This window comes from Pinus tabuliformis, chromosome 7 (genome assembly GCF_031772625.1).
Source record: "Pinus tabuliformis cultivar Carrire ecotype Pingquan chromosome 7, CPIR1, whole genome shotgun sequence".
Taxonomy (NCBI): domain Eukaryota; kingdom Viridiplantae; phylum Streptophyta; class Pinopsida; order Pinales; family Pinaceae; genus Pinus; species Pinus tabuliformis.
In genome coordinates this window covers 977,148,849-977,220,937 of record NC_142293.1, presented here as the reverse complement: position 1 = coordinate 977,220,937, position 72,089 = coordinate 977,148,849, and the positions used below count along the sequence as shown (strand labels likewise).

At 37.9% G+C, this 72,089-nt stretch overlaps 2 protein-coding genes across 2 annotated transcripts in view; one reads left to right on the top strand and one right to left on the bottom strand.

Moving 5' to 3' along the window:
- Window positions 1-53,178: 53,178 nt before the first annotated feature.
- LOC149250881 (uncharacterized) lies at window positions 53,179-53,808 on the bottom strand. The gene has a single exon (XM_089453779.1). The coding sequence runs from the start codon at window positions 53,806-53,808 to the stop codon at window positions 53,179-53,181; it is 630 nt and encodes a 209-aa protein (XP_089309905.1).
- Window positions 53,809-69,106: 15,298 nt separating this feature from the next.
- The window catches only part of LOC149250880 (uncharacterized), a 4,053-nt gene continuing 1,070 nt past the window's right edge, over window positions 69,107-72,089 (top strand). Inside the window, exons 1-2 of the mRNA XM_089456494.1 lie at window positions 69,107-71,237; window positions 71,320-72,089. The exon at window positions 71,320-72,089 is cut by the window's right edge and continues 85 nt beyond it. Of these exons, the coding sequence (XP_089312620.1) occupies window positions 69,422-71,237; window positions 71,320-72,089 (2,586 nt within the window). The 5' untranslated portion in view covers window positions 69,107-69,421. The remainder of the gene's footprint in view (window positions 71,238-71,319) is intronic.

The following is a 72,089-nucleotide window of genomic DNA, read 5'->3' as shown; positions in this document are numbered from 1 at the left end:
TTGTAGATAATTCTGTTCACACCAAAGCAATTATTGGAATGATAATTCAATTAACAGAAAAGGGAACAATAACTAATCTATTGAAAATATCGAACAACAAAGCTTTAACTTACAGGAATGAATTAAGCAGCAATCGTAATCTAAAGGAATTGAGCAACAATATTTAACTAGGAAATGATTTGAACAGCAAGCCAAGAATGGAACAACAAACTTAAGTAAGTCTACGAAATATTGAACAGCGAACTAAATCAAATGTAAACACACAGTGAACTAAATCAAATGTTAACACACAGTGAATCTATAATGATGGAATCAGTAATCCGATTTTAGCATAATAAATATTAACCACGGTTATAAAGGAACCACAATTGCAGTTGCAATGGAACGGTAACCCAAATGAACAACAACCACAATTAGAGGTAAACCATAGCAAATTAAACAACAATACCAATCTATAAATGAATAGAAATGTTATTCTGTAAATGAACAGTAATGTCAATCTGTAAAGGAACAGTAATGTTACACAGTAATGTCAATTTGTAAAGGAACAACAATGCGATTTGATTTTAGAATGAGCGGCATAACATTTCAGTTGCAAATGATAACCTTACTATTCAAATACGAATTAAATATAACAGAGCCAGTAAATGAAATGACAAGGAACAACAGATTACTGAATGAAGAAATTAAAAGAAATCAAACCACAAACGACTTGGAATTGGAAAATAATGGTACAGAAACCAAGTGATCCACTAGGGTCGGGCCCTTAACCACCAGGGACGCACTACTGTGGTTATTCCAGAATCAAAGACGGAATAGCAAAAAAGTTTATGTATTAATCATGAAAATAGAGTTACAGCAATCACTCTTTAAAGAGAATTGATGAGCAAAGTTCAGCTTGCAACAACAAATTTGATAAAACAACAATAATTCCCCCCTTGAGCTAGCAGCACTGTAGTGTTCTAGCTAGGGTACTAGACTAGACTATATTAATTATCGACCAGGATGCGTAAGCTTAGAGGCATGCGTCTAAAGTATATAGACATAAAGGATTGTTGACTAAGTGGTTATGATGTAGGTCACAGGGCTTCTTTACGGAAGACTGGGATATGTCACCTATCATCCAAACACTCAGGTCACCTTACTAATATAACTGATTACAATGTTGTCGTTAAATGCATTTACCAAATTACACACTGAAACTAAACACTGTGTATCACCGCAACAATGATCTCAATCTCCTTACAAAGATATTACACATAAAACCCTTGTTCAGTAAACACCCAGCATTCGCTAACATTTATACAATATCAAAATATACAGAGATTATAAATGAATTGTGAAATGAAAACAAAGTTTATGATGGTGCTTTTAAAAGACAACACAGGGATCGAATCCCTTACAGAACGCACTTCCAGATCTCAGTGATGACTGTTCAGCATTACCATAAACGCAAACCAACCATAAGCGCAAACCATATACATTCAATGGAAATCAAAAGCTATGGAAATCGAAACCCAAGTAATTGTAACTGCTGTGCAAACCATATAATAGCTATTGAAATCGAAATCAAACCATACGATAACCTAAGTGCAAACAAAATGAAAAGAACAGTATACTGGTTGAACACAGGGCCCGTCCGCGTTCCAGAGGTACACTGGACTATATTCGACCAGCTATCAAATCAATACACGAGACACAAATCGGAACTGTAACTGGATTCTTGGTATTAAGTTCAAAACAGAGTCTTTAGAGTGATACAACGATTACCCTACTATCCATTACTCGAACTGTATTTACATAACCATGTCATTTCGATAATGAATGTACATTCGGAATTTGGCTGTTGCCGCTTTTATTACATCAAGCTTTTCAAAATATTTCTATCCTAACTGATCAAAAAGAACAAAAACTAAATCAAAATAGAACGAGCTGTTGTTTCTGCCTTTGTCGCCAGTGTGCCATGCTTTGACCTGGGTTGACCGCGCATGTAGGAGAGTCAATCCGGCTGTAAGATAGGTGTTTTTCCATGCTTGGACATTCTACTTTTCATCCATGCCTTTCATTCTCACCCAGTTGTTGTGCCACATTTCAAACAATGAGCTAATTACAGGATGTTGGAACTTCCTGTAACCATTTCACCAAAAACTTCTAATTCTTCAAAATAAAATCCCTAAATCAATTCCAATGCATTTTAATAACTATAAGACTATTAATAATTAATTTTCAAGGATTCTAAGGAATATATGATGAAAAGGAATGGGTAAATGATGTGTTTTTAGGAGGAAAAAGGGGTCTTGGGATGATACCAACATCTCTCCTTGACTTAAGGACTTAGCATGTCCTCATGCTATCCCCGAAGTGCTTCCCTTGAACTCTGTCCCTGCCTGGATCTCCGCTGCCTTGAGAAATGTGTCCACATTCTTTTTCACCTGGTTATCTTTTTGACCCTTGAGCTCCTGTTTTAACTTTTTGTATTTTTCTTTGAGTGTCTTCTTCTGATTGTACCACTTAGTGGCCCAGTTAGAGATCTCAGTTTGCTCAGCCTCTAGTTCACTGATTCTTTCCTTTAACTTTTCATTCTTCTTTTGAGTTTCTTTACTCTGCGCCCGGAGCATTTCATTTTCTCTCTTGATAACTTTTTCTAGCATATTTGCCTCCATGAGCTCCTCCTTTAATTCTTCAATTTGTTTTTCTAGTTTCTTCTGTCTCTTAATGGGAGGCGGTGAACAGTTTTCCTACTTGTTATTGCTTTCCACCTCTATATCAATTTCTGGTCCTGGTAGTGAGTGGTCACCACTCTCAACATCCATTTGTGCAGGTGCATTGGATTCAAGTTGGTCCTCTTGTAACTGGGCTTTTGGTGTCCTCCTTGTTCTTCGTGAGTAAGTGGTGAAAATTTTATCTTTTTCGGCCCTCTTAGCATCTTCCTTTCTCATGTTCCTGGTCCTTATGCTGCCCACAGGTAGAGGTGCCTTGCTGGTTTTGGATACTGGGATTTCTTCATCAATGTCCTTCATGAACCCTGAGTCCTCTTGCACTTCTTCTTTATCTTCCTCATCTCTAATTTGATTAACAGCTAGAAATTCTTTCCATGGTTTCCCTCTTCTCTGCAATTCATGCTCAATAAGGATTTTAATTAAGCCAAAGTGATACAGGCTTTTGTCTTCATTCCCCTTCTGCTTCTGGATAGTCTTGGACATCTTGGTTAAGCTTTGTAACAGAAAATATGGTACACTGATAACACATTGTTTCTTCAAATGGAGGAGTAGTTTAATGTGGTATAGATAGACAATACTGTAGCGGCCTTCACAGGTTATGAATTTTTGAAGGATGTAGACCATCTCATCCCAGGGATGCATCAACCAACTTCTTGGAACACCCTTCTTCCAGTTCATTGATGAGACTCTAGATCTAAACATAAACTGTGTCCACGATTTCTCTTTAAATTGCTTGGTTTTAAAATACTTCTCCCCTTCTGGACTAATCCCTATTGCCTGAGCTATAGTATCCTCTGAAACCCTGAATGAGAAGTTACCTATAAGGGCTTTTTCTCCATTGAAGGTGAAGGAAAATTGCTTGGTAACCTCCTCATTGCTCCCATGAAATTTCTCTAGAAATGGTAACCACTGTATTTCTCTAAGAATTTCAATGCAATCCTCATGATATTGTGAACTGTCGAACACACTCGTTTCGACCCTATTAGTCATAGTGACAGAGGGTCGTGCTTCTAACCCTTCTCTGTTTATGTTCTTACAATTTTAACAAAGAAATTTCAAACTGGTTACCTGGTGTATCGCTTCCCTTAGTCTTCAAGATGATGCTCGACCGGTTGATTGTCTTATGACCGTGGTGGGAATCGAAACAGAGTGGTGATACTTCCCTCTTTCGGCGCTCACTACCTCCAATCCTCACTGTGTAAATCGACCCAAATGATAATACTTCTTTCGGCGCTCACTGCTTCTGATTTTACTTTGAAAGTTATGGGAATCGAATGCGGAAATGATGGTGGGATACCCGGCTCACTTCACAACGTATTCATTCATTTTAAAACAGAGGAGTGTTGTACGCTTACATAGATGTCATCACAAGCTGTACGCTGTCATAGATGTCACCACAAGAGCACTGGGAGCATGTATATATAATGCTGGGTATGGTTTTGGGAAGTCCCTTGAATCATTGGGTACGCCGGGTGGTGGAGTTATGATTTGGCTGTGTGGAATGAAATAGATAGGCCGCTTTACATTTGTCTCTTTCCTTTGTATTTAAAAACACAATCCGCCATGTGTCCTATTCCAGTTGGTATTCGGTCAGATGGAGGATGTTGGTATGACTGTAGGATGTATGACAAGTTTGATGTATTGGTAATGGGTTTAGAAGTATGAATAGGTTGATGTATGAGAATGATGAGAATCGGTGGAATAAGGGATGATAGGAAATGTAGATATCCTTGAAATCAATCATAACAGTTCACAGTCATCAAAGTTACATTAAAAATCAATCTAAGAAATTAAATGTTTAAGAACAAGAAACATATTACTCTTTTGTTGGTCGTTATTGTATTGACATGCTGAGTAGCTAGTCCCTTTTTGACTGTTCTTTTGCTTGTTGTAACAGGTCCTCTAAGGAAGATTGAATGCACAGGTCCTTTGAGAAAAATTTGAAGATATAACAGGTCCCTTGAGAAAGATTGAATGTAACAGGTCCCTTGAGAAAAATTGAAAATGTTCATGCAGCTCCTTATATTGATACAGGTTCACTGAGCTTGGGCATTTGATGGAGTCTTGGTGCCCAAATCCTTGTAGAAGTTTGATGAAACTTTGCTGAAGTAGCCCTTGGTGTCAATTTCTTTAACAGGTCCCTTCTGAATGTCTTAAACAGGTCCCTTACTGCTGGTGTTGGTAGCATAGTTGTCTGGACAAAACAGGTCCCCCTGCATAATGTTTATAACCAGGTCCCTCTGAGATAAAACAATGACAAAACAGCTTATTTATTGAAGTCTGGAATGCTGGAACAAGCTGCTTTGGAAATTTATAGTGAATATATAGAATAAGAAATCTTTAAGAATTTACAATGGAGAGATAAAAGAACAAAGTGCTGATGCCTCTCTCCCCGACTAAATTTTTGACTTGTCCTCAAGTCATGATTCAGCTGATAAATCAAACAGTAAACAAAAGAAAGAGAATTCATACCCGCCAGAGACTGGTTTTCAAGTAGGAATTCGAGGTTAGAGTGTGCCAGAGACTGGTTTTCACATCTAACCCATTATTATTATTATTTTTTATTTTTTATTTTTTATTTTTTATTTTTTATTTTTTATTTTTTATTTAATTTTTTTTATATATTTTTTTTTAGTTTTTTTTTTTTTTTTTTTTTTTTTTTTTATGGTTTTTTTTTTTATTTCTTTTTTACTCTGAAATTGAAAGGAAATGAAACTAAGGCAGTGGTACTGCAGCTGAGGGCTGCAATACCTCAACCTCTCTTTGCTGAGATAGTGTATGGAGAAAATCTTGCTTGCTGATGGGCTTGGTGTAGAGTTTCAGGCGATGACCGTTGACTGTGAAAGAGTGACCTTCTCCATCAATATTTTTGAGCTTGACTGAACCATTGTCATAAGCCTGAACAATTTCATAGGGGCCCATCCAATGGGTGGTGAACTTGGCTTTATGATCTCTGAACTTTGAGTCGAAAAGTGAAGCCCAGTCACCTTCCTTAAACTGCTTCTTCTTAATATGTGCATCATGCCACTGCTTCCTTTGTTTTTGCATGAGGATTGTGGTTTCCTCTGCTTGCTGCCTCATCTCATCCAGCTGGTTCAACTGCTGAATTCTTTCTTTTTGTGCTTGGTCCAAATCAATTTGTAAATCTGCAGCCAGTTTAAAAGTATGTATTTGGAACTCAATAGGAAGCATTACCTCTTTGTCGTACACCAATTGATATGGTGTAAATCCTGTAGTATCTTTCCAGGTAATCCTGTAACCCCAGAGTGCATCTTTGAGCTTCTCTTCCCAGTTTTTCCTGTTCATTGCAACAGTTTTAGTAATGATGCCTTCCAAGATTTTGTTTGTGGATTCCACCTGCCCATTGGCCTGTGGATGGTAAGGGGTACTTTTCCTATGCTTGATTTGGTATTTGTCTGTGATGTCCTTCACTAGTTTTGAGGTGAATTGGGTACCTTGATCAGTCACAATTTCCCTTGGTACTCCATACCTCACAAAAATCTCCTCAAAAAGGAAATTGACTACTGTGTGTTCGGTTGCTCTAACCAGTGCTTTTGCTTCAGCCCACTTTGTGACGTAATCAGTACATACTAAGATGTACTTCTTACCATTGGAGGTTGGGTTAATGGGTCCTATAAAGTCTAGAGCCTACTTATCAAATGGCTCTAAGAGAACTTGGGGCTGAAGGGGCATCTCATCGGTAGCTGTGGGCCTGCCCATTCTTTGGCAGCTATCACAACTCTTTACATACTTCTTGGCATCCTTGAAAATGGATGGCCAGTAGTATCCAAGAGTAAGAACTTTGAATGCTGTCCGCTTCGCTGCAAAATGCCCACCACACAGTTCATCATGGCAAGATTTTAAAATATCAATTACCTCATCATTTCTTACACATCTCCTAATAATCATATCATAACCAGTGTAAAATAAATCGCCATTAAGCCATGAATATCTAGCACTTTGTTTGACTAGTCTCTTCCTTTCCTTTGCAGTAAAGTGTGGAGGTGTCCTTCCTGTAGACAAATAATTGGCCAAATCAGCATACCAAGGAGTTACTATGGAAATTGCAAATAAGTTTTCATCTGGAAAAGAATCTTCAACTGGAACAACCTCACCTGGATTTTGCAGTCTAGAGAGAAAATCTGCCACCTGGTTCTCTTTGCCTGGTCTATCTAACACTGTGATGTTAAATTCCTATAACAATAGTAACCATCTGGTAACTCTGCCACTAGTTATTGGTTTATTCATTAAATGTCTAATGGCCGAATGATCAGTATGTACAAAGACCTCATAACCAGTTATGTAATGTCAGAATTTATTCACAGCATAAATGATGGCAAGTGTTTCCTTTTCTGTAACTGTGTAGTTTAACTCTGCAGGTGTTAGATTTTTACTAATGAAATAAATGGCATAAGTACAAGATTCCTCTTTTTGGCCTAAGGATGCACCTATTGCAGTGTCGGATGCATTTGTAAAGATATGAAATGGTAGGCTCCAATTAGGCCCTCTCAAGACTGGTGTGGTTGATAACTTCTTTTTGAGTTGTTCGAATGCTTGTTGGCAGTTCTCATTCCAGTTGAAAAGTACATCTTTGGTTAGAAGTTTAAACAAAGGTAAAGCTATCTTACTAAAATTTTCAATAAATCTGCGGTAATAGCTTGCATACCCAAGGAAACTTCTTACCTCTCTTTGATTCTGTGGAATTGGCAAATCAGCTATGATCTGGATCTTGGCTGGGTCAACTTGGATGCCTTGAAAAGAAATATAGTGGCCTAACACTATCCCTTCGTTTAACATCATAAAGCACTTTTCATTGCTGAGGGACAGGTTAGCTTCAATACAGATTTTCAAAACTCTCTCAAGATTTTCTAATGCATGTTCAAATGAATTGCCATATACTGAAAAATCATCCATGTAGACTTCAACACAATCATGAATTAAATCAGCGAAAATAGCTAACACAGCTCTCTGAAATGTAGCTGGTGTGTTACAAAGTCCAAATGGCAAAACATTGTAGGCATAGGTGCCCCAAGGACAGGTGAATGTGGTTTTTTCCTGGTCTTCAGAGGCTATCCTGATCTGGTTGTAGCCACTGAAACCATCAAGAAAAGAAAATGATGACTTGCCAGCTAGGGTGTCTAACACTTGGTAAATAAATGGCAGTGGGAAGTATTCTTTGAGCGTTGCTTTTTTTAGCTGTCTGTAATCAACACAAATGCGCCACTTACCATTTTTCTTGGGCACTATAACCAATGGGGATACCCACTGACTGTCAGAAATAGGATATATAAAATTGACTCTCAAAAGTTTTTGCAATTCCTCTCTGACAATGTCTTGGAGCATGGGGTTCATTCTTCTTTGTGGTTGCCTCACTGGTTTAATGGCTATCTGTATAGATGTGGTGAGGGCATGTGTTGGGGTGAATCCCATGCATATCGGTGTAGTCCCAAGCAAAGGCTTTTTGGTATTTTCTCAAGAGTTTAATCAATTTCTCTTGTTGAGATGAGTCTAGGTGATTGCATATATTCAGAGTTTTCCCTGGACTAATCTCTATGATCTGACTCTGTGTATTGGTGATGGATTGAACGGGAAAAATGTCGTGAAATGTAGTTTGCAAAGATTGGATGGTGCATGTTTCTTGAAAGCTTTGGGCCAGAAGTACATCTGCAGCATGATATTGTTCACTTCTCAAATTTTCAGACATATCAGGTTGAGAAAGGAATAATTCTACCAAATCATTATTGTCTTCCTGGAAATCATAGATTTGGTCAATGCTAAAAACATATTGTACTTCTTCTTTATCATTAAATTTATCATCAAGCCACAAATTATGTGTTACTGATGGTGATTGTGTCGATGGATAAAGGGTGAGTTGTTTTCTTTCGGTCCCCCTTGAAATGATCATGTTGCCTGATCGACATCCTATAAATGCATCAGCAGTCGCTAACCATGGTCTACCTAGAATGATAGGGTGTCCTCCTAAATTGGATTTGGGTTGAAGGACTAGGAAATCCACTGGATACTCCCAAGAGTCCCGTGAGTCAATGATGTCTTCCAAAATCCCTTCAGGAATGACTTTGGACCTATCAGCTAGTTCAAGAAAAATCGTGGTATGTTGCAAATTCTTGAGATGGAGTGTTCTCATGGTTTCAAGAGTCATGACATTGATTGCGGCTCCAAGATCTATCAAAGTGTTTGGAATCCATATGTTGTTAATGATGGTGGTCACTTTGGGAATGCCAGGATCAACATACTTCTCCATGGAGATGGTATTGGTCATAAGGCCTGCTAAATTTCCTAAAACATGAATGGTTTGAGGATCAATCCTTTTCTTAGCAGGCTTCTTGAGGCACATGTCTTTGATGGCTTTGGTATAGATAGGAATGTCTTTGATAGCTTGCAGCAGTGGGATTTTTATGTAGACATTTTTAAGCTCATCTAAGACATCAAATTGTGGTATAGACAGTGGTGGTTTTACTTGGACCAATCGGTCTGGAAAAGGTGGATGCAGTGGTTGCATCTGTTTCTCTTTGGTATCATTGATTGGTTTTGTTGGATTTTTCATTTCATTTTCCTTTTCTGAGTTTTCTTCTTGCTTATCTGTTATTGGAGAATCTTTGTTGAGCACCCTACCAGACCTCAAATTAATGTTTTGCAAAGGTAGTGTGGAATATGAGCTTCCTTCTTCTACATTATAGGCTGGCCTCTCTGCTCTATTATTCAGATTTGGGACAGTTTGAGAAGGAATTTGAGTGGGTCTGGGAGGTTGTGAGTTAGCTGGAAATTGCAGCTGTGGTGCATTTATTGGTGGAGGAGCAGGCAAAGCTTGTTGAGGAGGTTGGGGCTGATAGACAACTTGCTGAGGATACTGCTGATATGGTTGAGAATGTGATGGATAGGCTGTTGGTATTGTTGATATGGTTGTGAGTAAGGTGGGTATGATTGAGGATATGTATGATAAGATTGGGAGTACTGTTGAGACGGTCTCCATTGGTGTTGTGGTTGGTGTTGTCGTTGCTGCCATGGCATGGGTACATTCCATGAGTTTTGTGCATACATTTGATCATTCATAGGAAACTGCAGATTTTGATTTGGAAACATACCTTGGGTTGATGGCCTTGGCTGCCATGGTCGCTTTGTGCCCATGTAATACATGTTTTCCATCTCTGCATTGGCTGCCATATTACAGTTCTGCAAAACTTTAACTTTAGGACAGTTAAACATATCATGATGTTCAGTACAGAAAGCACAAACTTGGATATTCTCTAGAGGGCAATCTTTTAATGCATGTTTCTTTCGGCATTTTGGGCAGAAGATAGCCATGATATGATCTTCATCTTCTTGTTTCTTTTTGGCTTTTAAAGTGTCAATTTGGTTCCCTAGAGTGCTTAACAAATCTGTTTTAAACTCTTCTAAAAGAGTCCCTATTTATGCCCTTGTAACACTTGTAGAGGCAGATTTTGTGACCCTTGATGACAGGCTTCTCTTTCCCATTTTAGCTTTACTCCTTGAATACTTTTCGCACAACTCAGCGATTTCTTCAAAGGGTAAGGCAGAAATGTCACCTTTGCCCATCAGGTTGAGATCATCCATGTATTCCTCTCGGATACCTTTCAAGAATATTGTGCGGACCAGATCAGGAGGCATAGTTCGGTGTTTAGATTTTTGTAAGTTATAGACAAACTGTTCTAAATATTCCTCTAAGGTTTCATCCTCTTGCTGACTCATTCTAAAGATATCATCTTTAGAGTCTTTGGATCTACAATAAGGGTGATATTTCCTAAGAAATATTCTCCTCATACCATCCCAATCAACTATAGAATGCTCACCAAGCCCCATGAACCATTTTAAGGCTGATGCCTTTAGTGTGGCTGGGAACAATCTAAGCCTATGGGCATCATCTGTATAGCGATAAGTTCGACATACAATGTCAAACTCGAACAAGAATGAGTCCGGATCCTCCGAAGCCATACCATAGAAATTTGGTAGCACGGATGGGGGTATGTTTTTCATTTTGATCTCCTCATCCTCCTGTGGTTCATGTATAGGGAACTTAAAATTTGACTCCTCTTCATCTCCTTGGCGTGGTACTGAGCCAGATCCTTCCTCAGCCATTGTAATTGGTCTCTCTGTGTCAGTGTCACTTGGTGGAAAAAGGAGGAAGGAAGATTGTTTGGTAACTGTACTACTTTCTCCTTGTGTAGAAGGTTTAGAAGAGTGCTTCTTCTGCAATTTATGTGTGAATAAAGTTTCCCTCTCAATAAGAGTAAGTTCTTGTCCTGCATAAAATTTTTCTGCGAATGTTTGGATAACTTCCTCAGTTGGTGTTGTATTCCCTAGAGAGTCTGCTCCTAATGATGATGGGTTAGTTTTTAGATGGTGGGGGGTTTTTTACAAATCTCCCTTGACTGTCTCTAAGTCTAGGCATAAATGAACATGATTTCTAACTGTGTTTTTGTTTATTTTTGTGTGTTGAAATTTTTTTTTCTTTTTGTCTGAATCCTTTAAGTACGCCTCCCCGACAACGGCGCCAAAATGTAGTGTTCTAGCTAGGGTACTAGACTAGACTATATTAATTATCGACCAGGATGCGTAATCTTAGAGGCATGCGTCTAAAGTATATAGACATAAAGGATTGTTGACTAAGTGGTTATGATGTAGGTCACAAGGCTTCTTTACGGAAGACTGGGATATGTCACCTATCATCCAAACACTCAGGTCACCTTACTAATATAACTGATTGCAATGCTGTCGTTAAATGCATTTACCAAATTACACGCTGAAACTAAACACTGTGTATCACCACAACAATGATCTCAATCTCCTTACAAAGATATTACACATAAAACCCTTGTTCAGTAAACACCCAGCATTCGCTAACATTTATACAATATCAAAATATACAGAGATTATAAATGAATTGTGAAATGAAAACAAAGTTTATAATGGTGCTTTTAAAAGACAACACAGGGATCGAATCCCTTACAGAACGCACTTCCAGATCTCAGTGATGACTGTTCAGCATTACCATAAACGCAAACCAACCATAAGCGCAAACCATATACATTCAATGGAAATCAAAAGCTATGGAAATCGAAACCCAAGTAATTGTAACTGTTGTGCAAACCATATAATAGCTATTGAAATCGAAATCAAACCATACGATAACCTAAGTGCAAACAAAATGAAAAGAATAGTATACCGGTTGAACGCAGGGCCCGTCTGCGTTCCAGAGGTACACTGGACTATATTCGACCAGCTATCAAATCAATACACGAGACACAAATCAGAACTGTAACTGGATTCTTGGTATTAAGTTCAAAACAGGGTCTTTAGAGTGATACAACGATTACCCTACTATCCATTACTCGGACTATATTTACATAACCATGTCATTTCGATAATGAATGTACATTCGGAATTTGGCTGTTGCCGCTTTTATTACATCGAGCTTTTCAAAATATTTCTATCCTAACTGATCAAAAAGAACAAAAACTAAATCAAAATAGAACGAGCTGTCGTTTCTGCCTTTGTCGCCAGTGTGCCATGCTTTGACCTGGGTTGACCGCGCATGTAGGAGAGTCGATCCGGCTGTAAGATAGGTGTTTGTCCATGCTTGGACATTCTACTTTTCATCCATGCCTTTCATTCTCACCCAGCTGTTGTGCCACATGTCAAACAATGAGCTAATTACAGGATGTTGGAACTTCCTGTAACCATTTCACCAAAAACTTCTAATTCTTCAACATAAAATCCCTAAATCAATTCCAATGCATTTTAATAACTATAAGACTATTAATAATTAATTTTCAAGGATTCTAAGGAATATATGATGAAAAGGAATGGGTAAATGATGTGTTTTTAGGAGGAAAAAGGGGTCTTGGGATGATACCAACAAGCACTATCCCTTTTTATAGCGGCTAGGAAGAAATACCAAAGATACAGATATTATTAAGGTAGTGATCCCTCAGGATCAAAGGATCCTGAGGGATTCGCCATATCGTTATCCTTTAGTTATCTCTTCATCCCCTTGCGGAGATATGGCGTTCCTTCTTCCTTTTCCTGGCTCATGCACTCTAATTTGGATTGCCTTGTCTGGATGCGGTTCCCTGTGAAAGAGACAACAGTTGGTTTTGCCTTGTCTTTTCCTCTGAAATGGCGATCTTCCATTTTCTTCATTTTTTGCATAAAAAAAGGTAATAATTATTCATTTTATGTTACTCGCAAATCTCTTAAACTTTATCATAATCTTTCATCATATGCCCATCTCATAATGTAAAGAAGTTATGAATTAAAGGAAAAGACAATGAAATAAGTGTCAATTACATACTTTTTCTGATGCTCAACAGCCTTCAGCTTTTGGTGTTGTGATCCAGAAGTATCCAGTCTCAAAATTCACGAAATGTGGTCCCTAGTGGAAGAGTGGAGTTCTATGTAGGCTCGCACCTACATACAAGTAAACATATTGGCTAGTACAAGAGTTAGGGGTTGTAGCTCCCTTCTAATAGAAGCTGGAAAATGAGAGAAGGTTGTAACATTCTGCAGGTAGAAGCCTGCGTACTGGTATGAGTCTGCACTAATACAAGATTGTAAACAGATTTTCTTATTCTCAAAAGAAGTCAGAGATGATAGCAATAGGTGGCTTTTACCCACATTTTGTTTCCACCTTAAATCTTGGTGTTCATGTGTGTTGCTTATGTGTGATGCTTTATTCTTCTTTTACTGCATTGTCTAATAAATCTCGGATATACTGGTTTAAGCTCAAGTTCTTTGCATATACGCTGGTTTCTTTAAGCATAGTCACGTGTACACACTAGTTCACTTCACTTAAGTAGCGTATATAAATTTGTTTGGGAAATAAAACTATTTTTGGAAATAATACTGATTCACCCCACTCTCAGTATTATTTCCAACAATTGGTATCAGAGCAGGTCCTTTAGAGGAATCTTGATCGCTTGAAGGGAGATCCATCAACATGAATAATCAAGAAAGCATGGGATCCATCCTGCCAATCTTCGATGGGATCAACTTTGTTTATTGGAAAATAAGAACCACAACCTATCTACAATCGCTTGGAATGGATGTCTAGGAAATTGTGGAAGGAGGATATACATTTCCAATTGCAATTCCTGCAGATACGATAGGTAAAAAGCAATATGAAACCAATGCCAAAGCTGTCAATACTTTATTGGGAAGTCTATCACAATCAGAGTTGGTCAAATTCATGCAACTTAATCAGCCAAAGAAATATGGGACAAAAACGTTTTGAGCTACGAAGGGGACTCTTAGGTAAAACGTGTTAAGCTTCAAACTCTCAGAATCCAATATGAAACTCTTAAGATGCATAGTGATGAAAGCATATCTAGTTACTTCCTACGTATAGATGAGGTTGTAAATTGTATGAAGAATCTGGGTGAAGAAATTAAGGAAGTTGCCTTAGTTGAGAAAGTTTTGAGATCCCTATCTACTAAATTTGAATCCAAAGTGTCTGCCATAGAAGAAAAATAGGATCTGCAGAATATCACTATGACGCAGCTTCACAGAGTCTTAACTGCCTTTGAGATGAGAAAAGGAGGACCATCAGATATGAGAGAAGCCGCATTCAAAGCTTCAACAAAATGAAAGGAAGAACACAATGAATTAGGACATATTTCAGAAGAAGAAGATGAGGTAAACTTTGTCAAAAAGCTTCAACATGGTTCTGGAATATTTAGAGGTAAGTTACCCTTCAAATTCTTTTCTTTTGGTAGAGTCGGTCAATATGCTACTAGATGTCCTCATAAAAATAAATTTGAAACAGGAAAGGAATATGCAAAAGGGAATAGAAAACAAGTTGTGAATCAAAGGAGTTACTATACTAATGAAGATAGCAATGGTTTATCTAATAGTGATGAAGATGAAACTAGACAAGATTATAGACTTCTCATGGCTTATGACGATGATAATTTTTGGGATGCTTTAGAAGAGGAAGACCTTCATGAAGAAATATCTAAACTCAAAATATGTTTAGAAGAAAAGAATATGATTATAGATACTTTGACATACCAACTTGTTGAAAAAAGAAAAATAGAATGAAAAACTAGAATGTGAAATTGTGGGTCTAAGAAAGGATCTAGAGAAAGCAAAATCTCTCAATCTTAGAATTGCTAAAGGATTAGAAACTTTAAATGAAATTATCAAAGTTCAACGTTCTCCTCTGATAAAGACAGGTCTTGGATATACTGAAGAAGCATCTCAATAAAAAAAGTCGTCAACCTCCACCAAAAGCTATCTTGATGTAGTAAAGACCAATGAACAGTATGACAATCATCAGCAAAGGCATAAAGCAAATCAGCAGGTAAATCATACTCAATTTGCTCCAAAGATGAATATCAATAGAAACTACAATCACGAGGTCAATAGATTCGATAGGCGCAGGAACTTACTTAATGGGAAATGTTTTTCATGTCATAATTTTGGACACAAAGATGCTCAATGTGTTGCTTGCAAAACCATCATTACTAGAGAAGCATGAAATCAAAGTAATGTAACAGGGATCAAGAAAACTTCCTATAATAACTTTTCTCTTCTTGAAAATTAAATAGAATTCTCAATCTGTAACAACTTTGGTCATGAAGAATCTGAATGCAGGAGCAAATTTTGGCAAACATCTCAAAAGGAGCAAACTCCATTAAACCCCAAGATATGGAGAAGGAAAGAGTCTCAAACATAAATATGTGGTATAGCCTTGTACGTAGAAAGACAAGAAAATCAGTGGTACATCGACAATGGATGATCAAAACACATGACAGGTGACAAAGAAAAACTTCACTCATATAATACCTTAGAAAAGGAAAAGAATGTCTCATTTGGAAATGACAACCCTACTATCATAAAAGGTAAAGGCTTCGTTTTCTTGAAAGAAAAGGTTAAATTTGGAAATGTTATGTATGTAGACAGTTTAAAGCATAACCTATTGAGTTTCAGTCAAATGTGTGATCAAGGAAATGAAGTGGTGTTTTGATCAAATGGATGTATTTTTCATGAGATTGATACAAGAGATACCATGATCAAAGGTGCAAGAACTCCAAACAACTTATACATACTCAAGGGAGGACAACAACAGTGATATCTAAGATAAAATGATGAAAATTGGTTGTGGCATAGAAGATTGGGATATATAAGTTTTCTCAAATAAGAAAAGCATGCAAATTCATTGTTCATGATCTTCCAAATATCAGCATCCCAGAAAATACAATATGCAAACCATGTAAAATCAGCAAGAAAACCAGAGTTCACATCATGGAAAAGGAATGGCCAGCTAGTAAGCCTCTTGAACTTATCCATACTGATTTATGTGGACCATCAAGGAAATAGTCACCTCATGGAGAAGAATACTTTATTTTGTCCATTGATGATTTTTCCAGAATGTGTTGGATAGGTCTTCTAAAGCATAAAGATGAAGCTTTTGAAAAGTTCCAAGCCTTTAAAGCTTTTGTTGAAAATGAATCATATCGAAAAATAAAATGCCTCAGATCTGATCGAGGAACGGAATTTACCTCGGATGAATTATTTGACTTTTGTGAACAACATGGAATAAAAAGGAAATTCTCCACCACAAGGACTCCTCAGCAAAATAGTGTGGTTGAAAGAATGAACAAAATAGTTCAACAAATGGTTCGAGCTATGCCAGATGAATCTGGAACTCCTACAACCTTCTAGGGTGAAGGTGCATTCATTTCCGTAACTATTCTCAACCAAGCAAATGTTCGGGTAAACAACACTCAAACTCCACATGAACTTTAGTATGGTAAGACTCCTACTGTAAAATACTTTAAATTTTTTGGAAGAAAATGCTATATCAAAAGGACTAATGAAAAACTTGGTAAGTTTGAACCCAGACAAGATGAAGGTATTCTCCTTGGTTATTCTTCCAGAAGCGAAGGATATAAATGTTATAATAAAATACTTGGAAAATTTGTTGAAAGCATTGATGTTGTAGTTGATGAAGCATGCGAAAATCCAAAATAGATAAAATCAACAAAAGATTATAACAATGAAGAAGATGGGGATTATTTTCCCACATCAAATCAAAATCATATAGAAGAAGAAACCAATCAAGCACCAGAAGAAGAGATAATGGTAGAAGAAAAAACTCTGTCCAGGTATGTTCAGAAAAATCATCCAGAAACTCAAATTTTAGGGGGAAAAGAGGCAGTTGTATAGACAAGAAGAACTATTACAGGTACCTGAAGCTATATAGCATTACTATCCTCCACCGAACCTCAAAATGTAAAAGAAGCATGCAAAGATGAATGCTGGTTCAAGGCCATGGATGAAGAACTTGAGCAAATTGAAAAAAATGATACTTGGGAATTAGTTCCTAGACCTCATGATAAAAATGTTATAGGAACTAAATGGATATTCAAAAGCAAGCTTAATGAAAATGGAAAAGTCATTAGAAACAAGGCCAGACTTGTTTGTAAGGGTATGCTCAACAAGAAGGTATAGATTTTGAAGAAACTTTTGCACCTGTTGCCAAGCTTGAAGCCATAAGGATGTTTCTTGCTCTTTCTAGCTTTCAGAAATTCAAAGTATACCAAATGGATGTGAAACCAACCTTCCTGAATGGATATTTAGAAGAAGAAGTTTATATTGAACAACCAGAAGGATTCATTCTTGGAAATTATGCAAAACTTGTATGCAAACTCAAAAAGGCCCTCTATGGTCTAAAACAGGCTCCAAGGGCCTGGTATTACCGCCTTGACAAATATCTACACCAACAAGGTTTTACAAAAGGTTCAGCATATAGCAATCTATATACAAAGATTGAAACTGATAAATTGCTAATTATTATTGTTTATGTTGATGGTATTATTTTTGGTAGCAATGAAGAATCCATGAGTTATAATTTTGCTTCAGTAATGCAACAATCATTTGAAATTTCCCTGCTTGGTGAACTTACCTATTTTCTTGGTTTACAAGTTCAAAAAAATAAAGATGGTATTTTTCTTTCACACACCAAATATCTCAAATAGATCTTGGAAAGTTATGGAATGGAATATTCTAAACCTGTATGTACCCCAATGGTAATAGGATGCAGTCTCAGCTCAAATGGTGAATTAGCAGCAGTACATCTACCAACTTACAGATCCATGATTGGTAGTCTTCTTTAACTACCAGGTACCCGACTTGACATCATGCATGCAGTAGAAATAGTTGGAAGATTCCAAGAAAATCCAAAGGAATCACACCTTCAGGAAGTCAAAATAATTTTCAAATATCTTCAAGGAACTCAGGACTTTGGTTTATGGTATCCTAGAGATGCAGATCTTACTCTTCATGCATATACAGATGCAGATTGGGCAAGAAGTGTTGATGACAGAAAAAGCACTAGTGGTGGTGCATTCTATATGGGTTCTAGTTTAGTGTCTTGGTTCAACAAGAAATAAAGTTCAATTTCTTTATCTACAGCTGAAGCAGAATATGTGGCTATTGCATCTTGCTGCACACAACTACTTTGGATGATGTAAACCTTGCAAGGCATTCAGATCACATATACTCCACCCATCTCCATTCTATGTGATAATACAAGTTCCATCAGTATTTCAAAGAATTCAATCATGCACTCCAAGACCAAGCACATACTCATCAAATACCATTTTCTATGTGAACAAGTGCTTGAACAAAAGGTCAAATTGGAGTATGTTCCCTCCAAATAATAGGTTGTTGATATATTCACTAAATCACTGCCCAAATAAACGTTTGAATATATCAAACAAAAGTTGGGAGTAGTTGCTACACCATCCTACTGTTAAATCTATTTTTTCAAAGAAAGGTTATTATACACGTGTTTAATGAAGTATAGTCGCGTACACACGCAGGTTTCTGTGGGTCAAGGAGCATATATGTTTTTTTTCAGACAAGAAAAATAGTGGGGCAGGCTCTGATATGGGTGCTCTGTCTGATGTTGATGATTACAATCTATTGATATGCTTTGTTCATTAATTTGTATCTAACTGACAAAGATTCTTTGATCATTGACTTTTTAACAATGCACAGGTAGCACAGGTTCAGGGGGAGCATTAGCCTTCACTCGCATTCTGCATTGTTGGAATTATGGTTGCTGAGTCCATCTATGGCTTCTGATATTTATACATTGTGTTTCTTAAGTAATGTAAAATTCTAGGGTGTGATATGTCTTCTCATACATTAGAATGAGTCCTATTGGACAAATGATGTAATTTGTATCCCCACTTTGCATGAGATGGATGATGTAACTATATTTTTTTCATGTATAAACAATTGGTATATCCCCACATGGTTGGGTGGATGAGTCAAATTTGGTATATCCCCACTTGGTTGGGAGATGGATGTATGTATGATTCATTGGTGATAGGAAGGTCATACTCACATAGTTGAGTTATAGAGTCATGTTATTCTTTTGGAGAATATTTTTTGCAGACACTGCTTATGCTCACGGGGAGCATGGACGGTTTCAGTGCATCTCAACATGTACAAAGGGGAGCTCAATCAGACAATTCAACATGTACTCAGGGGGAGCATGAACAGCATAGGGGAGAGAATATCTTGGTCCGCCCTTTTCCCTTGATGTCAAAGGGGGAGAGTGTCTTGGTGTTGTTGTTGCCATCAAGTCCAAAGGGGGAGATTGTTGGCATTATGATACAGGTGTTGTCCTTGATGGCAACTCACTCAGATGAAAGTTCACAGTGCAGCAGGTCAACAACAAAGGATTACAGATCAAACTCCAAAGAATGAAGAAAGAGAGGTATATGTTGGTTCACTTTGTCCAAGGCGTGTATACATGCGGTTTAACATAACAAAAGTAGCGTATAACATATACATGCACTTTCACAGGAGGAAAAGTGCGTACATGTTGGAAAACCAAGTTTTTGGTCCAAGGTATTTGAGCTAAGGTATTTTGGTCCAAGGTAATTGGTTTGAGGCATTTGTTCCAAGGTATTGACCCTAGGTATGGGGTCCAAGGTATTGGTCCTAAGTGGTTTTGGTCCAAGGTATTGAGAAAGGCCTAAGAGTATATAAGGAGGAGAAGATCATTAGGCCAAGGAGTGAAAGCAATGAGATTCTAAGGAATACTTCTATCTAAAGTATATATTATGTTGTAGGGTTATGTTTGGGACTGGATCTGAAATTTTCATGTGCACCTTGAGTTCAACATTGGATCAGGAATCATGAGACTTAAAATGACTTATTCTTGAATGATCTGATATTGGTTGAGACCATATCTGATGTTTTGCGCCTGTTCTACTTGTTATATATCATGATCTGGGTTTGTTTGAAGTCTAAAATTGAAAAAAGGTTCTGAGTCAAAATTTGCAGATCTGTACGTAGGCGCATCTCAGCCAAAGCATGTGTACACACAGGTTCGACTCTTTCAAGTACCGTATAGAAAAAGAAAACCTTTTGTTCAAATCTGACTAATATTTCTGATCAAATTCTGTTTTTTTACTGTTGTATGTCAATAAAGTCCTCTTAGATCTGAACATAGAACTGTTGTATAAGGAAATTGAGTCTAATTGGTTGATTGATTGAGAAGGAAGGGTGATCCTTGCTGCTATCTGTTTTGAACTCTGTAATATGACAGTAGATCTTCAGAATGTCACTGATTGATATAGTGTGTGGTTCAGAAGTTTATGGTTCAGTATCTTTAGAGACATACGCAAGTTGGGTTAAAGGAAGTATCGTATACACATAGGTTGGGTTCAACCAAGTAGCGTATACACTCTAATGCATGATTTTTGAGGTTACAGCTGGTTCTGGATGATGATGCAGGATTCTGGGTTCAGCACAGTGTTCTAGTGTCAGTGATCTGATTGTTTAGATTAACTGAATATTGGTTGATGCAGTTTAAGTTTAAAAGGATTTGATGGGTCCAGTGTGAAAATTTGATGAAACGTGGCCTTCAGCTTATGGTGTTGTGATCCAGGAGTATCCAGTCTGAAAATTCATGAAACGTGGTCCTTGGTGGAAGAGTGGAGTTTTCTGTAGGCTGGCACCTACGCACTAGTAAACATATTGGATAGTGCAAGAGCTAGGGGGTTGTAGCTCCCTTCCAATAGAAGCTGGAAAAAGAGAGAAGGTTGTAACCTTCTACAGGTAGAAGCCTACGTACTCGTATGAGTCTACACCAGTACAATATTGTAAACAGATTTTCTTATTATTAAAAGAAGACAGAGACGACAACAACAGGTGGTTTTTACCCACATTGGGTTTCCACCTTAAATCTTGGTGTTCATGTGTGTTTCTTATGTGTGATGCTTTATTCTACTTTTACTACATTACCTAATAAATCTCTGATATACTGGTTTAAGCTCAAGTTCTCTGCATATATGTTGGTTTCTTTAAGTACAGTCGCGTGTACACGCTAGTTCACTTCACCGAAGTAGCGTATATAAATCTGTTTGGGAAATAAAATTATTGATCTGATAATACTAATTCACCCCCCTCTCAGTATTATTTCCAACACCATGTTTGTGGGACCCTAACATCCTCAATTATGGTACTGGATATAACGTCATTCCATGGAGGGATCAATGTTGCACTTTGATCCTTAGATTCGCCTTGTTGAGGGTCTACAAATCATAAACATAACTTAATATATATAACAAACTAGAAGCATAATAACATATTATACATTAAATTCGAGCACATCAATTAAAGACGATTTAAAAATTAAAGACAATTTCAAGACATAAACACATAAATTATAAAGAGGATTTAAAAATGCAAGAGACGTACCTGTAACTGGTGAATAAGGTCCACTATCTATAACATGATCATCCACAAATACAAAAACACTGCCTCTTACACTCTAACTAGTGTCAGAGCTAAGACTGATGAGTGGAAAATGCACCTTGGTTGGGCTACATGATCTATAACAAGCCCCACCATGTCCCACCACACTCTGATGACCTATGATCAGGGGGCGTGTAGGAGATGTCTCTTCATATTACATATAATACATATATAAACTAATCCAAGACACAATCTTGACTTGGATATAATGTTGACAAGAAAACCATTTCTAAACTCAAGTGAAATAATCTAACATGAAGTCCTAAACTTTAGAATCTCCTTTTTGATAATTTATCCACCAAAGTATTGACTTCCATGTAAACACAATCGAAAGAGGTGATCAAATATAACTTCACAAATTTTCTCATTTCTAAATAATGCATTTTATTAAAAGAACGTAAATATGTAAATATATGTAAAAAAGGAAAATAAACCTATTTGTAAAACTAATAAAAATTTGTGACAGCCAAATACTCCATAAAAACAAGTTCTTATAATGTTTGACTTTGACACATGACATATACTAGGTGCAAGCACATGAAGACATTGTTTCTCGTACAACACACTACATAATGAAACAATATAGTACAAATTAGAAAATAGTTAAAATTATTCTATTCACTTTAAATGCACTTTTCATCATGGATTTAATGTATGTATCAATGATGTATTGTTTATATATATATATATATATATATATATATATATATATGGGTATAGTTATGTTATGTTATGTTATATATAGGAAGTGTAAGTTAAATATACTTAAATAAAACTTATTGTTAATATAGTAAGTGTAAGATACAAAATCGTTACTCGAGTAAGAAATTTTAAAAGAGTGAGAACGAAAAGATATATAATTGTAATATTGTTAAATTAAAACAATTCTACAAATATTAGTAGTGGAAATTTTAAGGAAAATTACAACTTATAGATAACTCAAGCTTCAAAATTTTACTGAGCATCACTCATCTTATGTTATTATGAAGAGGACATTATATTAAATAGTTATAGAACTATGTATATATATATATATATATATATATATATATATATATATGATGATGATGATTAATGTCCACTAAGACCAATGTAGTCTATCGGACCTTAATAAAAGAGAGTCTAATTGTCATTCTTCAAAATTTTGTTTTTGTGATCAAGGAGCAAGGAAAGAAGCGTTCCAAGATCGCTATAGTTGGGTTGGATTAATAAGTCAAGAATATTAGAGGTGTGGTTGATGATAGGGAATTGAAAGCCAAATGTGGGCAAGAGTCGGGCAATCTAAAAGGAAGTGCTTTTCATCATCTAATCCGAACTTAAACAGGAACGCAAAAAATTACAGATATAATCATAAATATAGAGATGCAATGAAAAAACACTTCATTTCATTGATAGAAAAATAAAGAACTATGCTTACAAACAGAATGAAAATAAATGAGCTCAGGCGATGGTAGCCTATCTTTAGGAAGAGATGTGGTGGCTACATGCCTCTGAACTGTGTTACAATAGGCTCCAATGCCTATTTATTATTGAGAAACAATGTAAAACCCTAAACATCCAAAAACCTAACCCTAGGAGATGAAGCACCAAAATTGTAGGCTCTGTTTGGGTAAATTGGTACATCAATTTCCCGGGGTCATAACTTTGGAATACAATCTCCATTTGGATATCATAATACCTCATTTCGAAGATCTCAAAGAGTGGGTTGAAAACAAAAGGTCACCCCAATTATTGTAATTTTGGTATCTCTGTTTTCACTAAAACGGTTGTTTAGGGCCTCAAAACGGCTCCAGAAGTTCAGGACCCGAAAAACTACCAAAAATAGTAAACTGTGCTACAACTAAAGAAACTGAAAAATTGAAAGAGACAGTGTTGGGGCTCCAAGTAGAATAGGAGGGTGGCCACCATTATCCACATGGATCATCTTGCACCTTCTTAGTATCACAAATCTGATAAATTCTATCTTCCCAGGGAGCCTTGGGAGTAGACCACTACTTGATCTCACTCCAAAGCCCATGAGAATTAGTTCTAATCATAGTGATGTTCATTTTCTTCCTAGTGCTAGTCAACATAGAGAGATAATTTTGGTTATCAAGGGTGGGGTTGATCACCTCCTTATAGTACCTTAGCTTCCTTTAACCCTCCAGCTCCTTAGCGTCCCACATCTTGTCCTTAAAACTGGAGGTAATAGTATCTTTAATAATGTCATTTAGTCACATGCTGATATCCTCCTTAATCCCCCAAAGGTTGAGCCAAGACTAAGCATCCCGATGCCACCTGCGCTTGAGGTGCAAGTGGGGGTTTTGAAATATATATATATATATATATATATATATATATATATATATATATATATATATCGCAGGCGCAAGTGAGGGTTTTGAAATATATATATATATATATATATATATATATATAAAACAAAAAATCTAATTTTTAATTTTTAATTTAATTAATATTTCATTTAAGTATAATTAATTTTTAAAATAAATTACTATATTTATTATAAAAATTTCCTTATAGTTTTATAATTATGTTATGAACTATAGTTATAGTTACAGTTACAGTTTCAGTTTTAGTTTTAATTTTATATATATATATAATTGAATAATAAAATATATTATATATAAATAAGTACAATTACTTTTTAAAATAAATTACTATATTTAATATAAAATCACTTTTATATATATATATATATATATTATTTGATAAATAGAGATTCACCTTGAGCAATTATATTAATTATATTAATCTCAAGCTTCTAATTTATTTATTTATTTATTAGTTATAGTTTAATTGATTTCTTGTAGTTTTTCTGTGCATATTTTTGATCAAATTTCTTTGAAATTTAAAATACATTCTAAATAATACAAATTCATTTTTTTTAATTTATTTCACTAAATTTCTAAAAAAAAACTTTAAATCATAAAATAATCAAAAGAAAATTATCATATAAAAATTCATAATGAACATGTTATCATTGCAATTATTGAAAACTTATACAATTAAATAAAAATTTTCAAAACCTAAATTATAGTTGTTTTTTGTGGTTTTCAAGGGTTTTCTTGGTGGTTTTATAAGTCGTTCTTTTGTGGTTTTCAAGGATTTTTTTAGGGTTTTTTTACGTTTTTGAAGAGTTTTCTTCGTGGTTTGTTTGTGGATTTGAAGGGTTTTTTGTGGTTTTCATGGTTTTTTTGTAGTTTTTGTATGGTGGGTTTTTATTTCAAATTAATTTAGTTTATTTTGCAATAAAATAAAAGAGACAAAAAAGATAGGAAACCTACCTTGGCTTAAGCCACTAGGACATTGGTGGGGTCATTAGGCAACTTGATCGAGCTCCTCCATCTTAGTCAAGCTTAAAATTTCTTTGTCGAACTCCTTCTTAGTTGTGTCCTATGCAGATCGCGACCTGGTTTTTTATAAGAAATCACAGCTTGATCGAGCCCTTACGCTAGACTGTGCTATTGACCTAGGTTACCTAACTCAGTTGAGGGTTTGTTTTAATGCTCAATCGAGCTATTTCTTAGCCCCCAAGCAGCTTGATCAAGCACTTTAAAATGACTTGATCAAGCACTTAAAATGGCTCAATTGAGTGCTTAAAATGGCCCGGTTGAGCTTCTTTTTTCACCTAAATGCACCCTCTTTGCCAAAAAGTGTAACCCATCTCCATGCACAAACTCATTAGTGAATTAAGATATCGAAGAGGGATGGATTGGAGCTCTATCTAGAGAAATAATCCTAGGTTCAATGAATATTTACCTTCATTGAAATTTTATTATAATTCTAATAAATTCATTCAACTTAATGTTAATTCATAAAAATTAATAAAACAATTTCTTAATATTGTCCATATGATCTTTCTATAATGTTCTTGCAACAATCAAACTTCCATAATTAACTAAACAAAATGAAGATTGAGTTTGTTAAACCAATTATGGTAGTACCCATATATATTTGCTTTCCCTAACCAAAATATACATATTAATAAAAATTCAGTCATTTATATATTTAGAAAATACATTTTACATAACCAAAAAAATCACAATATAATAAAAAGTGTTTAATTAAATTGTAACACATCTTCAAAAATTAGAATAGTTAAACAACCCTTCTTCTAAATCTCATAAAGTCAATGTGTTCAAAATTAAAAATAGGCTGGTCTCAAAGAATTCTATGATTTTTTTAGATGTAGTGGGGTCTTACTTTGAAGGCTTTTCTCATAGAGAAATTGAAACTCAATGTTAATAATGTGAGATAAAAGGGGGTTAAAAAAAATTAAGTAATGTGTTAGTAAAATACCAAATAGATGTTTGATGGAATTCCAATTTGAATTACTATTTTTTAAGCTTAGTAGTTCATAAAAGATTAAGCTATACACAATCTAAGTGTCTAATGATATTTTTAAAGCATTTATTCCATTTGTGCATTTTAATTTAAATAAAAACAATTACAATAGAAATATAGTGGACGTTTCAATTTATATAGCAGCATCAATATAGTGAATATACTTTAAATTCATTAAAAGAAAGAGGTAGTTAAATAATTAAGGTAACTGCACACTCATAATTTCAATTGGGAGTATTGTATAATTATAGTAAATACCATATTGAACTTTAACATGAATTTGAAAATTTTATTGTTTTATACTTGACCTAATTAACGAAGAAATTTCAACCCCCAATCCGATTATTAGTTTTCCTTATCACTCCATACATTTAGTTTAAAATCCAAGCATGAAAAAAATTCTAAAATCTGGAAATGACAATATTTTTCTGAAAACACAAATCTAGATATTTCACAACTATTGAAATTGTAGAAATAAAACACAGCAAAATTTTTTGGTCAGCGTGACCCTGGAAAAACCCCCTACAACTCTTGGGGAAAACCAGTTTGAGAGATCTTCTTTATTTCTGAAAATGTTAGCCTCACTCTCATGTGATGAAAACAATTATAAGTCCAAAACAATTGAATTAATTAAAAACAAAAAAGTTGGATTTATTCCTATCTTTCTAGATTGAGTTTGTTCATCATGGTTAGGGGTCAGTTTAGGCTTAGTTGGTTGAGAGATTCTCTCCAACTAGTTAGGCTCCTAGATTAGTATTTGGTTGAGATATTTTCTCAACCATAGTGCCCAAGATAGGCGTACTATATTGAGACAAACTTCCTCGTGTATTTATTTGTACTATTATCATTATTTGTACAATTGGATTGCATTATGAGAGGAATACAGTAAGGTTGAGGCTTTTTTAGCCATTTCTATGTCTCTGATATTTTTTATGTATGTTAATTTTGTTTAATATCCTACATGTGGTATCAGAGCATTATAGTTATTAGGCCTCAGAGCATTATAGTTACTAGGCCTATGTTGACATTAGATCCCCGCATTAAGATCTACATCATAAATCTGCAATAAGATTTTCTTTGACATTAGATCCCTGCATTAAGATCTACATCATAAATCTGCAATAAGATTTTCTTTGGAGAGCTATTGTTGTTTTAACAATGGTATCAATATTGTGGGCTTTGGAAACAATCCCCAACTCAAAAACGAAGATAGAAGTGATGGTTTGACCATAGAGATTGACATCGAAAGAAGTAAGGGAGTCGTGTAGCAAGAGAAGATGATGTTATAACTGCTAAATTTACTTTTACCAGCAGAAAGTCACAGTGATAGGGTTATCCAATCAAGGTCAAATCTCGGGGCCATAAAAGCAAAGCGGAAGAATACCCAGTTTTGGCATCTGAAGATATGAAAGAAAAGCACAGTATGACTAGTGCCAGGAAGCGTGAAATCATGGAAAATGCCAACATTCGCCTTCAAGAAGAAGAAAAAGGTCATGTTTGTTGACCAACAATGAATCTCAGAAGATGATTCAACACTTCCACCGATTTGTCATACAGAACGCTTTGAAGCCATATTGATTCTGGTCTTCCAGCAATATCAAATATGTTCTTATCGCATGAGGGTTATTTGGTGGCCACACCTTGGGTAGATGTCACAAGGAGCGATCTAGATTTGATGGTGCATGGACATCTAATCCTCTGATATTTAACAAATTCATATTTCAAGGAATTTTTTAGTGGAGAGAATGAAGGTTTGCTTCAACTTCCTTCTGATAAGGCATTGTTGGAGGATCCAATCTTCTAATATTATGTCAAGAAGTACGCAGCGTATGAGGATTCCTTTTTGTTGATTATGCGGAAGCTCACTTAAAGCTCTTTGAACTGGGGTTTGCAGAGGAGGAGAAAACGTCAGTCATGGAAGGGAATATGCTGTTTAAAATGTAAAAAGTCAGAAATAACCTAGTGTAGTATGCATTATGTTCAATTCAGTTTATTTTTTGAATATGGCTTACTGTTGTTGGTTAGAGTTTTGATAGAGTTGATGAGAGAGTTTTCACTCGTGTTCTGCTTGTGTTAGATCTGTGTATATCATTATTGAGCTATATGTAAAGAGACTCAATAAAAGAGCGTGGTGGCCCTTTCAACCTTTAGCGTCGAAACATCGTTTGAATGTTTGATTAGAGGGGTCAGACTGAGTGGAGATCGAATTATGATCACTGTGTTTATCAAGGAAATGTGCTACTACTGTTGGAGATGATCACAGATTCGTGGAGGGTGTAGATACACCGATAAACGAGTCAAAGTGTAGCATTGACCTTACGCTAGGCAAAAAGGATAGATGTTGCATGCATCATCAGAGTTCAATACTCTATAACAAAACTGGAGGTGAACCTTGATTTAATTTAAAGGAGGTCAATTTTTTTGGAATTTAATATTTTCATGTTTGCAAATTTTTGAAAAGAAACTGAAAATCAAAGCCAACCCATTTCAATTCTCTCCTCTGCATTTTATTAATTGGGGTTCACATATAGCTTACATGGTTCTTTTATTTTTTCTTCAACCAAACCTGTGTGCATCTTTGAGGCTGAGTTAACCCCATTTTAAGTGATGCTCATCACTTCTGGAAGCTCTTCACTTGTAGCTATGCATCGAATTTGCCCAGGTGTTACCTCTCTTTTGTTTGAAGCGATGAAAATGTTGATGCTTGGAGAACATTCGTGAGTTCTGCAAGCATGTGGAGCCCACGCTGGCATCTTCGAGGCTAAATCGGGGTCTACAATCAATTGCTAAGCTAACAACATGTGGAGCCAACAACGTTAAAAAAAAAAGGAACCAACGTTAGAACCTGCATAGGAAACTATGCATAGACTGAAGTGCATTAGTCTCTCCAACAAAATCACTTTATAGGGTGTGCGTTATTTTTTCTTAAAAGGGAACGTACACAAAATTTTAATTTTTGAAATCATTTTACTTTTATAAGTGACTTCATACACTTTATTTCACTTTTTAAAGTTACATCAGAAAGTGATATTAAATCTTTGGAGGAATAAGGAAAAAGAGGGACTTACAAATTGTATTAATGGTTTAAAGGGAAATATGTAAAGCCTTTATTAAAGAGCCATCATAAAATTTTGTATGGGAAATAAGAGTGGTATGTAATAATAAGGGCATGTTTTAATATTTTGGAGTGATAAGTTTTTTTTGGAGGGAGAAGTGATTTTTTTTTTATATTTTGTAGAGATAAGGTGTATTTGTAATTCTTTGTATAATGGAGTAATAAGTGATTTTGTGAAGTCATAAGATGCATATTCATTATTTGGAGTGATAAGTGAATTTGTTTGAGAGAAAGTCATTGTTGTAAACCAAAGTAATATTTTACTTTGAGAGAGATTTAGAGAGAAATTGAGTCACTTAACATCCAGTCTTTTGAAGACAATTTCCCTCCAAGGAGTTCTCAAACTTTGTGCTTGAGAATTTTCAATGAAGATGTTTTAAATATGAAAGGTTGATGTACTTCAATATTTAATAAAGACATATTTTTTGCGGTGTTGATGTGTCCTAGATCCGCCCGAAATTGAATAAGGGGATCTTAGGTACACCATGAGTATGCTTGTGATGGTGCATGATTCTTGATGTTGCTCATGTTTTGTATCTAGTTTTGACACTACAATTATCTTATCTAACACACACAAGGAGTCTACAACAATTGAATGAAACAAACACATTAATCAATGCACCTGTAATTAAGAAGTTGCAACGAACATCCAATCAAGCACAAGCAATCACATGCATTTGCGCAACTACAACACATAATCAAAGTTGGCAACATCAGCATTCTACATCAACAAGAAAATTCACACAAGGCAAATCAAGTTAATGAAGTTGAAAACTCACGCATTCCAAGGCAAATTCTACATCAACATTCAACCACAATTAGCCATTGTGTAACTTACAAATATATTTTTTTTGTAAGCCAACTTGTAATCAAATTCAAATTAAGTTGAATTGTAAGGGTTCATTATCGTTTGAAACTAACACCCAAGCTTTAAATTGATAGTGAATCAATTAAGCCAAGTGATTCCATTCCTTTTAACTAAGTCATTCAAATCATTGTAAGCATTTCTCTTGGGTGCATTTTTGATATTATTCGACACCCCTTTTTTTATCAATCAAGAGAGTGAGTTCAAGAAATTGCAAAGTTCACAACATCAAGCGAGCCTGAAATTGATTGAAGCAAGCATCAAACAAGTGAATTCTAAAAATCCAAAAAGTATTAAAAGAAATCGAGCATGAGTTCCAATGAGTTCACATGGCGAAAAGCATTCAGTTGTTAAAGATTCTTAACAATTTGATCCTCTCAATTGTTGAAGACATGGTGCAAATCAGCAAAGCAACTCTTGCTGATATTTCAGTGAATCTCCAATAGGCACATGACACAATTGAGTTCCTTCAACTGGAGTCACAACTACAAAGAGATGAGTTGCAACAGAAGAGTGATGCTTCCAAGTCTTTCACCCAAACAAATGAAGATAAAGATGTTGATTCCAAGTCATTGATCCAAACAACTTCAAGTGTAGAAGTTGTTCATGATCAAATTGAACTTGCTTCTTCTAAACCAATCATCAAGTCGTGGGAAGAACTCCAAAGTAACAAAAATTGACAAGGATTAGGATATGACAAAGATGAAAACAACTTGCATATCCCCCATTATTCTAAGCCGATCAAATTCATAAGTGCAGGATTTCTTCATCAAATCACATCAACAAGCCATGAGAAAGTTGAAGACAAACCCACTTGCAAACATTCTCAAAGAAAAGGGCACATGTAAGATCATTGTTTTGATCTCTATCCTTGTCACCATTATGGCAAGCAGAATCACTCATTAGCGAAATTTGCAAACAATACCAACCTTCCAGATTAAAGATCAATTATGCATGGATTGATCCTTGGGAATGGTTGTCAATAGTAAAACGATTGTATAATTTTTACAATAGAATTCAATCTCACCTATTGCAGCCAACAGTCAAATGAAGATGGTACTCTCATGCACCTGAAAGTGGGAGTACAACAGTGAAACTCTGCTACACCTTAAGGGGAGGAGTTCAGAATTTAGAAATCAAATGTAGATGATTGTCTCTCCTTTCAACTGAGAAAGGAGGGAATTAAGGGTGGTTGTCAAGCTGAAAGTCTCGACAACATCAACAGCAACTGGTGGGCATCTTCAAATCAGCTAGTGGGAATCTTTAAATCAACCAGTGGGCATCGTCAAATTAACTAGTGGGCGTTCTTCAACATCAAAGCAGCCAATGGGTGTTCTCAATATTTGGTCAGTGGACAAAGGATGTTGATTGCAAGCAAAGGATAGATGGATCCTTTTGTAGCTTGGCACGTGATGGAGTCATCAAGAAAAATTCAGAGATGAATCAGACTTGTATTTGATTCATGTTCTCTTCAGATTGGAGTTTTTTTCAGCATCCAACTTTGGCGGTTTTTCAAGTACCATTTTTTAGGATCAACAGTTTTAGCATGAGAACTTGGAAGACGGTTCATGGTTCTTATTTTGGACTTATCATTGAGGGGGGGAATATTAGCCTCACTCTCATGTGATGAAAACAATTATAAGTCCAAAACAACTAAATTAATTAAAATCAAGAAAGTTGGATTTAATCCTACCTTTCTAGATTGAGTTTGTTCCTCATGGTTAGGAGTCAGTTTAGGCATAGTTGGTTAAGATATTCTCTCCAACTAGTTAGGCTCCTACATTAGTGTTTGGTTGAAATATTTTCTCAACCATAGTATTCAAGATAGACGTAGTATCTTGAGACAAACTTCCTCATGTATTTATTCGTACTATTATCATTATTTGTACAATTGGATTGCATTATGAGAGGAATACAGTAAGGTTGAGGCCTTTTCCGCCATTTCTATGTCTCTCGTATTTTTTTGTGTGTAAATTTTGTTTAATATCCTATCTAAAATGCTTTTACAGAGTAACTAAAATACACAGTAAAAATTTTAGCAACCACAAATTACAACTTATCTCAATTTTCATGCTTTAACTTTGCCTCAAAAATCATGTCAATCAACAAACAGCCAAAACAGAAATTTTCAAGCAATAAAACAACATTAAATGTTGTACGGCCTGCCTCAAAAAATGTGCCCAAAACTTGTTGTATGGACTATACAGATTTCAGCAGTATAAATGCCTCGAAATTTGTGCCTAAATCTGCCTCGAAATTCGTGCCCTTGTTGTTGTCCCTCTTCCTCGATTTCTATGTTGTCCCTCTTCCTCGATATATGTGCCTTTCTCCTGCTATATGATTTTTCCTTGGTATGCATGCCAATAAATGATGCTACCCATATTCACTGAAATGTTTTCTTGCTGCTCTCCTTCACTTCCTCACTGCTCAAAAATTTTCTCCTTGCTCTCTCTTCTCTTTCTCTCAAATGCTCATGAAAGAACAAATTTATTTTTTCCTTTTCTCTTCTCCTTTTATTCTCTAAATGACCTTTTTGGTTACCCTAAGATCTAATGGTTGAGATTCATTTAGATCTAGGGATGAAAATAAATGTGAATTTATTTGTGACTTTCTATTTTTTAACTCACCCACTTAAATAAAGACTCACTTAGCCTTTTATTTCTATAGTCACTTTTTCACTTTCTAATTCTTCATTGACTTCAATAAAGTCACCATTAAATTAAAATGTAACTTTACCACTTATAAATTCACTTTTTAAATTAGAATGTAACCTTACTACTTATAAAGTCACTTTTAAATTAAATTGACTTTACCACTTATAAAATCATTTTAGGATAAAAGTAAAAAATAAATTTGGACACTTTTCCCTAGGCCAAAGATCAAAGCCTTAGGGAACCACTCGTCCTCTAGTACCCAAATTTTAACACTCCCTCTTGCCAAGAAAAGTGTTCCTCATCACTCCCATCCTGTCTCTGAAGTAGACATGCTTGCCTCGTGGTAAGGCTTTGGTGGAAATGTCTACTATCTGCTTATTTGTAGAAATGTACTCAAGCTTGACAACTCCCTTTTGGACATAGTCTCTAATGAAGTGATACTTGATCTCAATATGCTTTGACCTGTCATGAAAAACTGTATTCTCCGTCAGTTTTATGCAACTATGATTATCAAAGTAAATTACTGAAGGTCTCAATGCTTAACCAAATAGACCAAAAAACATCTTGTGAATACATATGGCCTCACAACTAGCCAAACTAGCAGCCATATACTCTACCTTAGCTGAGCTCAATGCAACTAATTGTTGTTTCCGGCTGATCCATGACACGACTGTCGAACCCAACCCAAAACATCACCCGGAAGTACTCATCCCATCTGAAGCACAACCTACCCAACCTGAATCATGTACCATGCCAGCCTCATTCCATCACCCTATCTATAATCCAGACCAAAATCCACAATCCCCTGCAAGTAACAAAGAATGTGTTTTGTATCCACCCAGTGCACTCTCCTGGGCTCACACATGAACTGACGCATAGTTTTAACAGCAAAACATATATCTGGTCGAGTGTTGACCAAATACATCAAAAAACCAACCAACTGTCTATATAGAGTAGGATCCACCAACTCAGAATCTAAAGTGTGAAGCTTCTTCCAGTTAGTGATCATAGGTGTAGACATGGGTTTGCATTCCTCCATGTGAAATCTGCTAAGAATATCCACAATGTACTTCCCTTGTCCCAGGAACAAATGCCCCTCCTCTTGCCACACCTCCAATCCCAGAAAATAATGCATCAAGCTGATATCCTTCATCTCAAACTCTGAAGCAAGATCTCTCTTGTAGCCCTCAATGCGTCTCTCTACACCAGTGATGATTAATTCATCAACATATAACACCAAAATGAGAGGCTCCTCACCCACCACAATGAAGTATAGTTTCAGATCAGCCTCACTCTTTGTGAAACCCAACTACTGCAAGTATGTATCAATCCTCAAGTATGAAGCTTTGGGAGCTTGTTTCAGGCCATAGAGTGACTTTTTCAATCTGCATACATGAGACTCCTTGACATGCACCTCAAAGCCCTATGGATGCTCAATATAAACCTCCTCCTGAATGAAGCAATTGAGAAATGTGGTCTTCACATCCATTTGGTGGTTCTCCCAACCCATCTCTATTGCAATCAATATAATGGAGAAAATAGATGTATACCGAGCTACGGGAGTGAAGGTATCCTCATAGTCAACTCCCTCTACCTGTGAGAACCCTCTTGCCACAAATCGAGCCTTGAAATTCTTGATGCTACCATTTGCATCATGCTTTATCTTGTAGAGCCATTTTGGAAGTAACAACTGATTTACCTTCAAGCCTCGGCACTACCTCCCAAACATCGTTCTTCATAATAGAAGAATACTCCTCTATCATGGCCTCTCCCAAGACCTGCTGGCGAGCTGCATCCTCATAACTAGAAGGCTCGGAGTCAATAATGCTTGTTACCAATGCCATGTAACTACAGAACCACTCAGGTGGTTTACTCTCTCTAACCTATCTCTTTGGCCCGGCAACTGATGTGGCCTCGCGCAAGGTATCTTGAAGCCACTTGGGCTTCCCCTTCGCATACTTATCCCACCGGAGTGAAAGAATCCTCATCATCATCATAAGCATGAACTCCTGAAGGCCTGCCAACTAACCTCATGCTTGACTCTGTGCCTATAGAAGTTGAAGTACCATGCGAACTGTCCATTAGTGGACTACCCTGTGAACTTCTCTGCAGATTTCCCTGCATGCTACCCGAAGAACCACCCACCTGACTCTGAAAGTCGCTGCTCACTGATCGCCCTGACACTATAATCGATGTACCTCCTCATTCCTGACCATTGGATCCTTGTGACTAACTCAACTTCTCTTGAGGGCCTGGTGACTCTAGATACTTTAACTCCCATGACCTCCTGAAATCTCTCTCCTCCTCGAACTTCGCATCCTGCCTGACAACCAATTTCCTATGCGCAATAATATAAATCTGATAAGCTTTCGAGGTCTCGTTATAACCCACAAAGATGCCCTTGTCTACAGTGGGCTCTAGCTTGGTCCTATTCTCCTTGGGGACATAGGAACATGTAAGACACCCAAAGATATGAAAGTGCCCAACATCAGGCTTCTTCCCAGAAAAAGCCTCCTCTGGAGTCACATTCCCCAAGGCACAATGTGAACTCCTATTCTGCAAGTACACAGTAGTGTTGAAAGCCTTTGCCCACAAAAATAAAGGTAACCCTTGATCATGAAGCATGGCTTTGGCAGTCCCTGCAATGGATCTGTTCTTCCTCTCTACAACCCCATTCTGCTGGGGGTAGTAGGGAACTATGAACTCCCTCCTAATTCCTACCTCAGCACAAAAATCAACAAACTCACCAAGGGTATACTCCCCTCCATTGTCCAACCTGAGGACCTTGACCTTCCTACCTGTCTGGGTCTCCACAAGAGCTTTGAACTCTTGAAACCACTTGAAGACCTCACTCTTGGTCTTCAATAAATAAATCCAGGTCTTCTTAGAGTGGTCATCAATGAATACAACATATTACTCATAGCCACTCAAGGATACATGAGACATCCGACCACTCACATCGGTATGAATCAAGTTAAGGATCCTGGTCGCTCTGCTGTCACTGCTGGGAAAAGGGGATCTGGAAAACTTCCCCATAGCACATCCTATGCATACATCAAGGTGATCAGAACTGAAATCTAGCACACCAGTGGTGATCTCCCGCAATGTACTCAAGGCCCCATGATACATGTGCCCCATCTTGCGATGCCAAATCTCACACAACTCTAAACTGCTAGATCTATTGTCAGTCTTGTCTCGGGTGCTACTAATCAATTCCATCAGGGGTTGGAATGAGAACTTGTACACCTTGGCATGGCACACCAATATCTATAGCTGAAGAAGCTAGAGTTCCCCTAGGATATAGAAGCACCTGCCCTCTCCTGAACAACACATCATACCCTCTGTCCTCAAGTACTGAGACGGATATCAAGTTCTTCTTCTTTCCAAACACATATAGAATATCTAACACTTTCAAGGGAGGTTTTGGTCCCCTATCAAATGTCAATGTCCCCACGTTGACTGCTCTAACAATGTTGTCATCACCAAATACTACCTCCATATCAGTATCACCCTCTCAAAGCTCTGAGAAGTGCTCTCTAACTCCTGTCATGTGGCGGGAAGTGCCTCTGTCAACATACCAAATGCTAGAAGATGCTCTGCTAGTAGCAGGGAATGCACACTCCCTCTGAACCTGTATGGCAGGTGATCCTACATTGGTGGCCTCACAAGCTATGAACCGAAAATCTCGATCAAAGCTCTTTGAGAATATCTCTATCTCTACAAAAGCCGCCATGGGTTTATTTTTCCTTTTCTTATTCTTCTTCTCCGGACACACAACAACATAGTGTCCCAACTTTTGAAAATTCCAACATTTGACTTTGGAATAGTCCTTCTCCTTGTTCTGCTACTTTCCTTTACCTTTTCCTTTGCCTCCATTGTTGGAAGCTTGCTTCTTTTCTCTGCCCTTCTTGCTTCTTGCTAACAATGCCACATTGTCATCCTCCTCCACCTATTTGGCTGCCCCAAGATGGTTCTTTCTGATCTCATTCCGAATTCAATCATCCCATAACCTCTACCAGTCGGGAAGGTTTTCCCATGCAACAATGTCATCCATAAAATTCTCCCAAGTCTTGGGAAGACCATTCAAAGCAATCCTCACCAACTCAGTGGGTGCAATGATCTCATCTACGGCTGCAAACTCATCTCTCACTAAAGTGATATTTGTGAGGTATGTTGTAGAACTATCAGTGTTAGCCATTTTAATGGCCTGATGTTTCTCCTTTAGGACCATTTTTATGTTTTCATTTTAGCTCTGGTAAAGACTAGTCAAGACTGTCCACATCTCATGTGCATAAGTCTTTCCTCTCACATGAGGAATGACATGGTCTTTGCTTCTATCCAGAATCAATCTTTTTTCCTTAACATTCTTTTTGTTAAACTCTACCAACTATACAGGGTCAACAAGTACTACTACTAGGTTTTGTGTGGTATTTACCATAATGCCCCGGACTTCTGCTTCCTCAAAGATGCTCTGGATTCTCTCCTTCCATGCACTGTAGTTTTTCTACCCATCCAACCTGTCTTCAACTCTCAAACCCAAAGACATGTTTCGTTGTCCTACCAAACTGAATTTTCAAATCTGTGGTAAAGGTTTTTGTTTTCTGTGTAAAAATCAACTTGCTGTAATTTTCACTTTGTTGACCCAAACTGCACTTTTCAGTCGACCAATCTATGATACCATGAAGAAATTTCAACTCCCACTCCGATTATCAGTTTTTCTTATCACTCCATGCATTTAGTTTTAAATCCAAACATGATAAAAATTCTAAAATATGGAAATGACAATATTTTTCTGAAAACACAAATTTAGAGATTCCACAAATGCTAAAATTACAGAAATAAAACACAACAAAATTATGACAGTCACACACAAAATAACACAGTGATTTTTCGTCAATGTGACCCTGGAAAAACCCCCTACAACTCTTGGGGAAAACTAGTTTGAGAGCCTTCTTTATTTCTGAAAATTCTTTTACAAAGACACTGAAATACACAATAAAAATTTCAGCAACTAAAAATTACAACTTATCTCAATTTTCGTGCTTGAACTCCACCTCGAAAATCATGCCAATCAACAAACAGCCAAAGTATAAATTTTCCAGCAATAAAACAAAATTAAATGTTGTATGACCTGCCTTGAAAAATGTTTCCATAGCTTGTTGTACGAACTATACGGGTTTAAACAGTACGACTGCCTTGAAATTCATGCCTAAATCTTCCTCGAATTTCATGCCTTTGTTGTTATCCCTCTTCCTCGATTTCTGTGTTGTCTCTCTTCCTCGATATATGTGCATTTCTCCTGTTATATGATTTTTCCTTGGGATGTGTGCCAATAAATGTTGTTACCTAGATTTGCTGAAATGTCTTCTTGCTGCTCTCCTTCACTTCCTTACTACTCAGAAATTTTCTCCTTGCTCTCTCTTCTCTTTCTCTCAAATGCTCATGAAATAATGAATTGATATTTTCCTCTTCTCTTCTCCTTTTAGATCTAGGGATAAGAATAAATGTGCATTTAATTCTCACTTTTTATTTTTTAACTCATCCACTTAAATAAAGACCCACTTAACATTTTATTTCCATAGTCACTTTTTCACTTTCTAATTTTCCATTGACTTTAACAAAGTCACCTTTAAATTAGAATGTAACTTTACCACTTACAAAGTCACTTTTAAATTAGAATGTAACTTTACCACTTATAGAATCACTTTTAAATTAAATTGACTTTACCACTTATAAAGTCACTTTAGGAGAAAAATAAAAAATAAATTTGGACACTTTTCCCTAGGCCAAAGATCAAAGCCTTAGGGAACCGCTTGTCCTCTGGTACCCAAATTTTAACAATTGATTAATTCCAATTATGCATTTTAATTTAAATAGAGACAATTATAACAAAAATATAGTGAACAATTCAATTTCTATACCAATGTAACTATAATGAATATCGTAAATAGAAGAGGTATTTGAAGAATTAAGGTAAGTGCACACTCATAATTTCAATTTTGAAGATTGTACCGTTTCAATAAATATCTTGTTGATCTTTGACATAAATTTGAAAATTTTATAGTTTAATCTATAAAAATGAATGAATATTTATTAGAAAAATATTTTTATCGGATATATAAATTAAAATTAAAATGTACCTCTATAGTTTCATTTTAATATCATAAAAATGTTATTTAAGATGTATTTTTAATATATATATATATATAGAAAATGGAGATGTGATGAAATAAAAATATAGATTAATTTATTTTATAAAAATAAATCCATAAAAAATATTAACATGAAAATAATTTGCATAATAAATCCCTATAATAATTGTCTATAACAATGTATCAATAAACATGTGTGGTTTTCTCTCTCAGAACTTGTCTATAGCAGTTCCTAATCCTTCAAATCTATTATAATTGTTTGGAGAAAGAGATAATTTAGAGAATTCGTAAACCCGATCATTCATAACAATTATATATATATATATATATATATATATATATATATATATATATATATATATATATATATATATATATATATATATATATATATATATATATATATATATATATTCTAAAATTGCCTATTGATCACTCTACTGGAGACAAGTTAGTTTGTGAATTGCGGTGCCTATACCATAGTTACCAAATTCCCTCGAATCGGTAAAAAAATCGAAAATTGGTCAATTCGATTCGAACAATGAATAGTTTGATAAAAATTAATTCGGTTCATTCATAGTTTTGTTCATTTGAGTCTGTTGGAAATATTAATCCCAACCACTGCCTTAAACATACTGACAAACACCATGCTTGCCAAATCAACCACTGCACGGTTGCGATTTTGTTTGCACGCGAAAGCACTAAAGTGAGAGAAGAAATACAACACTGACCATTCCGCAACACAACAGAGAAATTAAGGGACTTAATGAAGTTTGGTAATTCCGCAACACAACAAAGAAATTAAGGGACTTAATGAAGTTTGGTAAATAAATATGGGCAATCATTCACTCCGCAACTGTTGCCCACACTCCACAACACCTGCAAGTTCAGAAAACCAATTATTTAGTATAATCACCCATATTGTGTATTAATTATATGCTCTGCCATGTATTAATGTTAAATTTGTATGTTAAGATAAATATGGATGTAAAAGTCATTTGTAATGTTGTTTGGGGGCAAGTTAGAGAGCGAGAGAGCGTGAAAGTCTGTGAGGTAGTGGGGAGAAAATCGTTGAGGAAATAGTGGTGGGCCCAATTTTACGGAGTTTTACAGACATTTACTCTGCAACACCAGTGATGTGTAAATCTCAGTAATTCTTTTGTGTTTTCACTTGGAGATGCATCCTCCATTTATCATGCGAATGTATTTTCCTATGTTTTGAAATATAATACAAAGTGTGTTATGTTGTGATGTGGTCTTAAACCTTCATGAGTAAATTTATCACAACCTTTTTGTTTCTACTATGTTTTTTCGTGAGTTATTTCCTGTGTATTATTTAAACCTCTATTTAGTTGCGATATCATTTCCACAACATAAGACTTACCTTTCCGCATAAGACTTACCTTACCGCAACTGAATTCTGAGTCAGACTCCTCTCTTCTGCCCCTGCAAATTTCTAACATGGTATCAGAGCGCGTTAAAATTTGTTAGTGTAAAAACAAGTGTTTTTACTAGCAGTTAAAATTGTTTTGAGGGCATTTTTTTTGGCATATTTACCAGCAGGTAGAATTTTTTTTTCTCACTTAGAAATGGCAACATCAAGCACAAACTTGACTAATCATCAGATACCTCAGTTTAATGGAACAAATTATTATTATTTGACTATTACAATGAAGTCCCTGTTTTCATCTCATGACATTCGGGATTTGGTGGCGAATGGTTTTCAAGAACCAACAGATGTAGCAACAATAAATGCCTTGTCTCAAGCAGAAAGGGATTTGTTGAGGGACAACATGAAGAAGGATGCAAAATCTCTCTTCTATATTTTCCAAGCAGTTCATGAAGGTATTTTCCCAAGGGTTGCAGCAGAAACGCAGTCCAAGCAAGCATGGGACACCCTCCAAAACAACCTACTAAGGCATGGCAAAAGTCAAGACAACTAAGCTGCAAATGTTGAGAAGAGACTTTAAAACACTTTGTATGAAAGAGTCTGAGAATGTAGACTTGTTTTTTACACATGTAATTGGGCTGGTTACTCAAATCAGGTCTCATGGTGAGACACTTGAGGAAAGGAGAATAGTTGAGAAAGTTTTGAGAAGTTTGCTAGCAAGGTTTGATGCCATTGTTGTGGCCATAGAAGAGACAAAGGATCTCTCACAATTCTCAGTGGATGAGCTTCATGCATCACTGATTTCTCATGAAAATAGATTGAATAGAGCAACAAGCTCCTCATTGGAGCATGCCTTCAAGACACAAGTTTCATTTGGTGAAGGTAGAGGCAGAGAAAGATCATATGCTAGAGGAAGAGGAAGAAGCCCACACAGAGGTGGAAGAAGCAACCCTTCAAGCTCAACTGGAGGGGGTAGAAATCAAATTCCAAGTCAAGGCCTAATCCAAAATCAAGCACAAGGTCATAGGTATGATAAATCTCAAGTCCAATGTCATTATTGTAAGAAGTATGGTCATTATGCAAATGAATGTAGAAAGAAGCAATATGACATTAATAACAAACCAAGTGTAAATTTCACAATAGAAAATCAGAACCATGATAGCATGTTTTTAGCTTGTAATGTAGCACAAGGAAAACAAAGTGATGTATGGTATCTAGATTCAGGGTGTAGAAACCACATGTCAAGGAACATAGAAATGCTTTCCAATCTAGACGAAAGTGTGAAATATAAAGTGACATTAGGGACTGATAGAAAAGTCTATGTCATGGGAAAATGAAGAGTTAATATCCTAACAAAGAAGGAGGAGAAGAATTACATCTCATATGTTTAATTTGTCCCCGGTCTGAAGCATAACCTCATAAGTATTGGACAACTCATGCAAAAGGGCTACAATGTCTTCTTCAAAAATGATGTGTGCACAATTTTGGATAAGCCTCCAAGTAGACAGTTGATTGCAAAGGTTCAGATGACAAACAATAGAATGTTTCCCCTAAAGATAAGATCAGATTTGAAAGAAGAAGGTGCACAAGCACAACTATCAATGAACTCACAAGAGGATGGAAGAAAAGATGCAGTTGTCACACAAGTAAACTATCAAGCAGAGGTCAAAGATGAAAATTGGTTATGGCATTTGAGATTTGGTCATCTCAACTTTGGAGGTTTGAATTTGCTGCATAGGAAAGGCATGGTGAAGGGATTACCACTCATAGAAAAACTAGACAGCCTATGTGAAGGATGTATCTTGGGAAAGAAACATAGAGAGACATTTCCAACAGGAAAGTCAGTAAGGGAAAAGGAACCTTTGGAGATTGTCCATTCAGATTTATGTGGAACAATGCAAACACCATCAATTGGTGGCAGTCACTATTGATTGACTTTCATAGATGACTACACAAGGAAGACATGGGTCTATCTCCTAAAACATAAAAGTGAAGTGTTTGAGAAGAAAAGTGGACACTACATCAAAGTCCTCATGACTGACAGAGGTGGCGTATACATCTCAAATGACTTCCTTCGATTTTGTAGAGAGCATGGAATTCACAAGCAATTTACAACATGATATACACTTTAGCAAAATGGTGTGGCGGAAAGGAAAAATAGAACCATTATGGAAATGGAAAGGAGTATGTTGAAGGCAAAGCATTTGCCAAATGATTATTGGGCTAAAGTTATCGCATGTGCAACATATACCTTAATTAGATGTCCAACCAAAAGTGTCTAGAACATAGTTCTTGAAGAGGCATGGAGTGGAAGAAAGCATATTGTCACTCACATGAGAGTCTTTGGATGTGTGGCATATGCACATGTCTCAAATGAGTTGAGAAAGAAGTTGGACAACAAGGGGGAGAAATGTATATTTGTCGGGAACAACGATGAATCCAAAGCATACAAGATCTACAATCCATCAACCAAGAAGGTCATAATCAACAGAGATGTTTAGTTCATAGAAGAGGAAGCATGGGATGGAAGTTTAGAGAAGACAGTCAATGTCAAAGCATGTATACCACATGAATACAAAGAGGAATTGGCAGCAACAACTAATTCCTCAACAGTGACTCCCTCCACGCCTATTCAAGCACAACAAAGCAGGCAACAAGTAACACCATCAACAAATAATAGGACAACATCACGCAGTCAAGAAAGTGCTTCTCCAAGCACGCCGCAAAGTGCAACACCAAGTGACATGTCAAGCCCATCTTCAGCAAGCACAAGAAGACCAAAATTCAGAAATTTAAATGAGATTTATGAGCAAGATGAAGTTGATAGCAGTACTAGTCTAAATTCCTTATTTGCATTATTTTGTCATGTAAATGACCCAATCCATTTTGAAGATGTAGTCAAAGAAGAAAAATGGGTTGCGGCAATGGAGGAAGAAATAGAAGCAATAGAAAAGAATGAAACATGGGAGTTAGTGGACTTGATGCAAGGAAAACAAGTCATTGGAGTGAAGTGGGTCTATAAGACCAAAAGTAACGTTGAAGGAATGATTGAAAGGCACAAAACAAGGCTAGTTGTCAAAGGATACAAGCAGCAACATGGAAGAGATTATTCAGAGATGTTTGCGCCAGTCGCGAGGATGGAGACAGTGCATATAGTTGTGGTGATTTTTGCACAACAAAAATGGAAAGTTTATCAAATGCATGTAAAATCAGTGTTCTTAAATGGAGTGCTAAAAGAGGAAGTGTATGTTGTGCAACCGACAGTTTATGAGGTAGAAGGCCAAGAAGACAAAGTGTATCGGTTGAGGAAAGATCTTTATGGGCTAAAGAAAGCACCGCATGCATGGTACAGCAAAATAGATGCTTACTTGTTGGAAAATGGTTTTGACAAATGTGACAATGAGCCTGCTTTCTACATCAAAAAGAGCGATGGTAAGATTCTTATTGTCGTATTATATGTAGATGATTTGAGTTTTACAGGAAGTGATAATTTCCTCATCGTTGATTCAAATAAGTCATGAAGAGTGAATTTGAAATTGACTGACTTGGGGTGGCTAAGGTATTTTTTGGGCATAGAAGAGAAGCAAACAGAAAATGGAATTTTTATTTCTCAAGCAAAGTATGTAGCAGACATTTTGGAGAGGTTTAAAATGCAGAACAACAATCCCGCGCCAACTCCAACTGTCATTGGTTTGCAGTTGAGCAAAGAAGATTGCAGCAGCAATGTCAATTTGACACTATACAAAAGTATGATACGTAGCTTGATGTATTTGACCACCACTAGGCTAAATAAAATGTATGCAGTGAGTTTGGTGTTGAGGTTCATGGAGACACCCAAGGAAACACATTGGCAAGCATCAAAAAGGATTCTAAGGTATGTCAATGGGACAAAACAATATGGTGTTTTGTACGCCGCAACAGATGATTTCAGGCTGGTTGGTTACACTGACAATGATTGGGTAGGAAGTGTCGATGACAGAAAGAGAACATCAAGATGTGTTTTTCATTTGGGTTTTGGAGTCATTTCATGGGCCTCCAAGAAGCAGCCGATAGTTTCATTGTCAACAACAGAAGTTGAATATGTCACCGCAACAACAACAGCATGTCAAGCAGTTTGGATGAGAAGGATGTTGAGGGATCTTCGTCACGACCAAGGGGGAACGACAACTATATTTTGTGACAACACATCAGCCATTGTATTATCAAAGAATTCAGTTTTTCACAAGAGGACCAAGCATATTGATGTTAAATATCATTTTATCAGAGATTTGATTAACAATGATGAAATTGTGTTGCAGCACTGCAGGTCACAAGAACAATTTGTTGATATTTTCACAAAGCCATTGGCACGTGAAAGTTTTGTTTATCTCAGAGACTGTTTGGGAATTTTCAATGGCGGCAGTTGTTATTAAGGGGGAGTGTTGGAAATATTAATCCCAACCACCGCCTTAAACACACTGACAAACACCATGCTTGCCCAATCAACTACTGCACGGTTGTGATTTTGTTTGCAGGCGAAAGGACTAAAGTCAGAGCAGAAGTACATCACTGACCATTCCACAACACATCAGAGAACTTAAGGCACTTAATGAAGTTTGGTAAATAAATATGGGCAAGCATTCACTCACCATTGTTTCCCACACTCCACAACACTTTCAAGTTTAGAAAACCAATTATTTAGTAGAATCGTCCATCCTATGTATTAATTATATGCTTTTTCATGTATTAATGTCAAATTTGTATGTTGAGATAAATATGGATGTAAAAGTCATTTGTAATGTTGTTGGGGGGCAAGTTAGAGAGCGAGAAAGGGTGAAAATCTCTGAGGTAGTGAGGAGAAAATCATGTAGAAAATCTTGGTGGACACGTGAAAACCAATTTTACTAAGTTTTACAGACATTTACTCCAATGATGCATAAATCTCAGTGATTCTTTTGTGTTTTTACTTGGAGCTGCAGCCTCCATTTATCATGCAAATGTATTTTCCTATGATTTGAAATATAATACAAAGTATGTTATGTTGTGATATGGTCTTAAACCTTCATGAATAAATTTACCGCAACCTTTTTGTTTCTACTCTGTTTTTCCGTGAGTTATTTGATGTGTCCTCTCCCTGTGCATTTTTTTTCTAACATAGCCCACCTCAAAACAAGCATCACTTCGTAAGGCAACTCACCATGCTCAGAAGGTAACAGCGATGGAGTATGTCGTAGTTCTCCCTTTCTCGCCTAGTAAAGTGGATATGAATCGATCCTCCACTGGTTAACTACTAGGCCAACTACCTGCAGCCTTGCCACGTAACTGAAGGGTGCATGAACCCCCTGAGCCTCCCAGATTGGTGCATGAACCATCTGATAAGGCCTTGAGGAATTATAAGTTATTGCAAGAAGACATATCTATGAAGGGTGCATGAACCCCCTAAGCCTCCCAAATTAGCGCATGAACCATTTGATAGGGCCTTAAGGAAATATAAATTATTGCGAGTAGAAATATCTTCTCCCGAGGGAATAAATACAGGGTGAGGCTGCAAGCTTTGGATATCACCTACTATAAGAAAATTTGACTATCTAACTAGTTAAGATTACCTTGTCACTGGTCTAGATCTAGTGCCGGTGATGCTTGTGGAGGGAGGGAGTGTGCCACTTGAGGTAGAAATTGGGAAGTGCGTTCTCTCACAAACCTAAAGTGTCCATTACCGATGACTGCTCGCTTGTGGATATGGTTGGTCACTTTGTTCAGGAATCATGGGCATATAATGTTAAAAGTATTAATATATATAAATAAAGCTGTGGAATTAGAAAATATTTTTATAAAAGCAAAAAAAAAAATGAAACAATTTTGCAATTGGAAAATTTATATTTTTAAATCATTTTTGTTAATTTACTTTTTCTTTGGAGATAGGAAAGCAAAAAAACAGGAAAAATAAAGAATGGTGGATATGGATTATTATTAATTTTTTAAATATATTTCTATTTTGCCAAATTTTACATAAATAATTTTAGAAGATAAGAATTTTAGACAAATATGTTTTGAAACTAGAAATCCGATTTTTTAAATTTCAGATTTTAATTCTGAAAAGTTTTTTCTAGTAAATTGCATCTCAAGATTGTTATATTATGTGGAGTTATTAGAAATTATTTAAACTTTAAAATGAATTAGAAATAAAATGATTAGAATATTTTTCGTTTAGAAAAAAGAAAAAAAGAAAAAAAAAAAAAAAAATATATATATATATATAAAGTATTTAACATATATAGTATCGATTTTTTTTCCAAATTGCAATTTTTACATTCAATTTTTTATTTATAAAATTGAATTTGAATTCGCATTCAAACTCAAACTCCATTTTTTTTTATTGTATCATTTTCAAATATAATTTTTAAATGTATAAATGAATTTAGCCTCTCCAAAAAAAATAGTTAGATTCATTGTACATAAATCACATTTCAAATTTAAAATCACAATTTAAATTTATAAGAAAGAACAAGTTGTTAAATCTCTAGAGTTGGAGCCTCATCAACACCTTTTTACAATATATAGCTTGGTCATATTGATCACCTACACACCATCACTAACAGGCTTGTTTTCCCTATAGGTCCATTCTATTTCCTGGGATTTTAACAATTCAAAAGATTGTTGTACAATTAATTATATTTTGAATTCTTATATATTTACATTTTTATTTTTTATTAGAGACCACATTTTGTTTATTAACTAAATATTTAATTTAGCTAAAAACATGTGTCAAACTCTACCTCATCGCCCTCATATGCTATAATATTCACTGTTTTTGATATGCTTTTACAGTTGAAATAATGTTTTGTTTCATTTATTTTTCTTAAATTACAACTATGTAATAAATAGGTAGTTGTAATAAATAAGTAAATTGATATTGTAGTACTTTATTTTTGTAGTGACTATGGCCTATAACTGTCATAATAGTAAGAGGTGTAGAAGGCAGTTGTTGCCCAATCTTGGAAATTGAATGTGCATTGCAGGCAGTGAACTTTACTTGTTGTGGGCTTCATTTTTTAAGCTTACAACATTGTCCACCATCTACATTCCTCAATAACTTCTCCTTTCTTATGCATCATTGTTGATTGTTCAACTTCCAACTACTATTCAAAATTCTCTTCAAGTGGAATTCAGATGCAGCAGGCTTCTCTGGGTGAATAAGTTTCCTACAAAGTTGGCACCGCCACCGCCAGCACAAAAATGATTTCTACTCCACAACAAACAGATTCAGAGGTAAATTGTTTGTCAAGGTAGATTTGAGGCATGTTTAAGGTTTTTAGGACATTGGGAGCATAATTGTTTTTTGTATTTTCCTCTTTATCACTAGATGAAATCATTCCTCAAATTCTACACTCCAAAAAGAAGGTTTTTACCTCGAGGGATTTGATCCCTCTCTACTCATGATAGATCAATAGTTAGATGGATCTAGGTTAGTGGAATCTACATAGCTTACATTGAAATATTTTACATAACATGGACTTTGAAATATTTTACTTATGGGTCATATTGTCTAAATTTAATTATTTCTTTGTTTGTAATATATTTTTAAATACATGAGTCCTTTGACTCGGAAGTCTCTATATATATGTTTGACTTTGCTCTATTTATATATCTCTATAATTGATATTGAGGTATATTTTTCTTAATGTGCATGTTAAACTATTTTGTTTTGTAAGTCAAAAAGTTTATATTAACCAAAAGGCATATACAGATTTGAAAAAATGCATGTGATTTCACCCTGATTAGGTTTTCTTACCAATGCAATAACCATACAACATACAAAAAACAGAATGCCCAACTGAGAGGTCAATAGCCTTAGAGGCCTAACATACCAGAAAACTAGAAGAACAAGAAAGACACCAGTGATCATAATCAGTGGTTAGAGGTAATTAAAGGTGGATTATCTGGCCTTGTACTTGGAGGAGGAGGAGGGTGATACGGGAAATTGACATGATGCTCAAAGTGAGCAAAACAAGCTCCCAACTTTTCAACTTTCTTCGTCAGCAAATTTTTCCTGTGCCAAACAACCATAACTCTTTCACGAACATGGCATTGGAAGTATTGGAGTTGTTCAAGTTTGGCCATGACGAACTAATGCTCCTCCCTTTGGGCTCTATCAAGAGATTCTAACCGAGCAATGTCAGATTGAACAAGCTCTGGAATCATCGTGGAGATCTCGACATGCCTAGAAGGAGCACGACCTATTGACACTGCACGACCTTGACTATTGCGTCATCCCAAAGATGCCATATGACGACCAAGACCCAGTCCTCTTCCACCTCCACCAATACCACAACCACTCTAAATTAACATATTATTGCTTTTTCCTGTCATAGCGTCAGTCAAATAACTGCGCTCCCCACAGGTTCTGCAACCCCCACACACAACACCACGCACTGAACTAGTGCCCCGCTTGGAGCTTCCACCTCCCGCATTCCTTGCGCCACTTCGAGTGCCTTCAAGAGAAGATGAAAATTCCACCTTTGCCTGGGTTAAGGCATACGAGAAGCACAAACTAGGCTTCAAGTTGAAGTCGAGAAGGAAGTTGAGGCCGTGGAGGCAATACCCAAACCGAACTAATGGCCACCAGAGTGAACTCAGTAGCACATAGACAAGAATTGAGAGCCCAAATTGAATAATCACTTTCCACTAGAGGCCAAATAGACCCCACCGCAGGCTGAGAGGGAAAGAGAATTCAACACAACAATTCACCACAAGACAAGAACCAAACCAAACCAGAACAAGCGGATGAATCAACGACAGAAAATTCCAGCAGGTGATTAGAAAACAACACTTGAGAGTAATTAGAGAAACAGGGCCCACAATCCAGACCGACGCCAAAGCCATAATGCAATGCCAAAAGGAGGTCTGACAATGGTGGCCCCCAATGGGAAGAAATAAGGGATGACAATGCTTGAAGACCAACACCACCCCTGAGCCAAATCTGCCACCCAAAAGGAAACAACACGACTAGAAGACTCAGAGCTAATTAAACAAGTGGTGAACACCCAACACAAATGACCCAAGAGGCACCAAGGCAAGAAACCAAGAGAACACAGAGTGACTTAACTCAAAATCAACCAAAACTACAAATGACACGCCCTATGTCGTAGGAAGGAGAGGGAAAGTTTCACAATCTGCAGGAAGGAAAGAGAGATTATGGAATTAGGCCCGCAGGAGGAGCAAAAGGCAGACGAACACCACCCTAGCCCAATGACGAGGAGAGATAGGAGAACAGAGGAATGCACGTCCTTGAGTGAGCTAGAGAACAACTAGATCATTTCTCGAACCATGCAATTTAACCAAAGGAGTGACGACTCCATTGAAACCCAAATGAGAATAAATCTGTTGCACATAGATGAGGGAGAAATTTTCACATAGATGAGCTGAGAGACATTATATACTACATGGTGGAGGGGCTAATGGTTTGTCCTCCGCCGCATTAACCAAGAGCCAACTGTCATTCGTTACATGACGGATGGTTTTTGTAGCCTGACACCCCATCGGGGAGTGCATGTTAAACTATTTTATTTGTGGTCCACTTTGAAATATTATTTAAATGTAATATATTAATTCTATATTGAGAATTGAAAGAACCATACATTCTTCTTATTAGGAAATAATTAATTCCCTTTTACTTTCAAGTTTATATAAAATTATTTTAGTTATTGTAGATATTGAAATATTTTATTTATGATGAACATTAAATAAAATATATTTTCTACTTATATATGAAGTTGCTATTAAATTATATTAGTTAACATAGATAATTCAAATATTTTATTAAAGTCAACATTAAAATATTTCTAAAAAGTAAAATAATTATAAATCTTCTTTGTTAAGAATTTTTTCCTTCTTTAATTACTTTATGTCTTTATATAAAGTTGATATAAAATCAAATTTAACATCAACATTTAAATATTTTATTTTTGTTTTAGTGTGAAATAATTCCTTTTTAACATACTTTAATATATTTTTGTTAAAATCACATATCAAATCTATCCTAACCGTAGTTGCTTTTAATTAAAACTAACCAATATGTCTATTTATTTTTGTTTTTTATGACAATTTTTTTATTTAGTAAGTATTTAATTTTTATTTTGAAAAAGACATGTGCCATCTCCAGATTAAGCATGGAAGAAATGTTTAAAAATGGAAAGACAAAATTGTATCCTTTTGTTCTATCTATCTCATTAATCATTATATCATAAATATATAAGTTTACATTCAATTTAGCAAGACTAAAAACCATCTCCTAGAAAATAGGAACTAACTCTAATCTAGGACACACACACAACCGTGAAACAAACTTTCTACATCAATTTTCAACTCTCCCCCTTAATGGAGAAAGCATTCACTTGCACACCTAACATCTCCCTAAACAATTCAAACTTAGTCTTCCCAAGAGGCTTGGTGAAGATATTAATAGCATTTTCATAAGTGTTACAATATTCAATAAAAATTTCTTTGGACTGAATCTTTTCTCTAACAAAATGAAATTGAGTATCAATATGTTTTGTGTTTTTATGAAAAACAAGATTATTTTCCAGTTTGATTAAACTTTGGTTGTCGAATTTGATCACTGTAGAATCCTTTTGTTCTTCTCCTGCATTGTGAAGAAGTATTCTCAACCAAATTGCTTCACAAGTGGCTACATATACAGCTTTATACTCTGTTTCTACTGATAATAAAGATACAATACTCTGTTTTTTACTACACCAAGAAATGACCCCGGACTCAATATTGAAAGCATACCATGTTATAGATTTTCTATCGTTCAGATGTCCAACCCAATCTGAATCTGAATAGTCTGTCAGTTTAACATCAAAAGTATTAGTACATTTAATGATCAAATTTATGGTTCCTTGAAGATACCTTAAGACATTTTGTTGCCACCCAATGATTTTCAAGAGGTTTTGTCATGAACTGACTCAACACACTCACTGAATATGCTCAGTCAGGTCTGGTTGTAGTCAAATAAATTAAACTTCTAACTAGTTGTCTATACAATGTAGCATCCACCTCTTTAGAACCATCATCATTCTGAAATTTAAAATTCTATTATATAGGTATTGAAGCAACTTTACACTAATCCATTCTAAATTTCTTCAGTAATTCCCTAACATACTTCCCTTGAGTAACAAAAGACTAGCCAAAATCCCTCCAAACTTCAAGACCCAAACAATAATGCAGTTCTCCAAGGTCTTTAATTTTGAATACCTGTGACATATGCACTTTAATTTCTTCAACCAATTCATTAGAATTTCTAGTAACAATCAAATCATCAACATATAAGGAAATCAACACAATATGCCCCTTTGAATCAAATCTAGTATACAGATTTGGGCCATTTTTACTTCTATTATAACCATGTTGTAAGAATAATGAATCTATCATTACATACCAAGATCTGGGAACCTGTTTCAATCCATACAATTCCTTCTTTAATTTACAGACAAAGTGTTCCTGCCCCTTTTTAATAAACCCTTCTAGTTGAGTTAAATATGCCTCTTCTTTCAACTCTCCATTTTGAAAAGCAAATTTCACATCTAGTTGGTGTAGGCTCCAATGGTACTTAGTAGCTAGAGCTATTAACATTCTAATGGTATTTAACTTAGCTACAGGACAAAAATTCTCCTCATAATCAATTCCTTCTCTGTGAGTACCCTTTGTCCACCAGCCTAGCTTTATGCTTTTCTACACTACCATCTACTTTGAACTTAGATTTAAATAACCATTTAAAATCATGGGTTCTTTTCATTTTGGCCGTTCAACTAATTCCCAAGTTTCATTTTTAATTATGGACTCATACTCTTCTTTCATAACTGACCTCCATTCATCATACTGATTTGTGTCATTATAATTCATGGGCTCAACAACATTTAAAATACTAGTCATAAGAGCATAATATTTGTACCTTGCAGGTAAATGATTCTTCCTACTTGATCTCCTTGGTAGCAGACTTGCCTCAATTTTGTCATGTGTGATTTCCTGCTCACCTCTTAATGGACTTCGATTGCTGAATGTATCCACATCGCTAGGTTCCTGTTTTTGTTGTTGTTGTTGTTGTTGTAAATGATTGTCTTTGGCTTCATCATTAATGTCATCAATTAGTAAAGGCATGTGCCACTCCTCATAACTTTTGTCCGTATTCCCTTCATTAACTTCTTCATCAAAGATAACATCTCTACTCACAAACACCTTATGAGTAGATAGATTAAACATCTCATATGCTTTGAAATCAAAACAATACCCTACAAATATGCACTTTATAGCTTTATCATCCAATTTATTCCTATCTTCCTTAGGAATGCGTGGAAAGGCTTTAGAGCCATATACTCTCAAGTGATGGATTGCAGGTTTGAAACCAAACAAAGCCTCAAATGGAGTCTTGAGATCAAGACACCTAGTTGGACTTCTGTTCTTTAAGTAAACTGCAATGCTAATTGCTTCTGCCCAAAAACCATTGGATAGGTTCTTACCTTTTATCATGTTGTGTGCACACTCCACCAGAGTTTTGTTCTTCCTCTCTGCAACCCCATTTAGCTGTGGAGTGTGGGGTACCGTAAACTATTGTGCTATCCCATGTTCTCTGCAATATTTTATGAAGTTTCCAAGTGTGTATCCTCCCCCTTGATCTTAGCGGAGAATTTTGATGACTTTCCCTATCTTCTTTTCAACCATATTTATGAATTATTTAAAATATTCAAAATCGTGAATTTTCCTTCTAAGAAAGTATACCCAAGAATATCTTGTGCAGTCATCAACAAATAACAAGAAATAATAAGCTCCACCTAAGGACCTTGTCTGCATGGGTCCACATATATCAGTATGCACAAGTTCGAGTATATCTTTCTTTCTCCTATTTAAGCTAGAGGGAAATTAATCCCTATGCATTTTTTCAAGTGCACAAACTTCACAATTAATATGTTCATTCTTTAAAATAGGAAGTCGATCAACCATACCTTATTTCTGTAGCAACAATAAGTCATAAAGGTTGATGTGACCAAACCATTGATGCCAAATATTCTCTGTTGTCATAGTCGTTGAGGTTAAATATCGATGTGGCATGCTTGTAACATTCAACTTATAAATGCCTCCAACTCATACTCCTGATGTGACCAACTTCTGATGATCTAGCAAATCATTTATAACACAGTATGTTTTTAAATATTCTACCTTTAAATTATGATATGCAATCATGGAGACAAAGATCAAATTCTTTTTAATACCAGGTACAAACATGACATTTTGGATGCGCCTGATATTATCATTAGGAAATATCACAAGAATATTTCCATACCCTCTAATTTGATATGCTCTGTCATCTCCAAGGTAGATGTTAGCACCATTGCTGGTCTCCTTAAAATTTTCATACCGATGTTTATTACTTGTCATATGAGAGGATGCTCCAAAATCCACAAACCAAGTTTCATCCTCATCAGCCTCAGAAGAAAGAGCATCATCAGACAAAAATAATTTAAGATCATGATTATGATGTTCGCCAGCAAAATTCCATGTATGCCTCTTGTGTCTATGTCTAGTTTCATCAATCTTCTTTTTATAACAATCTCTAGAAATATGACCAGTTCTGCCACAATAAAAACACTTAATTCCTGAATCATTTCTAGCAGATGACATACCTTGAAATGAATTCTTCTGGGATGGACCACCTCTTTTCTTTCCTCCTCCAAGTTTCCCTTTGATGAACTTTTTCTTCACTACGAATCCCATATCTACGTTATGAGGCTTCATATTCATGCACCTCTTGTCTTCCTACTTAAGATCCCTGTCAACTCTTCAAAGGTGGAAGATTTCTCCCTCGCCACAAGCCCTGTAATAAAAAATTGATAATCCTCTCTCATACCATTTAAGGTAATTGTGACAAGATCTATATTGGACACTTTCTCCCCTATATCACTCAACTTGTCTCTTAATTCTTTGATCCATGAGATGAATGCAACAACGGATTCATTCTCCTCCATTCTGATGGAGAGAATATTTCTCTTTAGAAACAACAAATGATTTTTGTTTTTCATCTCATACAAATCCCTAAGCGTCACCCAACTGTCATTGGCAGTTTTTCATTCTCAGATGTGAGGGATTATACTGTCTTTTACCGACATATTCAACAACACCTTCACTTTATTTTCCCTCTTCTCCCAATCCTGAACTGATGTGGTTGTGGCACCACCGACTGTAGCCAGCTTTACTTCATATTCATTTGCAATTGTCCACACACTGGAAGCCTCGAGCAATGTGTACAAATTGAACTTCCAATTGATGTAATTTGTCCCATCAAGATTATTGCTCTCATTCAAGTACGTCTATGTAATGTGATTATTCATTGTGACAAAAGCATGACTCCACAAACAGATCCACTGGTCCAATCTATAGATCCAGTGATCTCGCACCTGATCTATGGATCCACCTCCAAATCCTCCAACAATCGATCTGCAGATTGAACTCCAGATCCTCCAAGAATTGATCTGTAGATCAAAATCCAGATCCTTTAACAGTTCCAGATCCAGGTGCTACAGATCCAACTCCAGACATATATCCTTCAAAAAACCGTTGAATAGGACCACCAAATCAAGCAATTCTGGTCTTAAGCTGCCTCTAATAGGCAAAAAACACCAGTGCCCTTTCAATGTACTACAGGTCACACTGACGAAAATTTGTGTAAGTTTTTTGGATCAACGCAGGTTTGACCCCTAAAACCATTGTTGATCAGCACTATTTCACAGTGTAGAGACAATGATGATTAGCACAGGTTTGACCCCTAAAACCATCGTTGATCAGGCTTCCTCAAAATTTCAGTGCTCTGTCACAAATCCAATTGAACTAGCCACTAAGGCTCTCAACCACCAAGGCTTACACACTCTCCAATCTCGGCCACAAGAGCTCTCAGCCACCAAGGCACACTCACCATAGATGCAATTCTCTGAGCTCTACTACTGTGTTAAAAAATGGAAAGACAAAATGATGAAGGTGCATCTAGCCTAGGTCAATTGTTTATTAGAAGAGTTAGTTTAGAAAGCTAGGATTTAATTAATTGATGTATTTTTCCTATAGTTTTTATGTGGGAATGATAATTATTGTAAATAGGAGAAGATTCAAGAGTATTGTGGAAGGTTTTAGAGGATTATAGATTAGTTAGCTCTTATCTACGGATAAGGGATTGGATGAGAGATGTTAGGGATCATGAGAGATGTTTTGGGAGTTAGTTTAGGGATCTAGAACCTACCTTGGGTTCTAAACTATTTGTATAAATTGAGGTGAGCCTATGAGGCATCTATGATGTATGTAGAAATGTGAGAGTGAGTGTGAGGAATGAGAGGCCATGAATAGGCCATGATTTCTCCTGTAAATATTTTCTTTATTAATTAATCATTTTTTGAGGATTTTTATGTGCATATGCTTGGTATGAGTTTCAATTCATTTTTATGTGTTTTTGTGAAGACCCTCTGGTTAGATGTTATTTGACCTATATCAAATTTTTGGTATCGGGGCTAAAGTCAAATTGATAAGAGTTGTCACGTGAAAAGAAATCAGAGCTAACATGAAACTGATAAAGAGTTGTTGTGGATCTAATTGTGAGGACAATATCTCCAAAGAGTTGTTGCAGATCTAATCATTGGGACAAGATCTCCAATGATGGTTTAAAGCGTATTCATGAAAGGTATATGTGACAGATATGTTCTGAGAGACTAATGACGCTATTCAGGGTTTAGGGATTTTGGAAATATGTAACAAAACTTGATATACATGAGACACGTTGCTATCTAGAGATGTTTTACAGAGATCTATTTACTGTGTTGTATCGAGAATTAAAATGACCAATTATCCCTCGGAAGTGTTGATCTATCTCTCTCAGAGTCAGTTTATTTCTTCTATCGATATTTTTTTTACAGCCTAGAGAGTTGGATTCTTTATTATATAGGCTTCATATCACAGGCTTTTCTGCTCTATCTCTGTTGCATGACCTCTTTATTTCCATTTTTTCAACTGTGTTTAGCCCTCAAAGATGAGACTCATCCATTGGGTAATATTCGGTCTTCATGGCTAGTATGTTGTAAAGTTTTCGTTGGAATGGTCACGTGGAATGTGTAAAAAGATGTTTTTTTTTAAGTGGATAACATTTTTTTTTGTTACGCTTAGCAAGGCCATTCCATTTTCTGTTATATAAAAACAAGTTTACACCACATAGATAAAGCGAGTGGCCTCAATTTTCCCCTAAGGGAAACCAAGTCTGTTGGCCACCTGTCAACAGTATAAGCCATCCAAAAACAAAATTGTCTTAATCTTTCTAGCCATGCTAGATATGTCTCTACTTCATGAACAAACACTACATAACTATATAAACTGATAATTTCCACATGGAAATTAAAATCTATCCACATAAGACAAAATTATGCATGGGTGTTGTAATAATCCTTCTTCTCCTCTGAGACAGATGCAACGGGTGTCAGGTCCTGGGAAGATTCACCAGGTATACCATACAACTCCAAAATGCAAGGGATATGGCCGTCTATTCTGTCTAACTGAATGTCCTTCTTATGCAACCAAAACATGATTTTCTCCATATCCTTCTTGTATTTCGGCAGTCCTTGTAGTGTCACTGCCATCCCAACTAAGATTTGCTCCATAGACTTTCCTAATACGCTCTTCATGAGCCAATACAGGTACAGAGTTTGCTTAAACTGAGTGATTCTTCCGTGAGTGTTTCCCGGATCTAGGACTAAGGTCCTCTAGATGTCCATCTCCTCCTATGATGCACTGCCTTGTTTCACTTCTTCTTCCCATTCTTCGAGCAGCTTCCGGATGCCCTCATATATCCCCTCAAGGTAAGCTTTTGTTGCCTCTGTTATGAGGTGTTCGACTGATTTTCTGCCCTTGGCTCCAACATGCTCAACCCCTTGTCATGCCTGGGAGTCGAGCCTTTTCTCACCACATCCACAGCCTCACGTAACATGCGCCATACCCTAATGTTTTGAGTACTACTGACATCCACAATAAGTTGGTTTGAGACACATGATTGAAACAATACACCACTTCTTTCCTTGTTTCTCTTCACTGCCCATTCTCGCCACTGTCTTGTTGGGGTGGGTCAGAGCCCGCAACCCCCAGTGGGGAAGGCCCTGGCCCTAGCCCCTTGAAGCACCCTTTTCCCCCTCTCTAATTCTCGCGGCCATATGTAGGTTTCCATCCCATACCCATCCCAAGCTCTCATTGATCCAGGTGGATATTGGTGGCCACCTGCCAAGTCCACCTGGACCCCCACCATTGTCTTTCTCAGCATTTTCAGTTTCCTTAATTGTAGCACAACTTACTATTTTTAGCAGTTTTTCGGGTCCTGAACTTCCGGAGCCGTTTTGAGGCCCTAAACGACGTTCTTTGGGGAATCCAGGGGCAACACGAGTCCATGGAATGGACTGTGTTGCCTGTTCCAACAATGATAATGCTCGGATAGATCTTTCTAATGAGCTATTGTACGCATCAAACGGAGATCATATGCCAAAGTTACGACCCCGGGAAGTTGATGTACCGACTTACCCCCAAACGGGGCCCACAGTTTGGCGTTTCATCTCCTAGGGTTAGGTTTTGGAATGTTAAGGGTTTTTCCATTGTTTCTCAACAATAAATAGGCCTTCGAGCCTCATTGTAACACAGTTCAGAGGCATGTAGCCATCACATCTCTTCTCAGAGATAAGCTACCATCGCCCTAGCTAGTTTATTGCCATTTCTGTTTGTAAGCATATTTCAGTATTTTCCATTAATGAAATGAAGTATTATTTCCGCTGCATCTTTGTGTATATGGTTATCTCTGTAATTTGTTGCGTTCCTGTTTAAATCCGGATCAGTGGTATCAGAGCGGTCTGCTTTTTCTCTGTTTTTCTTTGCATGTCCCCAATAAGGTCGGGATATAAGGAGTTAGGGCTTGAACTGGTTGAACCTTTGCAAGACCAGCCTCGCAAATCCCGACGGCCTCCCATGGCGGACGAGAAGAAAGACGAGGGGGCAGGAGATCCCATCAAAATCTTGCTCGAAGAAGCGCTCGAGCGACAACGGAACGCGATGATGGACAGATTTGCGCAGATCCTTCAGCGGCTACCCAGAAGCGGCGCATCGGCTTCCAGCAGCTCCTCTGGAAACGCCACACCCTTTAAGGTACAAGTTAATTTTGAAATCCCCATATTCGAGGGTCAGATAGACGCCGATGCCGTAGATAAATGGTTAAATCTGCTAGAGGGTTATTTTTCTGTTCATGAATTTTCGAGTCGGGAAAAGATTGTTTTTGCTCTTCTCAAAGCAGCCCCCCACGTCAAGGACTGGTGGGAAACCTACTGCGAGCAGAAGGATGAAAGTACTGGCTCACTATTTTCAGCCGCACCCACCTGGGATTCGTTCCGGGATGCCATCAAGGAGCAGTACTACCCTATCGGAAGCTATGAGGATGAATACATAAAATGGACCAGGCTGCGGCAGGGAAGGGACCAAGACGTGCCGGAGTTCACCAAACTTTTCCATACCCTTCGCACAAAGTTGGGTATCAAGGATTCAGAGCAACATTTGATACTCAAATACCGTGGCTGCCTGCACAAGTACATCCAGGAATAAATACAGTTCCTAAACATCCCCTCGCTCGGCGCAGCATACCGGTATGCCGTCAAGGTCGAGCAAAAGTTTAAACAAAAGAAGCGAGACTTTGGATCTGCGAATCCAAAGGAGGGGAAAGGTGCCCCTAAACCACAGAACAAAGGACAAAGCCAAGGCGGGACAGCCCAAGACAACCAGCCGAAGCTGCAAGCAAAGAGCAACGCCGCGAAGCCGAGAAAGGACACTGGAAAATGGTGCGAGTTCCATAAGAGCTCCACTCACAACACAAGTGAGTGTCGGGCCCAGCAGTTACTGGTGGCTGAGCTAAAGGTTTCAGAATCAGATGCATGTTCCGACTCTGAGTTAGAACCCGATAAGGGGTATGAAAAGGGGAAGCAGATCATTGATGCGGATCCCAGCGCCACTGTTGCTACCGCAAAGATCCAGAAAAATTAACCCGAAGATCCAGAGGAGGAGGAGCGTCTCTTCCACTCCCAGATGTGGGTAAAGGGCTCCCCGATACAGTTCATTGTTGATAGCGGGAGTCAAAAGAACCTCATTTCGGCAGAGGTCGTGAAGCGGTTGGGCTTACCGACCACAGCACATCCACAACCATACACCATTGGGTGGCTTCACCAAGGGCGAGATCTTCGTGTGAGCCAGCAGTGTCGCCTTCCATACAACATCAAGCCCTTCACGGATGAGGTATTGTGTGACATTGCTCCCCTTGAAGTTTGTGATGTATTACTAGGACAACCATACTTGTGGAAGCGACATGCTGTGTATGAATCAAGGCCCCGTGCTGTTATTATTACATTGGGAAATAAGTTGTTCAGGATACCAGAGGTAGCACCACCTGCCGCCATCTCTTTGATTACTGCAAAACAATGCAGTAAGATCATTTCCAAAACCAGGAAATTTGTTTTCCTGATGATACACCCTCAAGGGAAGAAGAAGACAGTGGCCGCGGCCTCCAAACGGGGTCCCTCTGCACGGCAGCTACAGATGGACAAGATTGTGGAGGAGTACGAAGACATCTTCACCTCCCCGGCAGGGGTTCCTCTGCACTGTCAAGTCAAGCACTCCATCGATCTGACCCCAGGTGCGCCGCTACCCAATGGACCAATTTATCGGCGCTCCGTTCTGGAGAACAATGAAATCAAGAGGCAGATTCAGGAGCTCCTGCAGAAAGGTCACATCTGTCCGAGTTCTTCGCCCTGTGGGAGCCCGATAGTGTTGGTACAGAAGAAGGATGGGACGTGGAGACTCTGTATTGACTATCGGGCGCTGAACAAGATCACTGTCCGTAGTAGGTACCCGATCCCGCGGATTGATGACCTCCTAGACCAACTAAAGGGGGCGAAATATTTCAGCAAGATCGATCTGAAGTCAGGATATCACCAGGTACCAAATGAACCCTCAGATGTGTGGAAGACTGCCTTCAAATCCAAGGAGGGCCTCTTCGAATGGTTGGTCATGCCTTTCGGATTGACGAATGCTCCTGCAACCTTTATGAGGCTAATGGATGACATCTTGCGGCCATTCACCAACTCCTTTTTAGTAGTATACTTGGATGACATTCTGATCTTCAGCCAGAGTTGGGAAGAGAACCTCCACCACATCCGACAGGTTCTCCAAACACTGCGGCAACACAAGCTATGTGCCAATTTGGAGAAATGCACTTTTGGCATGACCGAGGTTCAGTATCTGGGATACATCATTGATGAACAGGGGGTGCATGTCGATCCAGCCAAGGTCCAAGTCATTCGGGATTGGCCCTCTCCAACCACTCTAACAGAGCTCCGCAGCTTTCTAGGTCTTGCCAACTTCTACCGCAGGTTTGTGTTGGGATTTTCTCATATTTCTTGGCCCTTGAGTCAAGTCACCAAGGGCGGGGCGAAAGCAAAATTCTTTTGGTCTGAATCTCAACAGAAGGCGTTCAGGGAGTTGAAGGATCGCCTCTGCACGACACCAGTGCTCGCGTTACCAGATATACAACAACCATTTGAGGTCGAGACAGATGCCTCTGACTATGCTATTGGGGCAGTCCTTACTCAACATGGACATCCAGTGGCATATCACAGTGAAACACTTTCAGACACAGTCCGGAAGTACCCCACTTATGATAAAGAGATGTATTCCATTGTACAGGCCTGCCGACAATGGAAGCATTACATTTTGGGGAAGGAAACGGTCATCCACACAGACCACCGACCTCTGCAGTTCATACAGACCCAAGGGAAATTGCAGAATGATCGCCATCAGAAGTGGTCTACATACCTGCAACAGTTTCACTTGAATATCAAGTATAAAAAGGGCAGCACCAATAATGTTGCAGATTGCCTTAGTCGACCACCGATCATGGCGCTAACCACCGTGCTCAACTCTTGCGGGCACGAGACTTCTGATTGGCCACTTCTCTACAAAAGCGACCCAGAATTCGGCCACACATACCAGACACTCTTGGAGGGTCGGCAGGTTGCAGATTTTCACCTCCAGGATGCCCTATTATGCCACCTCGGTCACCTCTGTGTTCCTTCAAGCGAGCGTGCCAAGATGATTTGGGAAGCACACTACAGTCGGGCTGCTGGGCATTTCGGGGTCGAGAAAACAGTGGCAGTACTGCAAAACTATTTCTATTGGCCGAATCTTCGATAGGATGTTGGGAAGTACATCCGATCATGTACTGTCTGTGCCATTGCCAAACCGACCATTAAGAAGCAAGGCCTCTATACCCCGTTGCCTACCCCTAGTCGACCTTGGGAATCCATCTCCATGGATTACATGTCAGGCCTTCCTTCCATTAAGCATGGAAATGACTGTGTTTTTGTGGTCGTCGACAGGTTCTCAAATATGGCCATTATGATGGCCTGCAAGAAGAATATCATAGCAGAAGCCACTGCTAAACTCTTCTTTGAACGAGTGTGGGTGCACTTTGGGATCCCACAGTCTATCATCTCAGATCGGGACAGTCGGTTTCTCAGCACCTTTTGGTCCAGTCTCTGGTCAATGCTGGACACCAAACTCACGAAGTCCACAGCCTTCCATCCTCAAACTGATGGCCAGACAGAGGTTGTCAATAGGATGATTGTGCACATTCTGCGCATGTATAACTCAAAGCATCCACGCACATGGGACGAGAGCCTCCCCTACGTTCAGCACAGCTACAACCGAGCTCTTCACAGCTCCACTGGCCATAGCCCTTTTCAGGTGGGTTTGGGATTCTAGCCACTATGCCCCATTGATGTGGCCATGCCACTTGCAGCTACTCACATGAATTCAGCTCATGTCCAGTCCGAAACAGATAAGGCCACCAGCTTCATTGAGCGCATCCAACATATTCGCCAGCAGGTCCATGACATTCTTGAGAAATCAAATGCCAAGTACAAGCAGCGACATGATCAACATCGGGTGCCACACAAGTTTCAGGTGGGCGACAAAGTCTGGTTGCATTTGCAAAAGGAACGCCTTACTGGAGCCTATCGGAAATTGAGACCACTCTGATATGGTCCTTACACCATTACTAAGGCTATGGGAGACAATGCATTTGAGCTCAGCATTCCCCCATTCCTTGGCCTGCACCCAGTATTTAATGTGGACCGCCTTCGGCCATACTTTCCACCATTGCTAGGCACATCCGACATTGCAGAACAGCTCAAACCCACAGAATTAAATCCAGATTGCATGGAACAAGCTGCAACTGATCGGATCATGGACACACAGATCAAGAAAACTCGCCAACAGAATATCCAACTGTATCGAGTTGTCAAAGCGGGCCAACTCCTTCCACAGGGCAAGTGGCTCACCAGGGAACAAGTTCAGCAAAAGTTTCCTCATCTCATGGAGGAGCTCAACGCAATGGGGACCATTGCTTCCTAAGGGGGGAGGAATGATCCAGGTGGATATTGGTGGCCACCTACCAAGTCCACCTGGACCCCCACCATTGTCTTTCTCAGCATTTTCAGTTTCCTTAATTGTAGCACAACTTACTATTTTTAGCAGTTTTTCGGGTCCTGAACTTCCGGAGCCGTTTTGAGGCCCTAAACGACGTTTTTTGGGGAATCCGGGGGCAACACGAGTCCATGGAAGGGACTGGTGTTGCCCGTTCCAACAATGATAATGCTTGGATAGATCTTTCTAATGAGCTATTGTACGCGTCAAACGGAGATCATATGCCAAAGTTACGACCCCGGGAAGTTGATGTACCAACTTACCCCCAAACGGGGCCCACAGTTTGGCGTTTCATCTCCTAGGGTTAGGTTTTGGAATGTTAAGGGTTTTTTCATTGTTTCTCAACAATAAATAGGCCTTCGAGCCTCATTGTAACACAGTTCAGAGGCATGTAGCCATCACATCTCTTCTCAGAGATAAGCTACCATCGCCCTAGCTAGTTTATTGCCATTTCTGTTTGTAAGCATATTTCAGTATTTTCCATTAATGAAATGAAGTATTATTTCTGCTGCATCTTTGTGTATATGGTTATCTCTGTAATTTGTTGCGTTCCTGTTTAAATCCGGATCACTCATTCCCCCCCCTGTAATTTGCAACATCCCCCCTTGCCTCCACCTTAGATCTCTTACTGCTCTTTGGCCCCCAGCTAGGTCTCCAACCATCCATTTTGGTAACCTAGTGCTTATTATGCGAATTGCGAGCATGGTTGCTTCCTAGGACGCTTATCACTTGATTTCCCCTGCCCCCATCTATGCTCCACTGCCCTTTCTACGTTACCTGCCACTGATAAGCTTCCCCCTCCCCTTGATGGCAGAGTGCAATGCTTCCCAGCCTAATTATGGATAATTGCCCCCCAAACTAGCATGGGTTTTACCCATTTGACATAAGGAAAAGACACAAAACCAAGCCATGGCGAGTAGTTGCCTACCCCATTGCCACTAGCAATTTCCTATCTCCCAAATAGACTCCCTTACATCCCATATTAACCATAGAAAGACCATAAATATAGGTTTGAGGTGGAGCCAAATAACATACACGAAGTTCGCAGTTGTTCGACAACGACAACCCTAGTTCTTCCCATTCCAGTGCTCACCTGCAACTTTGAACCACCACCCTTCTCCACAGACTATCACACAAAGACTGCACGTTGATATGCTCCCCCATCCGATATACCCTGTCGTTCCTCTAGTCCCACCACCTTACCCACTTCCCTAGCTTTCCATCATTCTGAAGGACACCACTCCCCCTGCCTCAAGCATGTGGGGGGTGGCAGTATTAAGTGACCAGGTACCCAACATACCTACCTCCATGTGCTCCCAGTTGTCGACCCACATCTTGATCAGGATAAAGTGGATAACATTTTATTACTTTCCAACATGTGAATAGTTTTAACAAAGTGAAAAGATAACTTTCACGTTGATGGATTTTTAAGGCTGAATATTTTTTTTTAAGAAAGTGAAAAAGTATATTCATATAAGTGAAGATACATGTGAGTCAAAACACAGTGAGAAAATTAATGGAAAAATGTAATGTTGGATGAGAGAATGAGTGGAAGCAATATTAAATGAGTAAAAAATTCTTAGTTATTTAGTCAAAAGTTGTGTGGAGGCACGTTTGCTAGATTGTTTGGGATCAAATTAAAGTCACGGTAAAAGTGTTTACATCTATATAAGGAGCGCAAAGTTTCAAGAAAATTATTTTCTTGGAATATAAAAGTGGAGTTTGAGAAGGTTACTATGTAATGGAAATAAAAGTTTTAGTTATTTAAAATAAAAATAGAATAGAATAAAGTCATGGAAGGTCTTGAGATGGGTCAAGTCATGAGTTTTAAGGTTGAATTCTAAAGAGACTATGTAAAAGGAATTTAATTGAGTGTTTAAATGGTCAAAAGTCTTTGCAAAAGTTGAGTTGAAGTGAGAGAGTCTCTCAATGTAAAAATTCAAGTCAATGTCCACTAATGAAAAATTGATGTAAAAGTCCGGAGTCAGAGTCAAAGGTCAAGTCAAAAATTTGAATGTAATTGCGTGCATGATCAGTAGAGCACGACACCCAAAGTCTGGTCAAAATGTTGTAAGGACAATTTGAAGAGTTATTGTAGTTGTTGTTTGCAGCAAAAAGAAAAAGAAGTGCTCAGGAATAAGTTTCAAGTGAAAGGAACCATTGGCAAAGTTCAAAGGAGATAACTTGGTAAAGCGATTCAATTGCAAGTTACAGTGAACAAGGTGAAGTTCATGACAGAAGATGAAGATGGATCGAGAGAAAAATCACAGTGATGAAATAACAATTAGTATTGGTGATGACGAGAAAGAGATTGTTGAATTAAATGCACGACTTGACATGCTAATGGAGTTTTTACAAAGACGGAGACACAGATGGGTAATAAAATGAACAGTTAAATGGCCAATTAAACAATTGATGGAAAGAAGACATAAACGTAAACTGAAAATTTTAGAAGCATATGTACTCTGTTTATGTTTTATGTGCATATGCTTACATGAGTTTTAATTCAGTTTTATGTGTTTTTGTGAAGACCCTCTGGTAGATGTTATTTGACCTGCATCACAAAACTGGAATGAAAAATACACATTGAAAACTAGCAACTCACAAGTGAGAAAACTACACCTGGAGACTGCCCAAGCAGTACGCTCTATCTCATTAATCATTAAATCAGAACTATATAAGTTTACATTCAATTCAGGGCGATTAAGAACATCTCCTAAAAAATAGGAACTAACTCTAATCTAAGACACACACAATAGTGAAACAAAATTTCTACATTAATTTTCAACTAGAAATTAAACATCTTTTTTATATTATGATCTAGAAAAGGTCTACCCACTCAAAAAAAAAAAAATGTTAATAAAAAATAATTATTTGTTAATATAAAAAATAAATAGTAAATTTAATTCTTAATATAGAAGTGAAATCAAACCTTTAAAAAATATTTCAATATGTGTATAAATAAAATGTTTTCTTTTTTTCCCGTGGAAAAAGTCGTAATTTTCATTATAGGAGAAAATTACATTTTGTATATGCAAGGCATTACTTGAGTGAGGCATTGCCTGTTCAAAATATGGAGATACTTTGTGCGTTCCTCCACGCAGGGAGTATATAAGAATAAACAAAAATTAGTGATCTATTTGGCCTCTTCGCATAGAGGGTTTGGTATTATAAAAGTTCTGATAACTATTTACAATATAAGCAAAAAGATAACATCAAAAAAAACTATGTCCCTTGCAATGCTACTTTAGATAGATTTAGGGTCTATGAAGGGTCTGTGATAGTGTTGATAGGCGGCACCATCCTTTTCCTCGCAAATCAACCAATTGTCGTCATCACTGAACGTTGCTTCTTTGGATAAGTGGTTAGCAACAGAGTTCCGCTCCCCGTGGAGTGAGTGTCCCCTATAGCCACCCAAGATCTTGTTAAAGGTGGGGAGAGAGACCGAAGTGGAGCTTTCCCACGCTTGGTCCTGAGGGTTACGGGCTTCCTAGTCTTTGTCCTCTGATTGATGACCCTTCTTGTTAATCAGGGGGTAGTACTTGTATACGTGTCCAACCTTATGGAACCTACGACATCTGTAGGGTATGCCTTCATAGTCCAGTGGCTGCTTCCGGGTGAATGATCTCCGCTGAATGGTAATGAATTCCTATAGCCCTCCCCTGGTATCCATATGTACCATGATTCTGGCAAAAGCCATCTTGCCAATCGATAAATAAGATTTATCGAATTCCATATATGTGCCAATTGAGTTCCCAATGCCTCGGAAGATGTCTTTGGACCAGAAGTGTAACGGGATCCCTAGTAATCTGACCCAGATCGAGCCAATGCCTAGCTGCTCTATATCCAGGTCAAAAAGCGGAGACCAACGCTTTAGGAGGACTGGGACATGCTCAAAATGCCAGTAGGATGATAGGACCCAGTTTGTGTGATCTGGCTTGGAGAAAAGGGAAAACCACCCTTTCACAAACGTCTATACTAAGGGCAGGTCGGCTAAATGATGCCCCCAGACCTCTAAGACCCATGTTTTTAGGCGAGCCACAATGTAGTTCCGCCCCTGAATTCTTCCAACTAGCACCCTGTTTGGGAATTCCATAGTATCACCGAGCCGAATGTCCTCCTCGAGCCTGAGAAAGGTGTCGACAACTTTGGTCTGGAACAACTTAGTCTTCTTGCAGGCCCTTACTTCGGTAGCTGAGTCTCCTCGACGGTCAAAGGTATGCTCTGATACAGGGGGGTTCTCGAGAGGAAGGGATGAGTCAAAAGGAGGGCATCCGCTAAGGGGGGAATATTGGTGAAATTGCCAGAAGGGGGAGAGGACAAGGATGGCGTAATCGGGGGGACCATAGTGGAAGATGGAACGGGAGGAGCGGAGGGGAAAACAGATAGGGGGGAGGGAGATGTGACCAAGGGTAGGGGACGGAGGGTTAGGCTTAAGGCACCTCGATGCAAACTGTCATGCCCCTACACCTGCGGTAGTCTTTTAACTGCTTATAGCGAGGTGCGGCACCACCGAACACTTTCTTTTCACCAAAACTTATGTTCATGGACTACGCCTAACATTCCACTTATCCTACTTAGTTTGTGTTCCGCAACTAAGTATTATTAATGTGTTCCTTTATACCAATGAATACCCATACACATTCATTATCAATAGCATTATATAAGATAAATGCACAACAGTATAAAGGGAGGGGAAACTCCCTGCAATATGAGTCTACCCGATATTAATATATATATAATTTATCCACTTTTACAAAGTACAGACTAAGTCCTTAGGAAACCCCAAATTTATACTTAGCCAAATTTTACAACTTCAGCAAACTCGGTTGCCCAGCTTGTCGGCGCCTCCGCACGGTCGCCGCACGATTCTCCAACCCTTCGTTCACCTCGTCGCACGATCGTGTTGTTTGCCCAACTCGGGCACGCCTCCAAGTCGCCACACAGGGGCGCCTCTGCCCGAGACACACCTCCGTTCACAATCTCAACACTTCACCAAGTCACCGTGCACACTTGCACAACGGGCGGGCGCTCACCCGAGTCACCCAAGAACCCGTGCCAAGTCGTCGCACAAACCGGGCCCTCCACACCCGTGCACACCTCAACCATCCGTCGGGCGCCACACACCTGTGCAAGCCCTCACCCAACCGTCGGGCGCTCCTGCCCGCACCTTCACCCGCAACCGCGCCTTACCGTGCAGCCTTGCCCAAGAATGGGCGCATGTGAAATCTGCGCCTCCTCCTCTTAGACTTGCGCACTAGAAACCTGCACCTCCTTGCCTTAGCGAAGATGTATGAGCGAGTTGGTTGATGTCAAATGAGGGCCAACGCAACACAATATATATGCGTTGAAGGGGAGGTCATGGCTTGCCCAGCCGACCTCACCCACGCCCTTGCTCCATCGCAAAAGCCCCTAAACCATCAAGTCGGCCTTCATATGTGTTGATACACATCCCACGCCATATAAACAAGCTCTCCTCCTCATATGTGCGCATAAGTATCATCGCACACTTGGAAGAACTCGCACTTCAAGCCAGACCTGCAGGTCGTTACATCAAACCCTAGGGATGACGGAGATGGGGGGAGTGGAGAGGGATGACCAAGTTGGGGGGTCGTCCGACAAGATCACCTGGTGGTCAAATGAACCTGAGAGAGAGGGGAGGCCAGAGATAGTCTCATGCAGCTCGTTGCTAAATGAAAGCGACCCTAGCTTAGCTGAACGTGGGGTCGTCCAGATAGAACCCTCCGCCAACGATTCTCCCGAGTAATCCACAAGATCAAGGTCCATTGCTGTCAAGTAACAAGAATCACCAGTTGTCTGTGGTAACCACCAAGGGATAGAGCAACAAGTAGACAAATGGGTGATGAAAGCCAGGGGTCAAAACATCAAACCGTGGAGCAGGTAAAGGGGGGCTCAGTAAAAATGGTATAAAAAAAACAAGTTACGGAGGTGAGGGTGTATTATAATGTTTGCCCTGTACCGAAGGAGACATGTACATGCGCAGTAAAGCCAACTGCACCATCATCCTTCAAACACGCAACAGCTACCTGAACTGCCCTACCTGTTGCACCATTTTTCTATTATCGTATAAATAAAATGTTTTCATTCATGTTAAATAAAATATAAAATACTTAATATCAATCATAGATAAATAAAACATTTAAATTTCCACCCTATTAAATAAAACCATTAAAAATTAAAAGAGTATCGTTACTAAACTATCAAACCACCATAAAGAGATCGCAGAGAATTTAAAATTAAAATAGATCTACTCCGAATAATAAAAAGTAATTAGCCGTTTATATTCAATTTTAAATTGAAAATACTTAATTCCATTAAAATATTGTTTCATTATATGCCATAAAACGTTGCTATCATCATTTTTCAACATCTTTGAACTTAGGAAAGGCTTTCATTCCTTAAAAGGCACGGTGGGTGTGTAGGCAACAACGGGGTAATACCACATGCTCCTTACCTGCTGCTTAGAAGCAACATAGAAGTCAAGGATCCTCATTGAAGAAAATGTCAAAACCTCACAAATCATTGCGTCGTACTCCATATTCACACGGAGATTTTGACTCTCCTCGTTTAAAATTCAATAAACATCGTCGGACCCTGCGTTTTTCAAGGTAGCCTCCCTTGACATTCAGATCTTCTAATTCATCACGCTCTACTCACCCATATACATTTGCACAGTCTCCATGATTTGTTAATCTCTCTGTATTCTGTGTCCAGTTCTGATCGCTCCCCTTGCTTGCCTTGATTTCAGCGAGCAATTGCGTTCTTGTGTGTAACAATGACTTGCATCTTCTTGTTCTTTTTGTTCCTTCTTCCATTTGGGAAATGCCAGCCACCTCAATATTCAGGATCAAATCAGAATTCTTACAATTTCTCTGGTTCTAACAGAGCTCCACCGTCCATGAATATGAATGATGTTGGGAATACTGATGTTATTAGCGTATTGTTGGCATTTAAGAAGAGGATCATCAATGACCCAAATGGTGTTTTGGCTGACTGGAATACAACCAACCCCTGCAACTGGAGAGGCGTTTTATGCAGCCATGGACCAATTTCAAGAGTTGAGGAACTTCATCTAGCAGAGGCCAACCTTACAGGCGTTCTGGGTGGAGAGCCTGGCCAACTCAGGTATCTCATCCACCTTAACATCTCTGCAAATAATTTCACTGGCCAAATTTCTTCTGAGATCTTTAAACTGAGGAATTTGACAGCCCTGGATCTCAGTAAGAACCAGATGTATGGAAACATACCATTAGAGCCTCTAACTTCATTAGAGAAGTTGGCTGTCCTGAGGCTTCAGAATAATATGCTTAACGGAAGCATTCCTCCTGAATTGGGTCAGCTGAGAGAACTTTTACATCTCAATTTATCAGCAAATCAGTTGTCAGGGACAATTCCCAAAGAGTTGGGTCAGCTGAAAAAGCTGCAAGTCCTGGACTTGTCTCAAAATAGGCTGTCAGGAAGCATACCTTTTGAACTGGGTCAGTTAAGAATGTTGTGTCAATTGGTCCTGTTTTCTAATAATCTCACTGGTAGGATACCTCCAGAAATGGGGCAGCTTGAAAACCTTCAAGCCTTTCTAGCTTACAACAATCGTCTAAGTGGAAGCATAGCTCGTCAGCTTGGCCAACTCAAGAGCCTTATGAATTTAAATCTGGGGAATAATAGTATTTCGTCAGAGTTGCCTTCAGAGCTAGGGATGCTTGAGAATCTTGAGATCCTGGAACTTCAGTGGAACAACATAACGGGCAATATACCTTCATTTCTGGCCAATCTGAGCCGCCTGAAATGGTTGGATATGTCTGCTAACCAATTATCCGGCGTGGTTCCACCCTTTCTAGCAAATTGTTCAATGCTGAAATATGTGAGGCTAGACAAAAATATGTTGGTGGGAGAGTTACCAGCTGAAATAGGCCGCTTAATGCACTTGCGTAGCTTGTCAATTGCTATCAATAACCTTACTCGAGTGCACCCTGCTCTAGCTTTCAGCAATCGCAGCAGCGTGGTGCTGATCGACTTCTGTTTTAATAACTTGACTGGCACCCTACCGGAAAGCTGGGGGCAGAACAAGAACTTGCGCGTTTTCACTGTGGCGTATAATAAATTAGAGGGAAATTTACCCGATTGGCTTTGGGACCTCCACAACCTGCAACTTCTGGACTTCTCAAACAATCAATTCACAGGACGAATCCCGCCGAAGATTGGTTCATTGCAAGCTCTGAGAAAAGCTAATAATACGCAACATTTGCCAGAGACTCTGTGGAACGATAAAATCATATTGAATTTCAAAGGAACGCTGCTTTTTTATGATTATTTCTTTTCAACACAAGCTTTTCTGGATGTTTCAGGAAATCGGCTAAGTGGGCAGATTCCTTCTGAAATAGGATTTCTGATTTGTCTTAGAAATTTGAACCTCTCAGCCAATAGTTTCAGTGGCCATATCCCGCGAACACTTGGGAATCTAACCCTACTGGAATCTCTGGACTTATCTATGAACCTTCTGGACGGGCAAATACCCAGAGAATTGACGAATATACACAGCCTGTCAGTCCTGAATGTATCCTACAATAATTTATCTGGTGCCATTCCAGCAGGTAATGTAACAATCACATGTATGCTTTCTGTAATAATTTCGCACTTTGTCTTCTTTTTCTGATATCACTATGTTGCGTGCAGGCAGACAGTTCAATACATTCACTAATTCTTCGTATTTGGGCAATAAGAACCTCTATGGTTTTCCTCTTTCAAGTTCCAACAACTGGAGCAGCAGAGGTGGAGATAAAGTAGAAGTTAGGGCTAAAGAGCAGGGCCGAATGTTAAGTGGCGTGGCAATAATTTTAAGTGTGTTAGCAGGGGCAATACTTCTCTGCGTGCTTCTGGTGTGCTCTTACTGTTTCTGCAGAACTAGGGTTTGTCATTCATGCGCATATGAGAACCCCCAAATGCTCTCTTTTGGAGAGGGTTTAAAATTGACTTCATCAGATCTGTCAGATGCTACCAATGGTTTCAATGAATCCGCCATCATCGGCACAGGCACAAAAAGCAAAGTCTACAGGGGAGTTGTGAGCGGCGGGACAATGATTGCGATCAAAATCCTTCAAGTGGCCTGCCACGAATCCCTGCGCTGTTTTGTGAACGAAAGCGAGATCCTTGGCAAGATTCGACATCGTAACCTGGTGAAACTTCTAGGGTTATTCTCAGATTCCAAAACAAAGGCTCTAGTGCTCCAGTTCATGCCCAACGGAAGCCTAGAAAACCATCTTCATCGCTCTGATGAAATTTGTCAATTCACATGGGAAGCCAGGTACAAAATTGCCACTGGCATTGCCCAAGCCCTTGTTTACTTGCACACAGAAACAGGGATAGGGCAAATTGTTCACTGCGATCTGAAACCGAGTAATGTTCTCCTTGACAAAGACATGGAAGCCCACGTCTGTGATTTTGGA

What these genes read in the sequence shown, in the direction of transcription:
- LOC149250881 (XM_089453779.1), bottom strand. Translation starts at nt 53,808, where the DNA reads ATGGGATTCGTAGTGAAGAAAAAGTTCATCAAAGGGAAACTTGGAGGA.